This window comes from Spinacia oleracea, chromosome 3, assembly GCF_020520425.1.
Source record: "Spinacia oleracea cultivar Varoflay chromosome 3, BTI_SOV_V1, whole genome shotgun sequence".
Taxonomy (NCBI): Eukaryota; Viridiplantae; Streptophyta; class Magnoliopsida; order Caryophyllales; family Amaranthaceae; genus Spinacia; species Spinacia oleracea.
Window position 1 is genome coordinate 18,650,176 of NC_079489.1, and position 60,948 is coordinate 18,711,123.

The window sequence follows — 60,948 nt, forward strand, 5'->3', positions numbered from 1 at the left end:
TGTAGGATTTATAGATTGTTGATTATTATGGTGGTATGATAATGCACGGAGTTTTTAGTTGAAGAATTATGGTTATTTTATGAATCAGGTTATTGTCTTATATCAGGGGTTAATTTTTAGAATTGAACTGATGCTTGAAAACTCAAAAGAACTGCATTTATAGGGGATGTTATTCTGGGTAGTATGAATCAAACGGGAGAGCTTTTTTCTTTTCAAAGGTTGATATTTAGAAATACAAATTGAGATGCTACAAATCTCTCTGAATTGTTGGTGGCAGTTAAATAGGTTCCAAATTATAAAACTCGAATCGGTTCAGTCCGTTTAAGATAAGCTAAGAATTTCCCAATAGAGATAAAGTAAGAATGCGAGTGTGACAAAAATTGTTTTCCAAATGGTTTCAAATTTGTTGTATTCTCTCCATTTCATGTCATCTAAGGTGATGACCACATAGCTAACTTTTTTCATTCCGTATCTGTCGTGCATAATACCGTTGGACAATGAAATACATTTGTAGCATTTGGCAATGTAGTCAGATATCTCCCTATGATATCACAATCTTATAAGCAAATTGACAAGTGAGTGGTGACCTCTAAATTGTGATCAAATCCAGGGGAAGAGGGGGGGGGGGGGGGGTTAAGTTCTAGTCTAAATGCTTATATTGCTTCCGGTCTTGTGGGTTTGCAGCAGATGAAGCCTAACAATCCTTCATTTCAAATCCAAGGGACTTTAGCAATAGTACTACACTACTACCTAAACACACACTTCAAAAATTTTCCTTTGGTGTTTGGTTAGAAGAAGGGTCCTATATTAGAATGTCTGATTTATCATTCCTCCTCTACGTCTCCTTTCTTAGCCTATTGGACCAACTCATGAAAGCCAGAATCGTCACTCATTGGTGAATTTGCATTTTGCAGTCCTACAAGAAATAGTTAATTTTCGTTTATCAAAGAAAGCCAACAGCATGTTCCAAATTCAATTATCCTTTTAACAACTTCATCAAGAACATTATAAGCTGACATATATGTATTAGCTCCCATTATAACCGTATCATCATTTTATCTGGTATTATCCTGCTCCACTACTTTTCTATTGGGGATTCCAGATGGGGTTTTCAATCAATACATTCATGTTGAAGGAAATTTTGTCGGAGGCTTAGCAGTTGAAGGGCTGAACTATCTCCAACATTGGGATGTCTAACGGGCACAGTATATCAAATTCACATAGTATTAGACATGCTGTATTTGTAAGTTTTGTGTTTTTTCTTGGTGGCTGATATGCATTCCCTTTTTCTTTGTGGCACCAATTATGTCAGTTTTTGTTACTCCGTAAATTATTTTCATTTTAGAAGTCTTAGGACTCATTGTTTGAAACTTTTTTTTTTTTCTTCTCATTACTATGTGGTAGCTAATTGGAAAAACCCCAATGGTGTATCTCAACAATGTATCAAAAGGATCAGTTGCAAACATTGCTGCGAAGCTTGAGAGCATGGAACCTTGCTGCAGTGTCAAGGACAGGTAAAGAAGATCCCCGATACATCTTATGTTTGTGAAAAAGAGCTCAAGAGTGTTTATGTGGTTTTATACGAGATATAGCCTGAAAGCATGTTAAACAGCTTTGCAGATTTTGTTTTTCTAAATGAAAACATGTTCATTTCTTTGGTAAAGGTTTACAGATTTTCGAAAAGAACTTAATCTTTGGTTTTCCTTAAAATCCTACTTCAGCATGCAACATCATGTCAATTGTCCATAATTGTGATTGAATAGTCTTTTTGTCAAGATCGAGAAGGCTGATTCTGTGTATTTGGGAATGTAACAAAGATGGTAATAAAATGTATCATGCTTTTGTTGTGGACTTGTTCTTTTTTCTTTGGTAAAAATATAAGTTGCTTGATGTCCTTATTCTTTTTGTATTCTTCCCATATTAGGATTGGCTACAGTATGATTGATGATGCTGAGCAGAAAGGAGTTATCACACCTGGAAAGGTAATTCTTTTGAGGCTAGACATTACATGGGGTTCGTGCATATCAATATGCACTTGAAGATTGATTTATACTTGTTAAACATTGGGTGCGTGATTTTTTTAGGCACTTTAAGTCATATTTGCACAGACCCATTAGCCAAGACCAATCCCCTAGTTTGCCTTCCTATCTTATCCTTCACTTTGTTTGAGAAGTATATTAGCTAAGATATTGACCTTCGGTCAGGTATATCCATTTAGGTCGTAAACTTTTTGATTTTAAAGTCTACGCAAGTTTCCATTTGGATAAGGTGCATGTACTACACCTCTATCTTTTATCTCATACTCTGTCATTTTATTACAGTTTCAAGTGCCGGAAGTTTTAGAATGTTTTTGTCTCTCTTGTATATTTAATGGGGTGGCATGGGAAAATATGCATTTTGTTCTTAGATCTTTGATATATCATATATTGTCTTACGCCTCTCTATGTTAAAATTTATTCTGTCATGGTTGGTTGAATGTGTTATTGTCTAATTTTGATGACAGCTACAGTGCTTCTTTCAATTGAATGACCTGTTATCTTTAAGATGTTGGATTGGCCAGGTGGCCCCCATATTATCTTCGCTTCTTTAGTTCTTCTTTCTGAATTAAAAGGTTTTCTTACATATGTTGCAATTCCTTTCCAAATTTATAAAATTTAATTTTATGTATGGTTTGAAAAGTGTGCGTGGGCCTTTGGTATGTCATTTTGTAATTGTCGCTTCTATCTGGGGATGTTAATAGTATCGTGTCCTCACTTGTCAGTACATTCTTATAAGCTGTAGCATCCTGAAACTGCACCTTGAATTGCTTATTTATCATTCTTGAATCCATTATTTGTTTAAAGAGTGTAATTTCATTGCTTTTGTTTACATTATGAAGGTAGAAACACTATGAAAGCAATTAGAACTTCAACTGCGAAATTAATGAATATCATGTGGTATACCTCTGCTTATTTCCTTTTAATGTGGTATACCTCTCATTTTCTGTTTTTTTAGACTGCTAATTCTGATACTGTGATTAACTAATATTGTCAGTAACGCTTTGTCGCTTTGACTTGACTTTTTACGAAATGGTTAACAGAACAGATAAGTGTCAAGTAAAAAAAAATTCATTAAGATGCGAAATTACTAAATTGTATTATGACCGGCAAATCTCTAGTTAAAAATACAAATTAGCACCTAAGTTAATCTTGCATAGATGCACTTAGTCCATGATTGCTTACAAATGATTGCACTTAGTCCATGTTTACAAATGATCTTATCCTGACATCCTGTTATCCATTCCTGCTGTTAAAAATGATTGGGATATTTGTGGGGGACTTTTTTTTATTTGACTGATGGTTTATTATTTCTTATCATCTAGACTACTCTAGTGGAGCCTACGAGTGGGAATACTGGAATAGGACTTGCCTTTATAGCTGCTGCAAGAGGATACAAGATTACCTTGACAATGCCAGCTTCCATGAGTATGGAAAGGAGAGTTATCTTGAAAGCATTTGGAGCTGAGTTGGTCCTGACTGATCCAGCTAAGGGAATGAAAGGAGCAGTTGAGAAGGCTGAAGAGATTTTGAAGAAAACTCCTGATTCCTACATGCTTCAGCAGTTTGACAATCCTGCAAATCCCAAGGTATGGCTCATTACGCTATTGTTCCAGCGTCTGTAAGGGTTTCGTTGTATTGCAATATTCAATCAGGATATTGAATTTCCGTTTGTCATTTCTTCTCTTACTTTTTTGGTTTGTTATCGATTTCCTAATTCTGTAGCCCTAATTTAATACGGATCCAGCATCATTTGACACTTTATTTGGTGTTTGTGTATATGTGTGTGGTGTGTCTGTGTCTGCGTGCGCGTTGGTTATTTCTTTCAGTATGTAATGCATCAATGTGGTTGGTAAATTTTCTGTGATGGACAGATTAATTACTTTTATCCAATCCGAAATATGTTGTCAGAGTTATGGTTCTGGAATGTTGTCATTATTTTAAATTCGGTTGTAACCTAGGTTTAGCCTTTCACGAGTAGGAATTATCTGGCGGTGAAGAAAACAGAGTGAATTAATTGTTTTAGTGTTTGACCAAAATTAATACAAGAACCCAGCTTCCTCATTTTTTATCATTACCATTACCGCCCGCACTGTTACTCCACTCACAACAGATTGCAAGGGAAAAGGTGTGATACACCGTACAAGGACGCTTTAGAGTAGTTCTTTCCTGTGTTAACCTAACCATAGTTCTCATTACGTCTTGAGTAACTGTGTTGACTCAACACTTAGTATAAGTATAAAACTAGGTTAGTATTCGTGTGCAATGCACGATTGTAACAAATAAATAAAGTAAAATTTCGTTTTAATAAAATACTTCCTCTGTTATTTTATTTTATTTAATTTTACCAATTTCCTTTTATGGAAGTTGCATATTAGTTGCATCATTCAATTCATGGTATGTTTTCACATGCTTTTTAGTATGTTCACACACTAAATACCCACTTTACCCTTACTCACATTTGACATTTACCATTGTTACCTAACATTTTCCCTCTCTTCTGTTTGTTATTATATGGCAATTTTGATATTGACAATTTTTCTTAATCTTTGTGCCCAACCCATATGGTGCAAGTAAAAAAAACGAAGTATTAGGTTTTTTGGAGATACATGAATTACTATGTTTTTTTGGAAGCGCATAGTCACAATTTTATTTCTTCTTTAAAGAAATATTTCTCTAGTCTTGGATTTTAGAAGTACACATAGGAAGGAAAAAAAAAAGATGATGGGGGCATGAGCCGTTTTGGCGGGAGTACTTTTCATGAGAAAGTGACACGTTTACATATATGATGTCAGCGGTTTTTACTTTGATAGTTTTAATCTGCTCTAGACACTCCAATCTTAGTGAGGTATGTCATCACTGTGATTATTTGTGAGCCTCATATTGGTACAAGACATGGTATTTAAGTTCTTTTGCATTGCCTCATTTGCGCATCATGACCGAATTGTAATGGTTTTTGAGCTTACCACAACCGAGAAATTAGGCCGCAACAGCTGCAAAGTTCAAAACCATCCACATGGCCCGCAAAAGTGGTTCCGCAACTGCTACTAGCGATCCCGACCACATGGGCAAGATTTAAAACCATGGTAGAGAATGAAGGGAACTGAAAGTTATGTGATATATGCCTCCACATATGCTTGAGATACTTTTTTAGCAAGAATTAGCAAACGAGTCAGCTAAATATGTGCTCATGTATTTGTAAACTAATTAATGTTAAGGATATAGGTAAAAATGTCTCTAGGATTTGTATACATGTTTTATGAAATCCTTGTCTGAATGCCTATGTTCTTTCATAGGAAAACGTTCGCTGTGTCCAAAATTCTTAGCTATGGCTTGTCTGGGCACCTATGTTCTTTATAGGAAAAGTCGCTGTGTCCAAAATTCTTAGCTATGGCGTGTCAGGCACTGGATTATGTACCTTTACCATGCACTTAAAATACTGTTTGGATAACATAGGCTCTTGCAACCAAAAAAAAATCCTCATGGACCAGTAAACAACTCTTATCACTTGTACACCAAATATGCTGATCTGGTGTATATACTTGTCAATGATGTAGTCTCCCCTTTGTTATATATAAACAGTCTGTTTGTCACATTACATGAGTATAGGTATAAATAATAGCGTAATCGTACCATTTCCAATGTTTTCTGCAGATACATTACGAGACAACAGGTCCCGAGATCTGGGAAGACACAAAAGGCAAAGTGGACATTTTTGTTGCAGGCATTGGAACTGGAGGAACGATTTCTGGAGTTGGACGGTACCTCAAAGAATGTAACCCTGGTGTGCAGGTATTAGCATCCTTGTAGCACACACTTGACAGAGATTCTCCTGTTGGGAATTCCTTTTGGTCTTGAAATCTATTACTTGCATAACTAGCTGAACACTTAACAGCCTTCTCAAAAATGCTGTCAAGTGTGTCCCAGAAGTATCTTTTTCTTTTGTTTTAACCCAATTCTGGTATTTTTTGAAGGTAATTGGTATAGAACCTACAGAAAGCAACATACTTTCTGGTGGAAAGCCTGGTAAGATGAAGCTTTCTGGTGTCTTTCGTTGTTAGTATTTTCAGTCATCATGTATATGACTGAACTTTATCTTGTTGGTGTGAAGGTCCACACAAGATTCAAGGACTTGGGGCTGGTTTTGTTCCCAGCAATTTAGATTTGGGTGTGATGGATGAAGTTATTGAGGTTAATATATTCTTTTATTCCATTGCTTGCCTATTACATCTCATACTCTGCTGTCGGACCACTGCTTATGCCTTGATCACTGTTATAATAATATTGATCAATGCTAGTGTTTCAGATTTTGAACTTTTTTGGTCGCATTGTAAAACGTAATATAATTCAGGAACAAAGACTTCTTCGTGGCTGCTCCATTTATGCTTATGGCCTTTAGAGATAAAATCGTCCTTGTAAATTTAAATTTCTAGTACGTAGTACGCATGCTTGGACAATTTATTAGGATTACTTGGTTAGCACGGAGTAACATTATCCTTCGACTTTCCACTTTTAACAAGAAATGCTTATGGATCACATCACATATGCTCCTTGAGACATTAACCATTATCAAATATATGGATATACTCCGTAAATCGTAATCCTGGTGACAACAGTCATTTTAAGATGATTGGAATACCAAAAGATAAAGGGTTATCTATGTAAGTTTGTAACCAGAAACCACTCAAATTACAGCAGAAATTTCATCTGCGAACCATAAGAAGTATGTAAGCTCTTCCAGAATGGTTCTTTTGTTTATGGTGATTAAAATTTCAAAGTGACTTTTACCTGTGTTTTTCATCAGTTACACCTACCCATTTTCAACCTTTTCTGAAAGCAGGAAACGAAATCATTGGTTTTGAGTTAGAATTGGGGCTAGTGAGCTGTAGGTGGAATTTTCATTTGTGGTTTTTCTGTCTTTCATTTCTTTCAAGCTTGAGGTGCTGATATTTGTATAAATTGTTCCTGGTCACCACATGCATCAACAAGGCACAATTTAGATTCCTTTTAAGAATATATTCAACCAGAAAATGTCATGCATACAATTATTTCTTCTGTTAGGGTCTCTTTGCCTTGTGAAAAAGTTGAGCCTTACTTATTCTGAAGCATAATTTCTGTCTCAGGTATCTAGTGAAGAAGCTGTAGAAATGGCAAAGCAATTGGCAATGAAAGAAGGCTTGTTGGTTAGTACAATAATTTCATAGCTTTTTTGGTTCTTAAGTTAGTCTGCTCTACCAGAAATTAAAACAAGTGGACTATGGTTGGACAGTAGCTGCTACCACATCACTTTTACATTAGTTGGTATACAATTTAGAGATGTGATATACTATGTATGTTACTATGATATCTTCCTTTTGACAATCTGTTTTGTTGAGCTACATAGAAGTTGGACTATATCTTAGGAAGTCATTACTTAGTTCAGAATAGTTCACCCCGATAGAATTACCTTTGAAGCGTACGATTGGACAGCTTTTGAGCAGCATTACCTAGTCACTCATTACTGTGGAGGTCCTAGATCTCCTAATGCTGAAGTTTGTTTATCAGATCTAATATCTGATCATCTTTTCTTGCTCCAGGTTGGCATTTCATCTGGAGCAGCAGCAGCTGCTGCAGTCAGGATTGGTAAAAGACCTGAAAATGCAGGAAAACTTATTGCTGTAAGACCTTCAACTTTATAATCTGATCTTTTGATTTCCACATTCTATTACTCTCTCTCTTTCACTTGCTTGCTCCCCCATACTTCTCCCCCGTGTGCTAGAGGACCCCTTAATTTCCTTGAAGTTGAGAAAGCATCATTAGGGCTTTCTCAAAAGTTACTGTACTGTAGTTATATTACTACTGATATGGCAAATGATAGGATTTCCACATTTTACTTATTTTGCTTGATTCTATTTTGTTCATAGTTTTGAAGCTCAGTTTCCTATTTAGCCTCTCCTTGAATATAACTTGAGATATTTTGCTAGTCTTATAGGGTCTGTTCTTTTAAACTTTTCTGAACTTGACATTTTGTATATTTCTCGACATTTTTAGTTAAAGAGCAATACCATAACGAGAACATGGGCCAAATTTAGGCACAGACTATGAAGTATTTAGTGCTCAGAGTTGTAAGCTTGCCTTATTTTTGGTAATTGGGATAAATTTTCTTTGGTCAAACTTGTGATCACTGAAGAGTGATGATGAGTAATTTGTTGCTTGTGATAGGTCTCCCGTTTCCTTATCATGGATTACCTCTCAGATGAAACCTTCCTTCATGCTTTTCTACGACTTTGCCCACAAACTAGGTTGTTTACAAGATAGTGTACTTATTGGCCAGCCATCTTAATAGCTCCAATTTTTTAAGAAGACAAGTTTTATCTGATTAAAAGATGCTGTAGTTATTTCTTAGTTACTCCGTAGTTCTTTATCTGATACCTGAGTGTCAAGTCGTCAACTAATGTTCAAATCACATTAGCTGTTTCCCACCATTATGATTTTTAACCTCGGGTTTTTTATATTTCAAGTATATTGTAAGGCGGCATCATCAATAAAAGATCATATTATACGTTAGTTTGATCATTTCTTCCTATATATTACTGTGATTGTTGGGATCAGGAAGAGGAATTAAAAACCTGCCTCCCAGAATATCATGTTATTGACACCAAACTTGGTAAAAATTTCTGTTTTCCCAGGTTGTGTTCCCAAGCTTTGGTGAGAGATACCTGTCATCCATTTTGTTCCAATCTATTCGAGAAGAGTGTGAAAACATGAAGCCAGAATAGTGAGGAGTCATTTCTTGGATATTCTTGGCGGGGGCGCATTGTTAGATTTTTCAGGTTGTGCCTCTTGCTTGCTTGTCGCGTTCTTTAGAGCCAAGAATGGCTTATGTTTTCTCAATTTATTTGTTGACATGAAATGAGCAATAAAATTATGCATGTAGATCAGAACAGCAGATGACGATTTTTAACAAATTTTCCTAATATTACTTTGGCTTACTCAATTATTGTTGCATATGATAGTTTTTGTATTCATGCACGAGTTCTTTCGATTATTTTTTGTTAGTTAATTTCGGGAGAGTTTAAATAACGCGGCAGTTACTTTCTTACAAAAGCAGATTCTTGCTTTTGCCATCTGCAAATAGTTGGTGGTTAATGATATTTTTTTTCATGATCTACACCTGCAGCAAACTGTTCGTAGATGTAGTGCTTTTATGCATGTTATTGTCCTGTAAAAGTTGAATATAGAATGTGCTCATTTTGGTCATGAGTCAGAAGTAATGGGAATGAATGTGTAATTGAATATAGAATGTGTTATGTGAATGTTTATAATGTGGCTATGTTTCACTGATACCAGATTACGTCTTCTCTTTAGGAGTTAGGGGGCGTTTGGTTCGTACGTGGTAAAGGGAATAAAATTAGGGAATGAAATTAAGAATGGGAAAGAAGGAGGAATGGAAAGGTAATCCCTTTCCCTTCATATGTTGTTTGGATTGACAAAAAAAACAAAGAGGTCATCAACCCTTTTTCTTCCTCCTTCTCCCACAACCTCCTTCACCAGTCACCAACTCACCACACCCATCTCCCTTCCTTCTTTACCACATGCTTCCCTCTTATTTCTCTCACCAATAGTCTCCTTATCGTCCCGTCAACAACAACAAACCTTGATGTCGTCCGTTCATTGGATTTAGAGGTTCAATTCCCCTCTCGAATTTGCTTTTTTCCATCTAGTGCATGGTTGGTGGGTTTAGTGCGCGGTTGGTGGGTTTCGTGGTCGTGGATTTCGTATTGGAAGGTGTTGATTTTGTGTGGGTGCTGGTTTGGTCACTGGTTGTGGGTGGTTTTTTGGATGGAGCAGAGTTTATAGTGTTTTTGTGGGTTCACTTTGTGGTGGTTGGAAAAGTGGTGATGCTGGTGGTTGGGGTGGTGGATTTGGGAGGCCGGAGGTGGTTGGAGATATGTTGGGGCTGGTAGGTTGTAGGTACGTGGTTGGTGGCTGGTGGTATAAGGTTGTTGTTCGAATGGAACACTACAAGAGGGGGGTGAATTGTACTGGGAACTTATAGCCAAAATAACTGCAGAATCAAAAAATCTAAAAGCTATAGGAACACAGTGGGCAGGAGAGAGGAGAGAGAAACTTTTCAGGGCCCAACTAGAAAGAAAACCTCGACCCACTCAGGATTTTCTCTAAAGTTTTTCACTATAATAGGACAATAACAACTCAGTTACAAAACTATTAGAAACTCGGACCTTACTTGAATTCTTCTACGAACTCAAGTTCCCAATAGTTGTTCCCTCAAACAACTACTTTGAAGCTTTCTCTCTCTTCACTTAGGCTAAACTTAAAGCCTACATAATAAGAGTTCACTCAAACCCTTACCCCAAACAAGACTTTACCCAAAGTCCCTCTCTCAAAATAATAAACACTAAGAAACAAGAACTTGGAACTCCAAAGGAACAAGTATGTGGAACTGACTTAATAATGAGGAAGACAAAGTATATGTCGTATATAATTATTTTACACTATGTCAGACACTTCGCAAAGGCTAAAACGTTCTCTTTTTATAGGCAACAATTATCCTCTTTTCCAAGTAAACTTTCACTTACTTAGCCATGTTTCCGACAAAGTAGGCATGATCCCATGACTAAGTAAACAGGAGAACGTGTGGAGTAAGGACCAAGTACTGCCTTAAGTTTCTGCACAGATTTAAGTCGTTACAATTTATGCATCCTAGTTTCTAGGCATGATCCCCATGTTCCTAAAACAAACTCACTAACTGTCACTTATAATAAACGTGATTTATTCCATGGTTTCATAGGATTCCTAACTTAATAGGAACCTACCTAATTAATCTACTCATAAACATAAATCAATCTTTGACACCTAGGATTCCCAAATTAATAGGACTCTAATTAATTAATCAATTTAAATAATTTATTCCATTCCAAAATATAAATCTTATTTATCTTATTAAGAATCCTAGATCGATTTAATCAATTACCTTATTTATCTTATTAAGAATCCTATACTTAATCAATTACCTTTTTATTATAAGACTTTTAATCAAATTAAAACTCTTAAATAGATTATCCTAAATGCACGTTTATATTCTAAGTTAACTGACAATTAGATTAATGCTTAATGACGTTATATTTAGGATGCATATACCAAGTTCCTAGACACGAGTTCATGTTTCCTTACATTGAAGCCTAGAATGTAAACTCATACAAACCGACTTCTCTCCGAGTTTCCCTCAAGAACTGCTGCTTCTCTTTCGGAGTTCCTCTAGCTTATCTGCAAGAACTTTGTAACTTCCAGCTTCTCTAGAGTTCATCCTTAGGAACTGCTATACAGTTCCAGCTCTGGATTTTATGCTTCTTTGCTATAAACATCTCACAATCATCAACTTCCAGTAAGCTCTATTATTAATGACATGGTCACAACTATTCATTATGATCCTTGCACACATACAACTTGAAAACCATGTTAGTTGATTACTTTAGTTTGTCATCATAAAAACTATATTGGCTCAACAAAGGTGTAGAGGACTATGGAGAAAGGGAATGAAAAAATCTAGGGGGATGAGGAATCAGAGTAGAAGACTTTGGGGAAAGAAGAGTTGAAAGGGAATGATAGATTTGATTTAACAAACAACATCTAAGGGAAAGAAGTAGGCTAATTGTCTTTTCCTTTCACGAAGACCGCAACCAACCCCCCCCCCCCCCTAGATCTTTGGAATACCAATAATAATGAAGTACTTCGTATATAGGAAGAGATTCTTGAGTATTCTTCTCTTAGGTTATACACGTTACTTTAACTAGTTTTTGAGCCCGTTCTTATATAACGGTTGCTTAGCCATCTTTTAAAGTGCTAATTTTATTGAGAACGTGTGATTTTAGTGGGAATATATGATTTGTATAGAAGTGAAAGTTGAAAGTTGAATTTTTTTATAAATTAATTGGTGAATTAATATAATATTTATACTACACGTTAAAATTTAAAAGGCGTTTACAAACGTCTACATGTCAAGTAACATGTGACCTCCAGTTTAAACACTAGAGTATTATCCAATTGAGCTATAACCTTTTACGTGTTATCTTTGCACAATTAATATTAATATGATGTACTTGTATAATAATTATCTTGTGAAAAAAAAATTAGCATAATTTCATTAAAAAATATAATAATTAATTTTTATTCACATAATAATCCGATGCCTCGTTCGGACTCAAATATTAGTTTAGTGTTAAAAAAGGGAGATGGAGTAGAAGAGGTGTTGAATTAGTAGAATACTACATATAACAAACAACAAAAGAAAAAATAAAAAATAAAAACAAATGTATTGAATAAAGATAGGATGACACGTTTCATCTAATCATCTATGATTTTCCTTTTAAAATACTACTCTGTGATATAGACTAGTATAGATGGTATCACCCATCAAAGATCATACTAGTATTTTTTTATTTTTTTAACACAAATGAGAAGAACTTATATTAACAAGACGTGCAAAGCCCAATAGTGTTTGTTACAACATTAAAATACCAATAGGCAATAGAAGCGTAACTAATAATTAATTGCTGCATAGGTATGCATCTATCTCTAGATGCATATGAGCTAAAACGACACCACATCGTTTATAGCATACCCATTTTTCTCTCACCTCTAACCTCTCACCATTTTCTCTCTCATCAAACCTCATTTTCTCTCTCCATTTTTGGTGCCATGGCGAATCACCGGTGGCGCCACCAGGGCCCACCACCACCTTCATCATAATATCATCAGCAACTCACCGACGGCGCCACCAGATTTTGAAAGCGCTTTGCCATCGGTACTTTATCTCTCCCTCCTTTCATATTTCCCACTCTATAATTTTTCACACCCTAATTATTTTAGAAATTCAACTCAGATGCTAGCATATGGATGGTACAATTTATGAAGGCAATGCGCGATGAGAGAGGTAAAATGGTGAGAAATACTCATGTGCTCGGATTTTCCCGCCGCATTTGCAAGCTTCTGTTTCTTCGTACAAAGTCGGTGTTCGATGGCGGAACACCTGCTTTGAAGCGGAGGACTGTTATTGCAAGGCGGAGTCAAAGAGAGAATGCGGAGGCCAAGATTCATAACACTACTGAGAAATTGCTTTTGAATCATGTATGTTTGTTAGTTGTGTTGATTTTTCTTGCCGTTTGCATTAGATGCATGTGTGGTTAAATTAAATGAAATCTTAGCCATTTGATTAAATAAATAATAAAATAATTGATAAAGATATGTTTGGATAATATTAAGAAATAGGACCACATAAGAAGAGTTATCGTCTAAATATTGTCATGTTCAGTTTATAATTCATCATGTTCAACTTATAAAATATGATTTTCAACTTATAAAATACGATGTTCAGAAATAAGAACATTTTTGTGTGATGTTCAACTTATAAAGAATCATGTTCAACTTATAAAGAAAATCACGTTCAACTAAATTCAACTTATTAAACTATGATATGTTCATAAATAAGAACACTTTTGTGTGATGCTCGGTTTCTCAAGTCTCATGTTCAACTTGTAAATAATCATGTTCAACTAAATTCACTTATTAAAGAACTAGTGTGATTTGTATTGGAATTGAAATTTCAGGAGTTATAAAATTGTTGATGCCATTTGCTTTGATAATATACACCGAGAATTTTGTGTAAGGCAGTGGACGATTGTAAGAATACTTTGTTTTTGGGTGTTTTCCTGGTAGGATGTGTAGACACCTACTTTTGTCCCCATTCCCGAAAGGGAAGGTTCGATGATGAGAACATAAATCTCCACTTGGCAACGCATCTCCTATAAAATAACGAATCTCGATCACCATTTTCATTTCACCCAAAACTGCTATTTATAGAAACCTGCTAAAAATAGTAACTGCCGTAACGGGTAGTTGCTAAAAGTGGCAAGACATAAAAGATAGAAACCTGTCAGAATTAGGTGTTGCACTCCAACATAAATCCTAAAAGAGATATAATTTGCAAGAGGAATCCTGTTCCTAGTATAGCTCGAAAATAAGAGTTACGTATTAATTAAAATCCTAACGAGCCTAGAGTTCGTAACGGGCCCAGACGCATTCCGTCCTAAAGTTAATACACACTAAAAGACTCGGATAAGTCTCAAAGACTCCGTATTCCACGAGTCCAAATCTGACAAGGAAATACGGCCCAGGCCCTATTTTCAACGCCTGGCTCTGGGCGCCGAAATCTTCGACACCCAACCCTGGGCGCTGAAATTACCTGGGTACGTGTTCTCTCCTAATTCTTCTTGGATTAGTACTCTAAAATTCTATCTTTCCACGAACTCTTTTCTATAAATACAGCCCGAAATTCGACGTGAAAAAAAAACACACAATTCATATTCGGAGTATTGACTCCAACCCCTAAGCCTAAGCCTCACGCTACGAAATTGATCCCGCGTTCTGTCGCAATCGATCCAAAAATCAAACAGAACGTATCCTGTCCCTTGTAGCTGAAGAATTAAGCCCGGAAACTTGAGATTCGTTAAATAAAAGGAGAAATAGCAAAGCGAAAGTGGTTAGTTTTCTGAGAACCATGACGCACCTCTAAAGGGTGCGTCGTAATGTGTCCCTTTGCATGATTTAATCGCTTTCCTCTCCCTTTTATGAAACTGTTAAACTATTAATCTGATTGTTCTATCACGCCTAATAAAGATAATATCTTGGGAAATTGAACTATCATGCTAGGTCCCTTAAATCAATCTAAACAAGATAATCACGATCGATCTAGTATTATGTGTTGCATATTGTTAAAATCAATTCAGATTAGTTTAATAGTTAACGCATGTCTCTTCAATTATTTATGCTGAGCTAGTAAGGATATCCTGCCTCTGGAGTTATCGAAGAGCGAGTACTCCTCTCGGTAGTTACAGTCCCCCGAACCCTCAATCTCTACCCTGCGGGTGTACGTTGAGCGATCCCCACACCACGGATCACAAGGGAACCTATGGCCGTCGTGGTCAAACATAATTGCACTCCCTTTATGTCACGATAACCGGATTTTGTCAGTTTTTCTCATTGTCGTTAAAAACGGAATGTCGACTCCTATATTACTAGTCAATTGGGTGTAAACTCACAGGAAATCCAATTACACTTGATTTGACAAAAAGAAACGTCACGCCCACGAGGGACGAGGTCACGCATTAGCCTCGTGCTTTTTCGACCCCCTCATAGTGGCGACTCCGCTGGGGATAGTGAAGGAAAAACTCATGCTCGTAGGTAATCAAAATAGCCGAAGGGTGAAACGATCCTACCCCGCGTTTATTTCCCCATCAAGTTGGGACGACCTGAAAATCAGCATATTAATGTGAACGGACAGAACCGCATAACGAATCTTGGCTCCCCTGGGATGTTTCATCTCGGGAGTTGGGACTAAGGATACCCATCGCCAACCGGGGGGTGCATACGCTTCGAATGTTGTCCACTCGGCACTTTTCGCTAGTAGTACACCCGTCCCAAACCCAATCGCTCGCCCACTAGGTCCCTCTCATTGGTGCATGCCCCCTTGGCTTACATCGTGATTGGCCTCTTGGGCGAAATTCGTCTGTTGAAGGCACTACCTCGACCGGGGCATGTGTTGGATCTGCGATAGAAGTGGTACCAAGCCGGCGCAAATATTACCCATAGAAGCCTATCATAAACTACATGACATATTATTATTTTTCCTCATGGTGTAATGTTAGTTATGTGTAGCGAAATATGTGATTGTGTGTGACAAATAATGCTAGAAAACCAACGACCTTAAAAATTGTCCAAGCATTCATAAACCAATTGGCCAAAGAGTTATACCAAGATACGTGTTCCGCAACCCCAAACGATCGCCACAAAAAATACGTGACGCTCGGGATGGCCCGTAACGAATCCCACAAACGCTGCATAACGCGTAAAGGACGTTATTAGGCAAGCACGCAAAATCAAAGTCGCATAAACGAAAAGATATATGCAAACAGAAGACGAGGGCCAGCCAGGGACGTATTTTCAACGCCCCTGGCTGGGCGCCAATATTTCTCACGCCCTTCGCTGGGCGCTGAAGTTGCTGCCTGGCCTTTTGGTCAGGCACAGCAGCCTCGGTGCCCGCGCATAAAGAAAATACGTAGCAAAAAAAAAATCGTAAAAAAAAAAAAAATGCTGCGAGGGCGTATGAAAAGGCACTCGATTCTAAAAGTGACTAAAAAAAATAGTAATAAATAACTCTTTGTGTCGTTGTTAGGCCTCCTATGACGACAATGTTCGGCACCAAAACTGAGCATGCTAATTAAAGGATCTTGAATGTCACATGCGAAAAGTATTCAAAAAATAATGTTCAAATAGAGTTTTCAAGGAAAAATAATGTTCGAATAAAAAATAAATAAATCTGAGTCTAGACTAGGCTATGCCAAAGTACAATCTAAATCCTAAGTCTTAGTTGTCTTATCCATAGAATCGGTCCTAATGCTTGGTGTCGTTCTGCAAGTTAAAAGGTTAAACCATATTGAGTCTTCTTTCCTAACATTTAAATCAATAAGCACCCATATGTAATTGTCATCCCTTTCTAAGAATCTACGGCCCCAATACTCTCTCTCACCAATAAAAAGAATATATTATGTAATTCAAGTATTTGCAAAATGGAAACAGTCACATTCTGAAAATCATTCCTCCATAGTCGCACAACCCCCAAAGTGAGCCTAAGGTGTCAATACCATTGGCAACAAAAAAAAAAAAAAATTAATGGCCTCAAGGGTTATGATCACATTGGGTCACGACTATCATAGTCCTCTCGAGCCACTCGCTCCTTGAAATACTCCTAAATACTGACTAAAAGATTTTCCATGAATGCAACATGACGAACCATGAAAATACCCAAATCGGCATGCCATAAGGCTACCATCGGGGTAAAGCAATACACACTAAGAGGGAAGCCGCACTGATGATTCTAGCCTTGCAAAGATGAAAATTCGATCTCCCCAACTAACTACCTTGCCAACATTAAGCAAAATGGCGCACGACAAATGAACCCCCAAGGGTTAAAATCTAAAGTGTCAACAAACGAAAGTTATGGTCCAATTACCCTAAGTCTGAAAGTTGCTTGGTCAAGCATTATAGGCTTACGCCACGTCATTATTTTGAGTCTAGGCCACCTCCTTGTATTCATACATGGGTTATAATCAGAAAAATTAATGAAAGTTCGAGTCTAAATCACAACTTCCAATTAAATCCCGGAAACCGGAATCTGAAAGGAAACAAAAAAATTATTTTCGATGTAATTCTTTCGTTAAATTTCAATAAAGTAAAAACAACATTTTGAATCTACGCTATTTGCACATTTTAAGAAACGACCAAATACGCTTGCAAAGTAAGACAATTTAAAGGTCCACCCTAGGCCTACTAAAATTAAAGGTCCACCCTAGGCCTACTAAAATTAAAGGTCCACCCTAGGCCTACTAAAATTAAAGGTCCACTATAGGCCTACCAAACGAGGCTCACTCAGTCTCACCTCGTGACTCAAACACCACAACCATCTACCTTTTAGCCCAAATAAAAAAGGGGGAGAAATCCCAAGCAAAAAAAGAGAAAGAGAAAAGGGAGAGCGAAAAGAGCGAGCCATGAAGTACTTAGCCCGTACCTCCCAAAGTGCGAAATTTACCCAAGTAAACGAAGGGAAAGAATTGACTTAGCCCGTACCTCCCAAAGTGCGAAATTTACCCAAGTAAACGAAGGAAAAGAATTGAGTCAACCAATCCAAATCATGCCACAAAAACTACATAAAGTTCTACGATGTCTACCCTTTCCAATCCTTATGTTCCTAGACGCCTTCGCTCTGGGGCCCCTGTTCAGCTCATTTAACCCATCCATGTTCTCATTGCCATAACCCAAGAAACCATTACCTCGACTCTTGTTCTTGAACTTATTGTCAACTGCAAACCACGTACGGCCATTGACACGTGCGTCATACCCATTATTTCCAAGGCCCAAACCTGCTCTTACACCACCATTAGTATAATGACCATATAACTTGTTTGGATACACCCTTGATCCGTCCCCATGCTACTCATTGGTCTTGGTTGATGTAAACTCATGACACTAGCACGAGGCTGCAAATTGTGAGTCCTAACAGATGTAATCCTCATGCTTGACTAAATACCTATACAAATTATCCTATCTCATTCGACCCGTCTTTCAAGCCGTCTTGAGTCACGAATAAAAAAACAAATGAAAAGTACGTTCTACACTTAACGTAAAAAAATTAAAAAATAAATAAATAATAAAAAAACTTTGCAAAGCGCACAAAAAAAAGAAAAGAAGCATTTAAAAAGGGGAAGAGAAGCATTTAGCGCACAAAAAAAATTCCCAAATATTTGGCACGAAACGAAAAGGAGCAGCGCAAAAGGAAGCCCAGAACACGCTTTCAACGCCCAGACCTGGGCGCCGAAAATAATAGCGCCCAGCCCTGGGCGCCGTTCTTGCTTCCAACTCCCAATTCCTAAAAGTGTTCATATATTTTCATATATACATGCGGAAGAATAACGAACACTTGGGGGGTAGAAGATCGTATAAAATACGCAAAATACGCGCGCTCCAAATTTTTCGTACACTTATTTCACCCTGTTTCAAACATTACGGTTCCACTCGAACGTACTTGTTTAAAATCGGCATTCTAAGAAACCATTTTCTGACTAAGAACTACGCAAGACCTGATTCCAAATTAAATCTATTTAAGGCGGATACGTAGGCAATCCATGATTCGGTCCAACCAATTTGCAAAGATGTTAGAGCCTATAGAATAACAAGAATAAGAGATAGAGTCCCTTATTGAAATTTAATTACTTGCAACCCAAGTCGAAAGAAAAATTTAAGTCAAAGGAAGAATCCAAGTATCAAGATGCCAAAACGAGCACACATCGAAAAATAATAAGGGCACGTACCCTTGACAGAAGGAGCACTCACACTCCTAGGCACTTAGCCAAGACTCAAAAGATCGCTTTGCCTCAATTGAATGGGGGCTAGCGCAAGCGTCCATGACCTCTAAAGTACTCGACTTGACCCTCCCTAAAGCGAACTAACTTACTTAAAGACCTTCTTTCACCACTAGACATAGTCGTTCGCTTAAAGACCTTCTTTCACCACTAGACACAGTCATAATCGCCAACAAGTAGTAAAGGCAGTAAGCTTGCAATAAAGAGGATTGTTCTACGGCATCGCCCCATCGTTCCTTCGAACTCAGGGCACCCGTTCATGGTAATTCAAATGCTTGCGAATCTCCTTTGAAAAAAAAAAATCAGAAATTGTCAATAGGACTTGGCACTTAACCAAGGCTCACCCTACTCAGACATATGACACGGGCATCTAAAATCGAAATCTAAAAGCATCGTTAATGGGAAGACATAATAGCAACTGGGGGCTAAAAAATTGAAATGAAAGAGCTAGGGAAAGAACTAAGTATACCTTGACCTTTTGTGCAAACATACACCAAGTAAATCTAAGTCAATTTGAAAAAGGTTTATATTCCCGCCATTCTGTAAAAGATGGCCCTAAAAGCCCAAAGCATGTGCCACACGGGCACAAGTAATATCTTGACGCCTGCACCCTGGCTTCCAGCAAATCCTTAGACAGCATTCCAAAAATCGTAACAGTATTTTGATTCACTCATGTAATCCTGTACGAACCCTTCTATAAGTCAATATACTTAGGACACCTCGGATTGTACACAGTAGGACTCGGATTTCAAATAATTTTCAAATAATTTCTTCGAACATAATAAAGTGTCGTTGGTTTAAGCTAAGTATGCGTTTATCTCGATGTTGCAAGTGAGTCAAAGAGATTTCTAAATATGATTATGGGTGAAGAAAGGCACCTAGCTTTTGGCCAAGGCACACTTCAACATGTGACTACCTTGACCATGGCAATATCGCACAATACGACATTTACAAGAGAAGTAGCAAATCACTACTCGAACGTACCTCGCACTAAACGAGTCTGGTTCAAACTATTCATGATCCATGTCACCATGAATGCATAAAAACGTATGCCAAGCATTATAGCACCAAGCCAATCCCGTAGCTACAATTGGGGGCTTGAGAAAAACACTTTAAAAATGCTCGAAATGACGATTTTATCGCAAATTCTCGACGCTAATGCTATACACACGTCATAGGGGCACAATCCTAAGCTTTAATCGTGTAAAACGAACCTTAGAATGGCTACAACCCCTCCCAAATCCTAGGCGCTACTTAGAATATATAAAGTCACCCCACTAACAAGGGTAACTGAAAATCGCGAGTCACCAAAACTCCGATCAAACTACTGCACATAACGCTCGCCCTACAAGCACTCGTTACACAGTCTACGTTGTTCCAAAGCAAAAGCGAAAGAAAAATCAAGGATAAGAAAATAAAAAGAATAAAACATCCATGAATCCTCGCATCGAACGAAGTAATAAGCCGTGCACACCCACGCAGAAGGTGCTACACTTGTTCGAGCACCTGAACGAGGCATGATGAAGTACTCCAATGCAAAAAATAATAATGATATCCCAACACCCGGAGGAATGTTCTAAGACACGCTGTTAGGCCACACAAGCCTACGTCGCACCATAAGTTCAACCATCCCACGGTACAAGTCTAAAAAAAAAAGAGTAAGGCATATCGCACTAATGTGGGCACGACCAAGAGTGAAGGGCAAAGGCTACTTATCGCCCAAACTCAAAATGCAAGCCCCACGACTCCTACATTAAGGATTAAAGGTAGCGAAATATTACCTACCACGGAAGGGATAGCTCGCACCTACACGAGCGGAACCCCAAGGCATCTTTCTCGAAAGAACCTACAAAAATCGTACGCCAAAAGGAAGCATCCCAACATGCATACTCGGGGGCTCCAAGCTACGAAACAACCATAGCAAAATAAAAAAATCTCGAAGCAAATGTTTGAACAATCGAAAGGGCACGATGTTTGAGCCCACTTCATGAATGGGCCTGAACCCTACCAAGCTTCTAAGCAAACTATTCAAAATCAGTCATTGCTCAAAAAAAAATGATTCAAGCAAACTGATTAATGGACCGCACACAACGGCCATTCTATGAACTCTCGTTCGCACATACATTCTAAGTATCGAACATTCACGAACACGTTCAAGAGAAAAAAATATACTGAGCGATCAAAGTCTTGCGCCTCAAGGTATGTTCCTCGGGCCATATAGACTCGCCCGACTATTGCAATAACTGTACGCCTTAAGAGCAACAGTTCCTTTAAATAATCGCCCCAAAGCGACAAACACGGTAGTCCACCAATCGGCTACGGCTTCTCAAGAAATCATCACGAGAAAGTCCTGCCTGGGACGCACTTTCAACGCCCAGGACCAGACGCCAGATATTCCGACGCCCAGCCCTGGGCGCTGAAAGTCAGCTCAACTCATTGCGATCTCCAAAATTCTACGTTCCAAAAAAAAGGGAAAAAACAAAAGAGAAGAGAATACGTAGAATTTCCAAGTAAAAAAGAGGCCAATTGTGTCATCAAAAGACCATCCCAAACAAAATTTTCAACGCCCAACCTAGGGCGTGAATTATTTCAACGCCCAGGCCTGGGCGCCGAAAATGAACCCAGGCTCAAAAAAGGCCCTAACTTCTATAGGGCCCTGCCGTATCCATTCGACTCGAAAATTGCCGATTTCTTTACTGAAAGTTGCACCTCACGGCTTTGTTAAGAGTAGCACACCACTACAAAGATCGCTCGCACTTACGAGCACGATCCCGAACACGATCAAGGACATTACAAAATGCGTATCCCCAAGGAACCTCTTTGACAAGAAATGACCGTCAAGCACGAACGCTTGGGGGCTCGAAAGAAAATATATATTTCAAAAGAGAGTATGCAAAGTTAAAATAATATTCCCGGACTACGCTATACACAGTCTCATGTTTGGATAATCTCAAAGGAAAAAACGAATTTCGACCTCAGAGTAAAGGTCGCCGTTGATACTTGTACATGGTCCTCTGATCAAAAACCAAGTGGTGGCAAAATCGAGCCGTAAAAACTAACTCAAAACCATGAAGGAAGATGACCACAAAATAATGGTCCATCTAAGCACGTTGTCAACCCACATTCAGGTTGCAACTAAATACGAGCATCCCTCGAAAGAATTCGCTCTTACAAGAATGAATAAAAGAAATTCTCAAAAGAAATCACGATGAACAAAAGAAATAGGGACTTGCCCACCTCAATCGGGCAAGATCGCGCCACGAACCACGCAAGTTCCAAATAAAAAAAACGAATTCAGGGACGTCCACCCTCAGCGGACAGGGCTCGCCCACCTTCAGCGGGCGGGGTCTGCGTCACTAGCCGCGCAGGTCCTCAATTTTCAAAAAATAAAATCTTCAAATTCAAAATAGGCTCGCCATCTTCAGCCGACGGGGTCTACGTCACAAACCGCGTAGGTCCTTATTTTCAAAACATAAAAACAGATTCGTCCACTTCTATCGGACGGGGTGTCCACCCTCAGCGGACAGGCTCGCCATCTTCAGCCGGCAGGGTGTACGTCAAAAACCGCGTAGGTCCTTATTTTCAAAAAAACCACAAACAGATTTCGAAACAGATTCGTCCACTTCTATCGGACAGGGCGTCCACCCTCAGCGGACAGGCTCGCCATCTTTAGCCGGCGGGGTCTGCGCCACTAACTGCGCAGGTCCTTAGTCCGCGTAGCGATAACTTTTTTCGGTTTTCCCTTTTTCCAAAAATTAAAGGATCGGTTTTCCCTTTTTTCCAAAAATTAAAGGATTGGTTTTCCGTTTTTCCAAAAAAGAACGATGTGCTGGATTTTCCTTCATTTTACGTCCCATAAAAACAAGGGGGTTTTCTCGTTTAGATAACCCTGAAAATGAGAATCTTTAAAAACATTTTTACCTCGTGATTGGGCTTGGCCAGGTCCAATTACACTTTATAGCTTTGATTTCGAAAACATCTGTAGCTAATTCCAATGACAAAGTGAGGGAGTTTCTATACTATCCGTTGACAAATCCCAATGACACGTGAGGGATATGTCGACACTTCAAGTGATGACCCTTAAGTCAAATGTTATCACTCGGGGGCTCGTGAGACCCTCGCAAAACAGGTCACATACACTATGCCTTGTGTGACGCACTCCGTCCAGTACTTTGACCATCGTCTCATCCCGAGACTCAGTCAAAGTGGGGGCTAACTGTAGACACCTACTTTTGTCCCCATTCTCGAAAGGGAAGGTTTGATGATGAGAACATAAATCTCCACTTGGCAACGCATCTCCTATAAAATAACGAATCTCGATCACCCTTTTCATTTCACCAAAAACTGCTATTTATAGAAACCTGTTAAAAATAGTAACTGCCGTAACGGGTAGTTGCTAAAAGTGGCAAGACATAAAAGATAGAAACCTGTCAGAATTAGGTGTTGCACTTCAACATAAATCCTAAAAGAGATATAATTTGCAAGAGGAATCCTGTTCCTAGTATAGCTCGAAAATAAGAGTTACGTATTAATTAAAATCCTAACGAGCCTAGAGTTCGGAACGGGCCCAGACGCATTCCGTCCTAAAGTTAATACGCACTAAAAGACTCGGATAAGTCTCAAAGACTCCGTATTCCACGAGTCCAAATCTGACAAAGAAATACGGCCCAGACCCTATTTTCAACGCCTGCAGCCCTGGGCGCTGAAATTACCTGGGTACGTGTTCTCTCCTAATTCTTCTTGGATTAGTACTCTAAAATTCTATCTTTCCACGAACTCTTTTCTATAAATACAGCCCCAAATTCGACGTGAAAAAAACACACAATTCATATTCTGAGTATTGACTTCAACCCCTAAGCCTAAGCCTCACGCTACGAAATTGATCCCGCGTTCTGTCGCAATCGATCCAAAAATCGAACAGAACGTATCCTGTCCCTTGTAGCTGAATAATTAAGCCCGGAAACTTGAGATTCGTTAAATAAAAGGAGAAATAGCAAAGCCAAAGTGGTTAGTTTTCTGAGAACCATGACGCACCTCTCAAGGGTGCGTAGTAATGTGTCCATTTGCATGATTTAATCGCTTTTCTCGCCCTTTTATAAAACTATTAAACTATTAATCTGATTGTTCTATCACGCCTAATAAATATAATATCTTGGGAAATTGAACTATCATGCTAGGTCCCTTAAATCAATCTAAACAAGATAATCACGATCGATCTAGTATTATGTGTTGCATATTGTTAAAATCAATTCAGATTAGTTTAATAGTTAACGCATGTCTCTTCAATTATTTATGCTGAGCTAGTAAGGATATCCTGCCTCTGGAGTTATCGAAGAGCGAGTACTCCTCTCGGTAGTTACAGTCCCCCGAACCCTCAATCTCTACCCTGCGGGTGTACGTTGAACGATCCCCACACCAGGGATCACAAGGGAACCTATGGCCGTCGTGGTCAAACATAATTGCACTCCCTTTATGTCACGATAACCGGGTTTTGTCAGTTTTTCTCATTGTCGTTAAAAACTGAATGGTGACTCCTATATTACTAGTCAATTGGGTGTAAACTCATAGGAAATCCAATTACACTTGATTTGACAAAAAGAAACGTCACGCCCACGAGGGACGAGGTCACACATTAGCCTCGTGCTTTTTCGACCCCCTCACAGGATGAATATGCCACTAAAGAGTGATTTCCCTTTCAGTTTATATCTACCTATAAAACTATTATATGTTCAACACTTTTGTGTTATGTTCAGTTTCTCAAGTCTTATGTTCAATTTATATAAAACTATGTTCAACTAAATTTAACTTATTAAACTAATATATGTTCAATACTTTTGTATGATGTTCAGTTTCTCAAGTCTCATGTTCAATTTATAAAGAATTGTGTACAGAATCATGATCAACTAAAAGGAAAACAACAACAGTAATAAGCAGATGTTCATTATTCTTTACTAAAAGATCAAAAGTGGCGCTGTCTAAATATTGTTATGTTCAGTTTATAATTCATCATGTTCTATTTATAAAAGATGATGTTCAATTATAAAAGACGATGTTCAGAAATAAGAACACTTTTGCGTGATGTTCAATTTCTCAAGTTTTATGTTCAACTTATAAAGAATCATGTTCAACTAAATTCAACTTATTAAACTATGATATGTTCATAAATAAGAACACTTTTGTGTGATGTTTGATTTATGAAGTTTTATGCTCAACTTATATAGAATAATGTTCAACTAAGAATTTCCCGCAGGAAGAAAAAGGTTAATAAGAATGCGACAACAAAAGAAAAAAAGATGATTTAGAAATGGAAGATATGATATTAAGAGAGGCTGCAAGAATTGAAGGTAGAAGCAACAAGAAAAGAATCTGCAAACAAGGAAGAAGATAGAAAGAGAAAAGAGACTGCTATAGCGAAAAAAGTAGAAGCGAAAAATTAGAAGTATATAGAAAGAGAAAAAAAAAAAGGCAACAACCTCTCTAAAATAGAGGATGCAGATAGAAAATGAATGACATGTTCATTTCCTGAACATGAATGTTTATTAAATTATTTTAAATGTCAATTTGTGTGTTCTTTATGTGTGTTTGCAGCTTACTCAAATAATTAGATATTTTTTTTTGTAAAACAAGCGTGATCAAAAGTCAAGAAAAAAATTAAAAAAAATTAAAAAAATAAAGAGGAAATAAAATAATGCACTAAAAAAGAAAGGCTGAAACTGCTAAAATGAAACAATATATTGTAGGCTTGTAGCTCATATGCATGCAGAATTGCATGCATACCTATGCAACCAAAAATTGGGGAAGCCTAACAACCTAGCAAACTATATCAACTAAAGATAAGAAGCTATCCAAAATGCACCCAAGACCATTAAAACCCAGCCAACATAATTAACATCCAAAGGCGCCATAAGCAAACATAACCAACTAATTAGGCCCTATTTAATTTACCTTATTTCAGAAACTTATTATCTATTTTAGATTTAATCAGATCATATATATTAGATTGGATCATATCAGAAAAAATAAGTTAAGTCCAGATGAGTTCATATCAGATCAGATCACATCAAATAATAATAATAATAATAATATTAATAACAATAATAACAATAATAATAATAAAGAATAATAAAATAATAATAATAATAATAATAATAATAATTATTATTATTATTATTATTATTATTATTATTATTATTATTATCATCATCGCCGCTCAAATGCTTAATTTGTTATTACGGATTTTTCATGAGATACCCCCGAGGTTTAAGTTTATTCACCAAATACCATCGCAATTTCAGTTTTTCACCAAATACCCCCTAACGTTTTGTAAACGTGCACAATATACCCCTACTGGCTAACGGCCGTTAATGCCGTTAACAAATTAACCCCTAATTAATCATTTTCTCTATTAACTCTCTATTAACCCTAACATTAACCTCTAATTAAATAAATTAAACTAATGAAGCCCCTAAAAAAATTAATTCAACTACACCATTTCATTTGGGGTTTTTGGATTATTAAGCAGCAGCAGCAGCATCAATACAAATTCTTCACCACTACCAGATCCGTTTTTCTGAAACTTCGCTCTTCAGTTTCCTCGTCCTTAGCACCCACCGATCATCACCTAATCAACCGTAGGTCATCCGCCCCTTCCACTAACGGTGTACTCTCTCTCCTCCGTTGCCACCCTCTCCATCTCCACCGCTTCCACCGCTAAATCTCGCGCCTCAATCGACCCACTCGTCTCCGGCGGAGACCGTGGAGCTTGCGTTACCACCCTGATCTCCATCTTCGCCGGCGGGAACCCCACAATGGTAATTTGGGGTTTCATTTGAGGGTCATTTGATTTTTGGTTTGTTTTAATTTGATCGGTTCGTGCTGTTATGTTTTGGAATTGGTTTTGTGGATATTTGTTTCAATTGCTTGGATTGTTTGATTCTGAATTGAATTGTGTTGTGTGTAACGGACGAAATCTCATGATGAGAGGGAGAGTGAGTCTTCTAAGGAGCATGTTGATAAAGATTTTAATGTGATGATGATGAAGAACAGGAGAGAGAAAGTTGGGCAAGAAGGAGAGTCTTCTGAGGAGCATGTTGATGAAGATTTTAATGTGATGATGATGATGGTGAAGAATAGGAGAGAGAAAGTTTGGCAAGATCGAAGGAGAGAGAGCAATGGAGAGAAATGAAGAAAAGATTAAAAGGAAAAATAGGTAAAAATAATAATTAGAGTTGAGGTTAACCGGAAAGTTAACGGATTTGACGAAAAATGGTCAATAAGGGTATATTGTGCACGTTTACAAAACTTTAGGGGTATTTGGTGAATAACTGAAACTGCGAGGGTATTTGCTGAATAATTTTAAAACTCGGGGGTATCTCATGAAAAATTCGTTGTTATTAACTCAAATACACATGGTAAATTTAGAATTGGGGAGGGAGATGGAAAGAGGAAATTGAATTTAGATCTAAATAATATTGAAATGGGAAGGGAGTAGGGAAGAAATATTGAAATTGAAAACGTAAATTTAATGGTGGTGAAGGAATTGAAACAGAAAATTGTGGAAAAAATACGAAACTGTAATTTTGTATTCTTGTCTGTAGAAAAGGAAGGAAAAATGTTGCACAAACTTTTATGTAAGGCGGTCTTACACAAAATACCACCTTGGTGAGTTGGTATCATATAAGTTAAAGAATGAAATCAATTAGTTAAGCACTGCAACTAATTAGTTAAGCTCTAAAACCAATTAGTTAAACAATGAAACTAATAAGTTAAGAACTAAAACTAATTAGTTAAGAAATTGAACCAATTAGTTAAGTAATAAAAGTGGTCTTTCCGGTAAGGCGGTCTTACACAAAAGTTGCCGAAAATGTTGTAGCCGGTGAAATAAAGTGTCGAACGTTTTGTTATTTTTTACTCCGTAATAAAAAAGAATAAATTAAATTTTGCATTTTAAATTTAGGAATATGTGCCACTTTAGATTTTCTTTAACTTATTCTATATTTGCATTACTAAAACAAGCTATTTTTTTTTTTTTGAGGGAGTATAGTAATGTAACTAAAGACGGAGTATAGAAACGTAATCCTTTATTTTCTGGTTAAAAGAAAATGTAATCCATTTGACCAACGTCATAGATATTATACCCCACGTGTATGTTAAGCTATAATCTGTTAGTCTGTTTAATTATTGTGTTAGTGAATACTTCGTATTAGCTAGTAAAATATATCAACGAGGTCTTACTCTATTTATGGACAGGGTACAAATAGGTTATGAGTCAAACTCTCTTCATCATTTGCAATATGTACTTCCTCCGTTTTTCAGTTGTAATATTTACGGTTCATCTCAATTTTTACAAGCGAATAAATAGTAAATTACATTCATGTATGTTCCCATTCTTACATGTAATTTGGAGAAAATGTGAATTACGTTATTGAATATGAATCAGGGTGGTTTGGCAAAGTTAATTAGATAAAATTGCCAAAATAGAAAGGTTGTAATTAAAACATTAATTGACACGGTCTTATCTTAATTGACACGGTCAAAGGGATGTTTAGCTAACGACGACAGATCTTTAAAAACATAGTTTACAGAGAAATACTCCGTATTTGACCCTTATTTTCTGACCTAACATACCTGAAGTTGCTAGGATCAATGTCCATAGACCATCACCATAGTCTGAAAATGATTTGTATTAGTTTTAAAACTATGAGGAATTGACTAAGTAATTAAGTTAAATTAAATATTAATATTTAGAAGATAGCATGTTCTAATTCTAATTATTGTATGATACTTTAGGTGAGGATCTTAGACTTTTGTCAAAGTTTAGTTTTGTGCTATATTACTATTTTAATCGTGTAGAAGTGGATCGTATAGTGTCAATTGGCAATTATATACTTGTATACGAATTAGAGAGAAACTTACCTAGATTAAGTTGTCACACACTCACACTGTGGTTCAAACTTTGGTCGGTTGGAAAATCAACTAGATTAAGTTGTCACACTGTGGTTTAAATTATAAAGTACGATTAAGTTCATTTCTTTGTCTATGTGTTGTTACCTTGAACAAAATGATAGACCTGTTAGTATCGTATAAAGAATTGAAGTTACACCGTGACAAAAAATTCCAAAAGTTAACGAGGGTTCTTTGTTATTTGTACAAGCCAGTCTGGCAGTAAGTAAACAATCAAATTATTTATTATCTAATTTCTATTAAAACAAACACCAAAAATGACACATGTCACCTTTCTGTGAAAAAATTTCCGCCAAAAATTTTGTTCCCTTTTTATTCATTTATTTATTTCAACACTATTTTATGAAAAAGATTCAGTATATTTGATTAAAATTTATCATTCCCTTTTTATTTGATCTTAAATATAAATTTTCTACTGTAATTTTATTTCTCAAAAAATTAATCTATAAAATCATGAAATATATATACTCCATCCTAACTTTATTAATCTTTCGAAACTATGTCAAGATTTTTGTACTCCGTACTACATTATTTTGCATAATTCTTTTGTTACTCAAATATTTTATTAAAAAATGGTCAATTAATAATTTTAAAATGTCCGTGCATGCACGTGATCTAATATAGTAGGTGGATATGCCAATCATCCACCAGTCCATCATATACCCTGATACCCATCTAGCATATTACTCCTTTTATTTCTTAATGTTTTTCTCGTTTGAAATCTTGCAACTATTTAAAATTTGAGAGAATCTACGTACTCTGTACTAATTTATTCTCAAATAAATAAGAAAAACATAGTCATACATGTCCGTCGTTTTTTTCAAAGTGTGCACAGTTAAACTAGGGAAAATCAATAAGAAACGGATGGAGTATGAAGTATGAACTGACAGTTAAATACTAGGTATGTGATATGATATGATTAAATACTTGGGATGAAGTATGATTAGAGTATTATTTTATAATTGTATGGCCGTCGTTTTTTCAAAGTGTTGTTTAATCTCACATTCTCCCCATGACCTGGTCCTTATACAATCAAGCTAGAATTAGTCACTGCATGGAGTATATATATACACATAAATGCTTTGCTAATTCTCATCTTAATTACTTGTGATTGATTGCTTCACCAATACAATTCCCATTCTTCAACTTTTTTTTTTTAATTAGTTCATCTAATTATCTCACTCATTAATCAACAAATATGGAACTTAGCCAAGACCCATTATTTTCTTCCACCAGGTAACTTTTCTCTCCCCTCTCTCTCTCATCATAAGCAAATGATATTTAGACATATTCGAATGAATGTGTTTTGTTCACAAGCCCTCATTGGTTAAATTTATGTCAATTTTTTTTTTTTTTTTTTTTTTTTTGCTAATAAGCCACAAAGATAATATCAATTACAAATGGGATTTAAAAACGTGGTCTTTCATACCCAGGTACTCAGTTTTAACCACTGAGAAATACTTTATTGGTAAATTTATGTCAAATTTTCTCCTCATTTTATTTCCTTTATTTAGGGTGCGCATTTTCTATTATGATCGCACACTACAAGAATTTGTATCTTTAACGACAACCTAATTACGACGAGTCAAAAATTTCGTCGCAAAAGCCCTTTTGCGACGGCTTAACAACCAAACAAAGACGGGAACAACCGTCGCAAATGTCTATATATTACGACGGGTTAACGACGGAATTTTCCATTAACGACGGCCTCCTTTTATGACGGGTTCGCGACAGGAAATTCCGTCATTAATCAACGATTATTGGCCTTTAGCGACGAGATTTCCCGTCGTTAATGGTACGATTTTTTGTAGTAGTAGGTTTTTCCTTCAAATAGGAAAACCGGCCTAATGTTCATTTTCTTAAATACTTTGTAAAGAATACTTTATATGGTGAATATCTATTTGTACATGATTAGTTCTAATAAATTAAGAAGATGGATTAAATTTGACGCAGATGGTGGGGGAAAGAGACAAGAGCAATAGTAACAGGAGGAAATAGAGGGATTGGATTAGCAATGGTAAAGAGATTAGCAGAATTAGGAGTGACAGTAATTCTAACAGCAAGAGATGCAAACAAAGGCAAACAAGCTTTGGAGATGCTCAGAAATGAAGGACTTGCTAATTATATCCATTTCTCCATCCTTGATGTCTCTGATCCTCATTCTATATCACTCTTTGCTTCCTGGTTCAACAACAATTTTGGACTTCTTGACATTCTAGTAAGTTTTTTTTTTTTTTTTTAAATAAAAAAAATCATATATATACCGTGTTCTTTTAGATTTTATTTCAAATTTTCAGTTCAGTTTAGTTCACCTTTAATGAAAACTACAAGTAAAATTCAGTCTAATTCAGTTGGATTAGATTCATATGATCCATAAAAAAAAGTGTTATTTAGTTATACTTTTTCTTAGATATTTAGTACCAACTATTACCTTGATTGGTGGATTGTCATAGTTAGGTCAAAGACTTGCTAAAAAAGTTATTTCAAATTTTCTTTTGATGATAATAATAAATATTAGTATTAGAGTGAAATGAATAATATGAAGTGTGAATGTGAATAATAAAGTTCTAATAATTGTATAATGAACACCAATCTGAAATCTCAATGATTATAAGATTATTAAATTTATGGATGTTGCATGTGTATTTTATTTAAATTCAACTTAAATATCTACCACTAGTAGACTAATATATGTACTCCTTAGTTTTTTTTTTTCCCTAATTGGTATAGTGTGTGTATATAGTTGTACTTGTATTCTTGAAATTTTTATTCATAAATTGTGACAATATTTGTTACATGATCTTATCTTTAATGGTGAAATTAAAAAATTGAAATAGTGAAACAAAAAATTTAGTTAATCTGACTAAATATTTTGATTCGACAGTCTAATAGAAGACATGCTCTAAGAAAATTACTTTCGAAGTACTATACATGATTTTGAAAAGATATATATTCAATTCATACATCAAAAGCACACCTTGTATCTTAAAGGTAACTAATTTTTAATTATTTACTTATAATAACATGTGAAGGTATCACACACGTAAAGTTGGTGGTCTGGTGGGTGAGGACTCTGAGGACCCCTCCATATTTCATCATAATATAACACCTTATACTTCACCAGCTTCTATATTTATAATTGCACTATTTGAAGCCTCCTTCATTTTCGTCAAAAACAAATGTTACCGTTATTGTCAATGCGAAACTTTAGTCATTAACGTCACTGATTATACATTAGTAAAAGTTATAAAGAGAGTTTTAGAGACAAATCTAGTAAAGAACGAAATAAATGAACATATTTTTTCTTACGTATAAAAAATTAATCACAAAAGATATGCGAAAGAGAGTGTATAAATAATGTCGAATCCCAAATTAGCAACCTTTAACATTTTGCAGAATGTGAAGCTTGGGTCCCAAGTTGGTGCTGACAACCTAATTTAAAAAAGCATGCTAGCTTTTGAAAAAGCCTTAGTGCCCCCCATTATGCACCGCAAATTAGGGGTGTGCAAATGCGGATTCGGTTACCCGTTAGTAATTTATTTCGGGTATCCGTTAATAATTTATTTCGGGTTGTAAGAATGTCGACCCTAAATCGTACCCGCAACTACCGGTACCCGTTTTTTCGGATATCGGATTTTTTCCGGTCGGTTCGGTCGGGTAATAGTTCACATTAATTTGTACATATTTAATAATGTAATCGTATTTAGTTGAAGGAAAAAAACCACCTGGGTAAATATGTTTTAAAATCTCTGATTACATCACTACATCAGAATATCAGATGAGCAGCGTACCAAGTACCAACTGATCTAAGAAGATGAAGAGTAGAAATTTAGAAAATAGTATCCAACATTAATACATTAACTAAAGCATTAAATTCAACATCAACTAAAATAGCTACAACAACAACAAACTGATAACTTTAGCAGCAAAAGGGCAACGATCTCCGGCCATAAACATCATACTTGTTCAAGATTTCAATTTCATTGAGAGATGTCTCTACCAAATCTGAAACAAACAGAATAATTACTTTATTAATTAAATTGCATAATGACATAAAGAGATAAAAACACTTGAAAGTTGAAGCTATACTTAAACAGAGACCTAAACCGAAATTTCTACCACACAACCTTCCTAACTTTTGTCTCTTAACAAATCAAATGAATGAAAATTGAAAAGGTCAAATGGATTAGGAGAGAATTCAATTCAAACCTGATTTGATGAGATCATTGGGTGATTTGTTAGTATAGTGCGTTTGAATTTTTTGTTACAACTAAAATTGAAGGAAAGCTCGTGATTCATCTCGGTTTAATGGTTTATAGTCTACAACATTTCTATCTTAAAATTTATAAAACTCAGAAACAATTGAGATATAAGTGAAAATGAAACAAAATTCAAACAATCAAATAACCTACCAAGATGGATGAAATCGCTGAAGCCTGAAGGTGGAGCCGTGGAGAACGGCGCTTACTCAGTTATACAGATACAGAGTTACTCGCCTAGGGTTTCTCTTTCTCTCTCTTTGTTTTGAGGAAGTTGAAATGTTGAATGTGAAAAGTGATAACTGAAAGTGTAAAACCCTAATTTTACTTTGTAATTGGAGTATTGGAGTCGGTTGGGCCTATTGGGCTGGAGTAGTAATGTAGTATATGAAAATTGAGGGGGGAAATTGAGGGGGAAAATCAAAAAATTTCAATACTGTAAACAAAAATTGATTTGAATAAATGGATAAAAGTGTTTTTATTTATTTTTTTAATTAAGTTTTATAATTTCGGGTGGTTCGGGTACCCGCTTTTCGGGTCGGTTACCCGCATGTTCGGTTCGGGTTTTTTTTAAATAAAAAAATCCGACCCTAACCCTATTATTTCGGTTCGGTTACCCGCTTTTTCGGTTCGATTTTTTCAGTTTTCGGGTTCGGTTTCGATTTTCCGGATTTTTTGCACAGCCCTACCGCAAATAATCATTTGTGCAAACTTACAACTTTTCGTACGTAGTTGGGGCTTAGGGGGCCGAAAGCACATTTGTATCCCATGATTCCCATCTCCAAGAAATAAAAGTTACCATTGGTATTCGACGGTTACTAGTTTATACTTATGTCATGTTCTTTAGAGCTGAATTAAATTGAACTGGACTGAACTGAATTGAATTGAATTGAAATTAACTGAACTGTACTGAAATTAACTGAATTGAACTGAATTGAACTGAATTGAAATTAACTGAACTGTACTGAAATTAACTGAACTGAAATGAACTGAACTGAACTACAAAATAAGTCATGAAACTGAAATTAAGCCAAAAAAAAACAGGACCTTATTAACTGGTTACCATTAAATTACAGGTGAACAATGCCGCGGTATCATATAATGGGATCTATGAAAACTCTGTCAAGAATGCAGAAATAGTGATCAACACTAATTTCTACGGTCCAAAATTGTTGATAGAAGCATTATTGCCTTTCTTCCGATGCTCATCCACTTATAAAAGTCGCATTCTCAACTTCACTTCAAGGCTTGGCTTACTTCATGTAAGTAAACATCTCCGTACTAGTACTTGTTTTAAATATTATTCCATAGTTCATATTTTTTCCGTTCTCTTTTACTCCCTCCGTCCCGGAATACTCGACCCGATTTGACCGGCACAGAGTTTAATGGACTTGAATTGACTTATTTAATTTAATAGGTAGTAGTTGATAGTGGGTATTATTTTAATGTAGTTAGTGGGAGGTGGGGTTGGGGGAGAGTAGGGGTTGAATTTTTAATTATCTTTTGTATGGAGTAAAGGGTAGGTGGGTTAATATGGGTGGGGTGAGAAATAATATAATATTATTAGAATATTTCCATTTTTAGAAACAGGTCAAGTATTAAGGGACGGCCCGGTAAGGAAAACAGGTCAAGTATTAAGGGACGGAGGGAGTAGTTGATACAATTTATTTGGGCACACATGTTAAAGAAATATGAACAAAAGAAAGTAATAGACAATACTCTTACCCACTAACTTTTGGAGTGTTGGCTCTGTTCTATTCGACTTATTTTGACTTATTTCAGACAAAATAAGTTCAGTTAAGTTCGGAAAAAATAAGTTTTTTTCAGAAATTTTAACTCACAAATATGTTTTTTAAGTCAAAATAACTTTTTTTACAGATAAAATAAGTTCAGATAAATTAAAATAAGTTCAGTTAAATTTAAATAAGTTAAGATAATATAAGTTCAGACAAAATAGGTCGAATAGAACAGAGTCTTGACCATTTACCCACATACCCATATAAGGGTGGCCAGAATAAGAAATTTACATTCATAATAAGAGTGTATCAACTAAAAAGAACTTTTCAAAAAGAAAAGTATGTCAACTAAAAAAGAACGAAGGAAGTAGATCGTTGCTACTGAAAAGTACGTATTTATTCCTCTTTTTGGTATCCAGAGACACTTCCTACCCCCACCAATCAACGCGTGATTTTATCGTACATTCCTAAATAGTTTTGAATCTCGAAACATATGCAGAATGTGGAAAATAAAGAAGTAAGAGCGATACTAGAAGACGAGGAAAATCTAAGTGAGGAGAAGATAGAAGGAGTAATAAGATTGTTTCTAAAGCAAGTGAAAGAAGGGAAATGGGAAAAAGAAGGATGGCCAAAAGCATGGACAGATTATGCAGTTTCAAAGCTAGCTTTAAATGCATACTCAAAGATATTAGCAACAAGATTAAGAGATTCTAATATTAGTGTTAATTGCTTTTGCCCTGGTTTTACACAAACTGGTATGACTGGTGGTAAAGGGAGTCGCACGGCTGAGATTGCGGCCAACATTGGAGCTCAACTTGCCCTTCTTCCTCCTCAATTTCTTCAAACTGGCAAATTTACGATGGGCCAAAATCTATTCCTACATTCTAGGTTTTGAATAATTTGTTGTAACTAATGTCGTCCATTTTATAATCCGTTACATATTGGCTGTCGCTTTGGTTTTATAAAAATGTAAAGATTTCTATTGATCATGTTATGAATGAATGACCCTTTTGGGCTACAATGTTGATTTGTATGACCATTTGATATTAAAATAATGAGAAGAAATAACTGAAGAAATTAAAACACACACAAAGATTTAAGGTGGTTCACTCTTCAATGAGTTACATCCACCATGGGGGAGGGTTTGGAGCTTGTATTGCTCTTAAATGGAGAAAGGATTACAAAGAGAAATTCTCAAGGATGAAGAAGAGAGATTTCTATGTATGCTTAGATCTAGGGTTTCAACCTCACTTGTGTTTCTCTCTCTTAATTCTGAAAATCTCATTATACATTTGGTATTTATAGTGTTCGACATCAAAACAATCTAAGGGACAAGAAAAGACCACGTCGATTGAAGCTGCGGAGAAGAAAACAGTTCACCCGCAGGGTTCGGTCGAACCTTTAAAGGGTTCGGCCGAACCAAGGTCAGGTTTGACCAAACCAACCCAAAGTTCGGCCGAACCTCCAAAATCTTCAAGCTTCTGATTCTTTTCTTGTTCGGTCGAACCATCAAAAGGTTCGGGCGAACTTCCAGAAAGTTTGGCTGAACCTCAAACATGTTCGGTCGAACCTCCAAAATCTCCAAGCTACTGACTCTTTTCATGTTCGGTCGAACCATTAAAGGGTTCAGCCGAACTTCCAGCAGGTTCAACCAAACTTCCCCTGCTTCAGAACAACTTCTCGTAAAATAGTCATAACTCCCTTATTTCTCATCCAAAGCAAGCTTATGAGTTATGACCATGGGTTGGAAAGCTATAGAACCAAGCTTTCACCTCCAACTTGAATCAACTCAATCTAATGAGTAGATCATGATATAACAACCTAACATCCTAACATCCTTCAAGGACGATTCGAGGCACGCATAACAATTCTCCACCTTGAATTGAATCCTCCACATTTCCTCATAATGTAATATCATACTATGCTCCAAACACACTCCCAACAAACCCTTATGGGCTTACATCGACCATTGAGAAAGACCAACTAAGTCCACACACAAAGTGAACTTAGTTGTCGGCAAAGGCTTTGTCAACATGTCGGCGGGATTCTCTTCGGTACCAATCTTCTTCAAGAGAAATTCTTTCGTAGATATCACATCTCGAACAAAGTTTTAATTGATGTGAATATGATTGGTTCTCTTGTAGAATGTGTTTTGATTCTTAGCCAAATGTATGACACTTTGACTATCACAAAACACGGACACCAAGCTTGAACATGGACTAAACTCTCCCACTAGACCCTTGAGCCACTTTGCTTCTTTGAATGCTTCGGTAATGGCCATAAACTCGGCCTCCGTAGTTGAAAGAGCTATAATATATATCTTGTAGCGTTGATTGCCAACTCACGGTCGTACCATCCAAAGTAAAGACATAACTGAAAGTTGATTTCTGGTCATCCAAATCACCTCCATTATCCGATTCACAAAAACCTTCAAGTCCATTTGCATTTCTACCAAAAAAGTTAGCAGTTTTTTATACCATTTTTCCTTGAATATTGCATGGTCATTATGTGCCTCTTGCATAATAGACAAATGAAAGTGAAATGTTGTTAATTCTAAGAAGATTATCATGAGATGGTTTGATTAAACTTTAAAACATTAGGACTCGAAAACAATATCTAATGATTTAAAATATTATTGTGATTTATCTTTGAACTACTGCGCAAAACTTTACCTTTAATGTGACTATGATCTTTTATCATGTCATGTTTAGTCACATGATGGAATATGCTTAGGTGCTATGGAGTATATTACTCATACTCTTATTGGGGGTCGTGTCCGACAAGGGAATGGAGGATCCAACACTCTCGATGTAATAAATTTCATACAAGGCCACTATATATTTGGGTATCATGTCGTGTCGAAGTGACAGAAGATCCGACACCCTATGTCAACCAAAGTATTAAAGTAACATGGCTTAGGTATATACCAAGTATGTCATTGAGGCGGTTAATTTATTCTTGAATTGGGTTCGTTCGACTAACCGTTTTCATGTTTTTTCACTCCTTTCTCGCTATTGTTTGTTCTAATTTTTTACAATGGTTCAACTTAGATTGTAATTGCTTGACTTATAATAATTTCGGTACTCAACTTGAAGTATAAAGCATTTATCAAATTGTTTATATTTATCTTACAATTGATGTTTGAAGTTAGACCGCCTTTTTCAGTGTTCTAACTATTGTTGTCATTTATATATCCCGTGCATTAGCACAGGCACACACTAGTATAAAGAAATTTATAATTGAATTTAAAATGACTAAAAAATTCAAATTATATACAACATTCCGGGACATTATCCGGGCCACTAACTAGTTAAGAGTGTAAAACCTAATTTGAAAGTAAGAATTTGTTATTAATTTCAATTTTCAAGATGTGTTAGAAAAGTACATTGCGTTGCATTTGCAAATATAAATTTTACACGGTGCGATTTCAATACGGAGTACTCGTACTATTTTACGCCTGAAACTTCATTCGGTCTGTTAAAAAAGCTCCGCCACTTCCCTGCCGCCATCTTCGCCGCCGCTAATCTGGTAATATCTCTCACTCCCACCTGCAACAGAACCTTAAATACCCGCATTTTTGCGATGTGTTTCTCGTTCTTTATCAAACATTCGCAACCTTCTCATGATTAATTATAATCTATTTTTGAATCATTCCTTTATCAATCCGTTGAACTATGACGCATTTTGATTTTGAATGACATTCTAATTTTTCTGTTATTAGACCGATATGTTGGATTATTGGTGATTATGTGTAGAAACTATCAAACTTCCTATATTGTATAGGGTTTAAATGTGGTTTTTGAAATGAGCAAGTGGGGTTTACGATTCATCATAGACGATTTATTCGATTGTATTGCTCTAATTTTGTTATTGTTAAGATACGATTTGGGGTTTTGGTTGGAAATGGAGGTAGAATTGGAGATTGGAATTTGGGATTTTTTTCGAGAAATTTTAATTTGGGTAATTTTAGAATATTGGTTTCAAATGAATTCAGCGGTTAACCTACTTTAAGAACATACAACCATCATCCATGATAACCCCTTGATGCTTTAGGATATCCTTTGTTTTTTTTTTTTGGTTCTACTACGAGGAGTTCCCACCGCCTTCGGCGAGGTAATCTCCCGTGGGAGTTTGCATGGGTACCTCGATGGGCAGCATCCCTCCCAGTTGAGATTTTTTCCATTCCCAAGGCTCGAACCCGAGACCTTGGTTAAGGAGCAAGAGGCCCTTAACCACTCATGCTAACCTCAATTGGTTAGGATATCCTTTGTTGAGCTACATAATCCTTGGGATGGGGTAGGGAGGGGAGATACTGTATAGTCAATTCCTGTACATATCGGGGCAATGACATCTGCCTTCCCCTTCAAATTTTGTTTCGATAAGAGGGGGTGGGGGGTAACTTGATCATCAGCTAATATGGAGTCAATTTGGAGGTACCCAGCTTGGCTTTACGCTATTTTGATATGTCAGAAATTCTGATTTCAGTTTTATAGTGTTCGCTTGATGCAATATGCAAATTCAATGGTGATTGACTACCCTTTTAGTGAAAATTATTCAGTACATGGTTATCTTGATGAATCCACTGCTAGTTATTTATTACCAATCATTTCTATACCAGTATGCTCAACTTCGTAGCTGAGCTAGTTTTTCCATTCAGATACAGTTTAAGAAGTCTGTTTTGGATTCCTAATAAGTTCTGTCTACAAGTTTCTATTTAAATCTGGTTTCTCAATTGTGTCGGTAGAGCGTGTGAGTGAAGCAAGTAATTGGTTGTCCTTGTGGTGCTGGAACAGTTTCGGGTAATGGGTTTATCTTCGGCCGGAGTGGGTTTGGATGTGGTGTCTGTATGTACCCACGGCTTGTAGCCGGCAGATGCAGTATGGTGGACCCTTCCCCTGCATCCACCCTGCCCCATCACTGCTGGACAAGGTTATGGTGGTTCATCTGCGGTGCTTAAAATTCTAGGCCCTTCTTCTTGGCTACGTATAGGGAAACATTATTGCTAAACTCCAATTTCTTTATTTCGATTCCTGATTCCACCTAGCATCAATTTGCGTCTGCTATCATGGCTGCTGATTTTGCTTCGTGATCTGATATCAGTATCTTCAATTTCCTTGTGTATGACTTTTGAAATCTCTGTTCCCTGCCCCTTTTTTGTGTTTGATGATAGCCTTGCTCAATACCCATGGATTTATGGAGGTTACTCACGTTGCTATTAGCCCATTACCTCCCATGTACGAAGTTCTCTATGAACTGGTAGTCCTTAGGCCCCGTACCACAACCAAAAAGGAGAATGAAAAAAGCATGATTCAAATTTAGGGTTCTTTGCTTTGTAGCTTGTTTATAATGTATACAAGTGTGGAAGGGGGCTGAGAATTCTCGAGCATTAAAGCCAATACTCATGTCTGGTTGTGAAAACTGAAAAACCAGTTATAACAATAATTTGTCGACCTCACAGTTCTCTTTTTAAGCTGTTGATTGGCATTAAAACATAACTGTAACTTTAGATGTTGCGGAAGCTCAATTTACGAGGGACAAGAAACATTTCTTTTTCGGTGCTAAATTGCAATGTACTTTTATGTTACATCATTTCATGTCATTTATAACTGTGATGAGTTTATATGGGTGATTTGCAGGTTTGGAAGTTTCACTAAGCAGTTGAGTACTCGCAAGATGGCTGGGATTTCAAGATTCAGTGCGCTTGCACCCAAAACTAAGAATGTGATTGTCGCTGGGGGTCTGACATCATTTGTTTTCGGAGTGTACTTTTACACCATGCGAGCTGTGGGGGGTACTGATGAAGTTCAGGTAGCCATTGACAAGTTCGAAGACAACAAACGCCAAGATGAGGCCAAAGCAAACTAGGATTTCAACCCGGTCGTGCTTTTAGGCTTTGGAATAAAGCAATGTCAACAATTTTGTCCTGCAAACCTTGAGTTGCTACATTAAACCGTTTGTTTTGTACCTCATCTACAGCTGAATCCCGAAAGGCAATGTCAATGATGTATGTTCAGCAGTCCTACAGTTATGTGATGTCGAAGACTTTATTTAGACATTGTATAGTTTACATAAAGCAACTTTGTTGGTCTTTTAAAAAAAAAAATTGAATGTTTATAGCATGAGTTTCAGCTGGATTTCAAAATAAGGTTTATTGATCATGTGAAGTTTATGTACCAAAGACTGAACAATGTTCAAAAGAACTCAAAAGTTGTAATCCTGCAAGATTAACCAAATTCTTGTTGCACATTTTGCAGCATGTCTTAGTCTGTTAGATTTCCCAACCTACACCATTTGACTCAACCAAACAAAGTTCAGTTGAAGGAGATTACAACCTCAGAATCTCTTTCTCTTTATTCATCTCGATCTCAATCTCTTCATCACTTTCCTCTCACTGTGTCCCCAAGAGAAAGAGGATAACTAAATCATATGCAGTAATTCCAATCCCTCAAGGTTGTGAGTCCAAACAATGTCATAATACCATACATAAACATGTATAATCTATTTTCTCTGCTCATCAAGCAGAGGATCCTCATTTCAAAGCATGATAATATGATGTTCTGAGAACATCTAATTTTGAATTTTACATACTTTTTTGTAAATTTGAAACTTGAACTATAAAGCATGTCATGTACAACTCCAAGCCATTCATTTGTCAAATTGCCTATCTATTCGGAGTTTGGCACAAGAAAATTTTATCATCTAAGCTTTTTCATCTTGCAAGTACTCAGACAAGTATAACGAAATAAACAAATTGCACTGATTGATCAACCAGGCTCCTCGTAGCAACCTCAAGTGCTGTTGTTCATGCCAAGGCTGGTCTTCATTCTTTCCAAAAGGGATGGCAAAGTCTTGATATTGTCATCAATTGTCTGGTTAACACAGGACTCGAGGTCATTCATGGAATTCGAGTGCCCAGGTTGCAGTTTCGCAGTCTCGTATTTGTCTTGGCAAACCATTAAAGCTCTTTGCAACTTTTCCTACAAGTAAAAGAAAAGTGGCAAGTGTATATCAATTATTTGGGTAAACAGTCTAAACATGATTGCAGGTCTAAAGCCTTCCATGTGGTTGTCCGATGGATGTCCTGGAAAATGGCAAATAAAACATACTCAATCCGTTCTCAAATATTAGTCTTATTTGTAATCTTGACACTATTCACAATGGAAGATAATCTTTTAGTTTCTTTAAATACGTATTATAAAACATATTCATGTAAGATCTTGTTTTATTCGTCTCAATGAGTAGTTTCACAATATCAAATTTTTATAGTTTTTAACATACGTCTTTGGAGATATTTACGTTTAAACATTGAGTTGAAACGGGGAGAAAAGTCGAAATAAGACTAATATTTAAGAATGGAGGGAGTATCTACAATTCTACACATCAAAGAACTAATTACTCCTTAACAAGTAAGGTGGCTTGGCACTGGTGAAATAACTTTATAGTACTTTATGCAAATAAACGGTTTGAGACCACGTTAACCCTCTTTCAATTATAGCTGCTCAAGTTCCAAAAGATGCAGCACAGCACAAAAAAGAAAAAATTCTCGCCCTTTTTTGCTATTACTTTTTACGGTTTCCCCCCGGGGTTTCGCGAAATGCACCACCCTCAAGTTTTCAAAATACACAAACTACCCCTAATTTTTCAGAAATGTACCAAATGCCCTTGGACTTAACGGCCGTTAGTGCTCCGTTAGCGTCACTTTACCTTTATGCTACCTTTTTCTTTTCTTTTATTTTCTCTCTCCCCTTTCCTTCTCTTTTCTTTCGTGGAGCATTACATCCACGGAAGCCAGCCACCCGCTCTCGGCTGACCCATCCACCACGCCAGCCAGCCAGCCAGCCAGCCACCTACTCTACCCTTGCCACCGTCGAAAGCACTCTCTGCGCCTTCATTTGCAGCCGGCCCACCTCCGCCCCTCTGTCTCTTTTCTCCCCTTTCCCTTAAAAGGTTTCCCCTGATTTACTTCGAACACAAAATTTGATTTCGTGTGGTAAATTCCCAAACAAGTTTAATTTATTTGGAATTACATAACTAATCGAATTCATGACCAAATTTGAACGAATATCATTCGAATTTTCCCCCAAATTCAATAAAATGTTCTCGAAACAATCTGGGAGTCAGATTTGCTGATTTGTTGGCGTGGGGTGCTAAAGGAGAGAAAAAGAGATAGGGAGAGTGCCTGGAGCAGAGAAGAGTGGACTCTTCACAAGAATTATGTGAGTGTTGATTAGTCATTTAATAGCAAGAATTATCTCAGTGTATAGCTTTGTTTCAGCCGTCAATTTTGGAGTTCAATTAACAAGTCTGACTATGGTGCTCTCCGCTTTGGGTTTGTTATTGTAAGTGCCTCCAATTGTTTCAAGAGAAAAACTACTAATCCTACATTTGTATGAGAGTAATTTCTACTACTGAAACTTTATATTCTTAACTGACAACTGACTCGTTGACTTGTTGTGATCTCCACTTCATTAACCAATCTAATCCTTTATCAGGAACTAATGTCTACCTTTGGCTTTCCTTTCTTCCTGTTATTGCAAGTTGTTCACTTCTCTGTCTCATTTATACTTGTCTAAGATATCGATGCCTTGTTTTTTTTTATCCAGTTAAGTTACTTGTTTTGTGTTTGTATGTGGAAGATAATCATCATAATCGGCACAAAGCTGCACCAAATTGTGGTGAAGCTTGCGGTAGATATCATTTATTCAATCCTATCTCAAAACCCAAGAGTTCAAACTGCGAGATGAGCTCTTCTGGTTTGGGAAGCCAAGACTTTTATTTAGGTTCATACAATTCGTAATTTCCCAAGTAAGAAAATCCAAGAAATCGAGCATTGCTTATTAGTTCTAACTTCTAAGCATTTTGAAACATAGGGGTAGTTGGTGAATTAAATTTTAAAATAGGTGTATTTGGTGCAATAAGTTTAAGCAAAGGTGTACTTGGTGAATTAGTTAACGACTAACGGAGCACTAATGGACCGTCTAAATTTTGGGTATTTGATGCATTTTTGGAAAAATAGGGGTAGTTTATGTATTTTGAAAACTTGAAGGGTATTTGGTGCATTTCGCGAAACCTTGGGGGTATTTCATGAAAAAACTGTATTTTTTATTCCCACAAAGTGCTTAGCTCTCAGCATGACCTAGGGAAAGACTAGATCACAAATGAAGACCAAAAATAGAAGATTGCTAATCACAAATGAAAGTTCCCCACCCAGATAACTACTCGGTACACTTGAAACTAACATAGAATATGCAAAACTAGTTACAAGGGAAAGACTATACCTAACCTCAAAAAGAATTTGAGAAGGGACAAGAACTGACAACAACAACAACAACAACAACAACAACAACAACAAAACAAACCTTAGTCCCAAAATGATTTGGGGTTGGCTAACATGAACCGTCATAAGGAACCGTCCATGAAAAGTGTATCTAGTTTTTAACAACAGTTGAATCTTGTAAAAGTGTAGGCTATAAACATCAAGTACAAAATTTATCATCTTTTTGTTTATTTCTATTTTATCCGTGCCAAATTGCCATTACAAACTTTAAATCATCCAACATTAAAAGGTAGCAATATTGACTGACACGGACCACAAACCAAATTAAGCATCACCAAAGCTCCTACTAATTACAGAGTTCATGCTAATTGTAGCCAAATACACATTATTTACACTTAGTCTATTTAATGAACTCATTAAATTTATTTTAACAAGCAACGAATGTTAAACATTTTAAAACATCCCCCAAACCCGCTACCATGAAGAATGACACATAGAGTTGATGTCACAATATAGGGTGCATGCATGAGTCATCCTTTTCCAGGTGAAAGGGTTGAGTAAACATAAAAACAACAAAACAACAATGTTTGCATGTGAATGTTCTAGTTACAAAAGCCTTGAGCAAAAACATTTGAGCTTCAAAATCGGAATCACGGGAATCCCACGAATAATTTACTTGCACAAACTATTTCATGTATATATGTCAATAAAACTTCAATCTCCAAGGCAAATGACACGCACAAAACTTATGCCAATGACAGAATATAGAGAATACATTTCATCAAGCATTCTACATTACCTCGTACGTTGGTTTCTCCTACATAATCTTGCCTTAGAAGACCCCCCACTCCCCTCAGCGCTCCCCAACACACATTCAAAAGATAAAATGAACTGATCATATGATTGTATGATTTGTATCGGAACTTATTCAGCATGAGATTCTAAAGTAATAGTCTGGACCAATTTATAATTGCTACTATCATCATTACTAAAGAATCTCTATTCACCAAACTGGTTAATCGTTAACTAGCACATTCCTAATCAGCCAAAATGCATCTATACTTGCTTAATTCTGCAGGAATACTGTATTTAAAATCATGAGAATTAGCTTTCTACAACCACAGAGAATCTTTAATTTACCAACCAATTTATCAAGAACAATAATCATTACATCCCAGCTGAAATTATCGTCTTTTCGCACCCATTTAAACCCAGTTAAACACATGCAAAAATTCTAAGATTTTGCTACAGTGTGTAATGCAGATAAATTCATCAAACATAAATATATCAAATTTCAATTCAGCAAGCATAAAACAAAAATTAATACTCTTTAAATAACAATTACCCGCAATTAATTAGCTAAATCATTGAAAAGAAAGAAAATTGGAGAAAATTAAAGTACCTGAAACCTAGCCATTTCATTCTCAACAAAATTTTGAGCTTGCATAACAGGAACACTGCAATGCTCAACGCAGTTGCTTATCTCCCCATGAGTTCTACTCCTATCGAAGCAATTATACGCACATTTGAAATACGCTTGCTGAAAATCACAACAACACAATTAATTAACCCAAATTTTCGGAAAATTAAAAACCTAGAAAATGGAGAAAAATTGGGGGTAAGTTGAGTACCTGAAGAGTGAAATTGATGTGATCTTGAACCCCAGAAAGTTGGGATTGTGCAGATGAATTAACTTCATTGAGTTTTCTTTTTAATCTTTCAGTCACAATTTGTTCTTCAGCATTTGCAATGTGGTTCATCTTTTTCTCTTAGTTCTTGTGACTTTCTATGCAATAAGGGTTTAGGGTTTATACTAACTTGGCTACTTTGGTGATTTTGATCAACAAATTGTGCCGCTTTATCGAGGTAAGGTGTTTTTAAGCTTTAAACATGGATAACTTTTTGCCTAAGTCAATAAGGGTGTCGACTCATGTAAAGTTGTAAACGGGTGGAATTTGATGATGAGTCTGGTTTATGTGTGGTCGGTCGTTGAGTCGATTCAGGTCCAAGATCAGAAATCAATATTGTTTAATTTGGATTTTGTATGAATTGGATTGACTCACAATGAGTCGGGTATAATTTACCTTCGTCGAACCAGTCTGGTAAAGCTCGGTACGGGTCACTGGATGATCTTGTCAACTTTTAAAATTGTTAGTTGGTACCCTCCTACAAGAGGTGGATAAGTTGGTAACTTTGGCGTCATATAGTCTTTGTGGTTTTTTATACAAGGAAAAATACATATACTTCGGATTTTACAAAAAATTTATTTTTTATTTTTATAAAGATAAGAAGAAAAACTTATGAGCCCCTCAGCACGAGGGTAACTCCTAAGTGATCATCGTTTACAATGGAGTCTAACTGCGGGCTATTACAAGTGTCGATATACATAGACTGGACCAAGAGATGTCCTACATTAGCTATCCAATCTGCCGCTCTATTTGCTTCTCTGTAAACGTGCTAAATATGAAAAGTTTGGAAGTGCTAAAGAAGTAATTGGATATCCTTAATAATATTTTGAAGCTTCCACGGCGTTTTCCAAATCCTTAATTGGGTATCGTATTTTACAAAATGCTTCTAAGCTTTACAACCTTTATATAGTGTATCGTTATTCGACGTCCTCGTTCGCCAAAAACGCTCGCGTATTTTACACGAAAGGACGATTGTGCCCTTATAAATATACCCCACCACTTCACCTTTTACCACAAACTTCCACCCTCCCTCTTACTCCGACATGTCAAAACAATTTACGACAGCAAAATCCGGCAGCCCCGTCACCATCTCCACCACCATCATCTTCAGTTCTTCACAACCATCTCCACTTCCATCATCTTCACCACCGTTCGTTTAAAAAGATTTAGAGAGACCCTCACCGTCTCCACCACCATCTCCTCCACCAGCAGCCCCTCACCGTCTCCACCTCTATCTCCAGCAATTCACCGTGCACCACCATCGTCTTCTTTTGCACTCCATCACGCACCACCACACACCACCACCTGATTTGCACTACCACCTGCACTGCACCCCACCTCATGGACGACAACGTTCCTTCAACATCGTGGTCATCGGCCATGTGGGTAGCCTCGTCGTTGGAAGTTTGATTTTTTTTTATTAAATCGAAACGCCACCGCCGCCCAGAATTGGCAGGGCATGACCATGGTGGGCCGCCCATAAATGGCGGCACCCACTATGACTCTGCCGCAGATCTTGGTAATATATTCTGTTAAGTTCAGTTCAGTTCAGGAGCATTCAGTTCAATTCAATTCAATTCAGCTCTAAGATTCAGCTCTAAAGAACAAGGCCTAAGTGTCTACGGAGTACTCAAATTCTGAATAATCCTCATAACATACAACACCAAGAATCAACAAAAAACTTTACTCACGTCTGAAAACATAAAATAAAAAAAACATAATAAGTTTATCGGAATATAGAGAAATAACCTTTGTGACCTTTTACCTTAGGTTAACTCTAATAGTCTTACATGTCAAACCATTATACAAAAGTATGTAATCTTAATTCTTGTTACCAAGGAATATCTACAAGAGTTGCGATTTGCAAACAAAGTGAATTAATATACAAACCCTACATACAAATGGATAACATGGAAGAACTTCAGTCAGAGACTTGGACTCGTCAACAAAAATGTCTAAGATCAGCTCAGTATAATGATCCAAGCCTCTTATTTGTACAAGATACAGTCTTCGAGTGAAACTTGGCATATATTTACGCCTCTGATCGACCCACATTTTCATCTATTGTAGCAGTAGAGGAGAGAACCTTATCTTGTGATTCCTCTGAGTCGAAAGGCTGGGATTCATGTTTAGCTGCAGCCTGCAACACCCGGTTTTGGACATCTAATGATGACGGTGAGACTGGAAGTCCATTCCCGTTACTTTCTACTTTTCCAGCTGCCCGAGAGACAGCTTGTGCTCCAAGTTTCACCGGAGATAGCAACAAACTTTGCACAGATACTCAAATCAGCATCATTCTTACAAAAATGTCTATTAACAAACAAACAAACCACACACAGGAAAATGCTAATTTCATTCAGAATCAGCTCTCTGTTGAGTTCTTTTGTTATGCCCCATCTCAAGTCTTTCTTAATCTTCTTTCTACCCAATTCTACCTCAATTTTACCAATTCTTTTTTACATATTCCAAAATCAATAAACTTAAATTTGTTAGCCAGATTTAGACACATTGCGAACAGACAACAGCAGTACTCTTGAGAGTTGAGAAGGTTCTAGGCTTCTAGGTCCATCAACCCAAAGTTATAAGCAAAAGTACAACAATGTAGGCATCGGAGCATTTTAAATGATCACAATTTACAAGCAGCAGCTTGACTTGAGAAAGTTCTATCTTGAACTACCAATTCGGACAACAAATACCACAAAATAGCATAATAAGAACAAATGATATGGAATCCTCAACAGCTTGTCAATCCCAAAAATAATTCATTTTCATGAAAAAGTACTTCAGGCTTCAAGAACTTTGGCACTTCAAATACATTTAAATACTTGCCCCATAAAATAACTACAAAAAGTATATTCGGAAAGAGAATAGATTGCAATTGATAGAACCTTAGATTATAAATCCTCATTAGGTAATGCTAAAGTATAGAAGACATTACCCGACATCCTTCTTGAAATCCTCAGAATCCTCGTAAGAAGCCACTCGGCGATATATGGTCTAGTATGTTGGAGAAAATCAAAGGAAAAACATAATAATTATATAAAGTAAGTGAAGATGAGGTAATGTTTAACAGCCATCAGGCTAATTTTTGTTTCTTTACTACATCATCATCATCATCACAAGAACATCAGCAGCAACATTAAAACAACAATAATATTTTAAACATTACAATAATTATTATTTTTCTTGAGTAATCAGGAAGCAAGAATGATAGGTATACAGTAAATCACAAGTTAAGTTCCTGCCTCAGGTATTTCCTCTAAGGCACATTGATGGACGGGGCTCATGAGTCATGGCCTCATGGGAGTGTAGTATTGAGTGATATTTTTCTACATGTTGCTTGTTTATTCATTTTAACCTTAGCTTAAACGTCTACTACAGCATCTCAGTTGCTCAAGCATTCAAATAAGAGGTCTTTCAACATTTTTTTTATTCAACCTGTTATGTACCACTTGGAAAAAGACCTAATTTTTAACTGGAGATAACTGATCTACACTAGTCATCCAATATAGTTAGATCAGATATGGTGACATGAAATCCAGATAGGACCAGCATTGGCAGACCTCTAAGCCCTAAGGCCCTAATACAAAGCTAGTACCTGCCATCTAGCTAGGCAGACTGGGAGATGGAGGAATTTGAGTACCATCTCCAGAAAAAAGTTGATTACTAGCTAGTCAGCGGATTTAAGTACTGAGGTGTGTATCACTTGAAGGCAGGATTTCATTACAATCTTCAAAAACAAATCTGTTGATACTGTCTAGAGTACAACCAGCACCAAATATAGTACGAGTCATCATTTTTCTTGGCAAATATTGCTCAAATTTCCATAAATTCCACAGCATAATTCTAAATAATCAGGGGGTTCCAACATCACATTTCGCATGAATTTCTTCAACCCATTTTCTAAAGAAATATGCATGAGCCCTCAAACTCCAATAATACTAATTTGGCTTGGTATGTGAAGAATATTAATCATAAACAAGTTACAAAAGAATCATATTCTACCATTTTACTGTTTTTAACACAACAGAATTCTATCAAATTTCATTCAAGGTATGGAAAAATACCTGAGCAACACCAATAATACCAATGAGTTGTAGAGTTTTCTCCCACTCTGAAACCACGTAATATCCTCAGTAAATTACAAGGAAAACTGAAAACAGTTTCAAACACTCAACAATACTAAAAGAAACCTTAGTTACACCTCAAATATATTCAGATAACAGAGAAATCAAATGAAGATAACTTTGTTACATAATACTCCCTCCGTTTCGAAATAATGGTTACACTTTGACATTTGACACTATTCACAAATTTCATTTTGACTATCATTTGTAATTTATACGTAAGGGGAAATATAATAGTGTGGGCCCTTGTTTGATTCGTCTCGATATGTACTTTCGGAATATCAAATTTGTATAATTTTTACGAATACAAAAGTAGAGAATTAATCTTCAAACATTTACATTTGCAAACGTGAAAATGTAAAGTGTAACCGTTAAATCGAAATGGAGAGAGTACTTAAAAAGAAGCAATAGAAAAATAAACTTGATTTGCTTGTTCTATTTCAGGAAAGACTGCTCTTACATTAAAAACTCTACAAGTTCCATATGCAAGCGATGCGTGCAAAAGTAACTAGATTACTAGAATCACGCAGCAAAATTGATCTGGTGTACTTGCATGCGTGATTCCATGTGTATAATTTTTGCATCAGAATTTCCTACTTGAATAGCTGACATATAATATCATGCGTATAAGCAAAATCCCTTTTAATTAAATAATGTTTGCGTCATTTTTTAAAGTAATTCAATTAAACTATTCAATTATAATACTAAGTGAATGAGGGTATGATGTACTATTCATAAGGGGACACCAAAAGGTCAAAGACTTTAAGAGTTCCCTCATAGAATAAGATATAAACTAATTTTAAGGAAGGTGAAGGAGATCCCTCATAAAAAAAAGGAAGATGAAGGAAACGAACCTAATAATGCATAGAATGCCGCAACAGAACCCTGCATCAAAACAATTGATGTCATTTTTATGTCCATGGTACAAGCAAAAACTTTCCAGAATGAAATCCACAAGATTTCTTGACTTGACGACAACTGAATGTTATATTGTTTACTCAATGAAAGTAACCTCGTCTTACCACAGCAACCCCCAAAACTTGCACAGGAGTAGGATTCAACTCTTCCAGGATTGCTGCAGCTTCCTGAAAAAGATATTATATGGTCATAAACTCATAATTATATAAAAGTTGGTGTGTCGGGACTTGGGAGGGACCACATACATGCATACATTCCGAGAGTTTCCTATTGTAATTTTTGTATGCTTTTAAACAACAGAGAAGCAAGTCAGCAACACCTTTAAAGCTGATGATTGCTTTACATCATCTGACCACTATTAAACATGGACTCAAATGCACGATTACGACTAAATCCAGCTCAGAGACGTGCTAATCCTCACACTTATATAGTTATATGCATTTATACATGACTCGACTTATATTTTTGGTATGAGGGTACTTTCATCTGACAGTTAAGATGTGTGAAATCACAAGCAATCGGGATTACTTTACGAATTTAGTTGCCAGAAATAATGAATTTCAACTTCAATAATTACCCAGATGTAAAGCACTGAATGTTTACAATTCTTTACCAATGATGTCTTGGCCAAGTGGTTAAGACAGACTAAGGGTCTCAGGTTCGAATCCCCCTCCCCTTATTTGTAGTTTGTATTGTCCTTGTGGCTCATTTACACCCAAAAAAAGCTCAATTGCACCCAAAAAATTATAGCTCTTTGTAAGGCAAGAAAAAATTTAGGCGATATGGGGGAAAAAACAGTCAACGTTACACGAATATGGAGGACCAAAAATCCTCAAAATAAAGAAGTATTCAATGTTAAAGTAAATGTTGACTGTCGCACATTGTGATGTTTTTTTAATGTCATAGAGTTTGTGCCTCCTATAACCCAGAGAGCACTGACTTTCCTACGACGTCCAACATGATGCAAAGAAAAAAAATCAGCTCCTGCACATAAATGTCATATTTTTATCTCAATCTTGTTTTTTTATTAAACTTGTTATTTGATAGAAAGAGCTAGGGGAACTGTTTTATGGAATCAACGGATCAAAAAGAATAACAAAGCCCGTAACTCTATTTGGGCTCTAAAGGCTAAACCAGTCATAACTTAATTCAAATTTCTTTCATTCTTCTTTTGGGTTGTTGGATGTTAAGTCATTGTTGGCAGTGGAGGTTCCTCTCCTTGAATGTCACGACCCTAGGAAACATACTGTAGCTAACTGTAAAATGCTGCAAACTAGGTTCCAAAGAAACCCTGATCCCTTCTTTCATCCTGCCTTACGCATCTCTACTTGACATATCACATATGGACCTACCATCTCAGTGTTGATTCCGCACAGAGTCAGTCAAATACACTATCTAACTACTGGATTGTTGGTGAAGGAATTTCAAGAAGAAGGCTGAGTGCAACCCAATACCCAACTATGGAATATCACGCGGGGTGGGGTTGGGGGGGGGGGGGGAGTAGGTAAACCATGCACAAGTTCTAAGTGATTCAAAGAACTAAACACAGACACAAATCCCCAAGTCTACAAACATTTAAAATCTAAGCATTTTCCTCTGAAAGATTTTCCAGAAAATGGATAGTTGGATACACATCAATAGTCCCATGAGAAATATGAATAACTGAGGAACTGCAGAAGACTACCTCATTGAGGATGGACATTGCTGTCTCAGGTTTAAGCTCCTTAGCACGAAGGCCATGTTTGACCCAGGACTTGAAACCACCATGAAGGACATATGGTCTCTGGAACATAGACGGAAATTGAAGATTGGTGAAATTAAAATATACTCCACAAGTAAAGGATATGGTTGACAAAATGAAGAGCATGCAGAGATAAGCATCGGCAGAAAAAGATTTGATATTTGGGATTGAGGGAGAGAGATTTAATAATTGAGGTTTGAGCGCAGAAAGATCCATCACAATAAAGACTAGTATAGACTAGAAATACAAACTTACCTTAACCCCAAGCTTCCTCAAGGATCTAGCAATGCCTTTTGCATGACTTCCATCAGCATCCATAACTATGATCTTGGAACTGCCCTATAGGTAACACAAGACTTGTAATGAGACGCCATCCAGACATGAAGAGTGACAGTAAGAGGTGTTATAAGAGAATGTAGGGATGAGCCATCAAAAAATTTATAAAGAAAAAAACCTAAGGCACACAAAAGAGTTATTCAAGCGGGTTTTCATCTTTGTTTCAGTAACAAATAAACATTTGATGGAAATAAGAAAGCAGTAAAACAAAGTAAACATGGAAATATAATAAAATCTACTGCATTTCTCATTCACCTTAATCAACAAGAAATATTGTCTTTTATATAGGCTTGAACCAAACTGAATTTGCAAAACAATAGGAAAAACTATCAAAAACTTGGAGTGTTGCTGACATAGTATCCCACTATTCCACATTTCCTCCACTAACCTAGTGAGATATCTTAAATTAAAACTAACCAATTTGACTAATCTGACTAATTTGTAAATAACAATTATAATTAAATGACTAAAATTAAGGGAACTTTGAAGCACTAACTTTAACACACCCCGTTGCTTCAAAGTTTGATAAAAAAAAATGAAGCACGTCTCTTCATCCATGATGCACTCTCATCACCGAAACAATGTTGTTGATGCACGTTTTCACCAACCTCAAATGTCTGGAGCACTTCTCTCCCTTGGTGCACATCATCAAACTTCAGTCTAGAACAATTTTTCTTCTACGGCCACTTGCGCCTTACATGCTTCCTCGACATTTTGAAGCAAGCAATTCCTTTCCAAATGGCCAAATTTTTTACACTTGAAACATTTTTGCTTTCCCCTATGCCAAAAAAAAAATTCTTCAAAACCAACCATCTACAATGGTTGCATTTTGGGATTCTTCTTTCCCTTTGTGATACGAATATTTGACCAATAATGCTCCTTCAATTCCATTTTCTTCCTCCCTCATTGATCTTTTTTGGTCTACAGCTTTAAGAGCATTGACCAACTCTCTCAGGGTTATTTTGGTTAGGTCTTTAGAGTCTTCAAGTGAGGAAATATTTTACCAATATTTTCGGGAACACTCACTAAAACCTTATCAACCACTCTCTCATTGGAAAATGTTTCCCCAAGCAATCTAATTTGATTAACAGTGGCCATAACTCATAAGTTTACTTACATATTCTTTAATGGTTTCGCTCTTCTTCTTCCTTTGCATCTCAAATTCTAGTTTGAGGTTCAAAACTTGCATCAACTTTGTTTGAGCATTGCCCTCAAACTTTTCCTTTAGCGGTTTAGCCTATCCCATGCCTCCTTTGGTGTCTCACAAGTCCTGCTACTCGTAAAGATTTCAACTGACACATCAGAATGAATACATGAAAGTGCCTTTGCTTTCTTCGCCGCTTTTCATCGTGCTTTTTTTTTATTTGGGATACAGTTGGATTTTCTGAAATAGGGGTTGAGTCATCACTCTCGGTTGCTTCCAACAAATTCATGGCTTTCAAATATGATTTCATTTAGATAGCTCATGTATTGTAATTCTCTCCTTTAAATGTGGGTATAGAAAGTGACAAAGTATTTGATGCCATTGAGAGAAAGATATGAACACTCAAATAAATTAGGTCTCACAAAGATCACTGCCTCTGATACCAATTTGTTGAAAATAAGAAAGCAATAAAACAAAGTAAACGTGGAAATATAACAAAATCTATTGCATTTCTCATTCACTTTAATCAACAAGAAATATTGCCTTTTATATAGGCTTGAACCAAAATGAAATTTGCAAAACTATAGGAAAACTATCTAAAACATGGAGTACATGTTGCTGACTTAGTATCCCACAATTTTCTCCACTAACCTAGTGAGATATCTTAAATTAAAACTAACCAATTCGACTAATCTGACTAATTTGTAAATAACAATTATAGTTATTAATTAAATGACTAAAACTAAGGGAACTTTGAAGTACTAACTTCAACACACCCCTTTGCTTCAAAGTTTGATAAAAAAAAAATGAAGCACGTCTCTTCATCCATGATGCACTCTCATCACCGAAACAATGTTGTTGATGCACATTATCACCAACTTCAAATGTTTGGAACACTTCTCTCCCTTGGTGCACATTATCACCCTTCGGGCTAGAACAATTTTTTTTTCTACGGCCACCTATGCCATAGATGCTTACTCGACATTTTAAAGCCTGCAATTCCTTGTCAAATGCCCAAATTTTTAACACTTGAAACATTTTGGCTTTCTCTTATGCCAACAATTTTTTTCATGTTTCTCTCCATGTATGATACGAAGATTTGACCAATAATGCTCCTTCAATTTCATTTTCTTCCTCCCTCATTGATCTTTTTTGGTCTACAGCATTAAGAGCATTGAGCAACTCTTTTAGGGTTATTTTTGGATAGGTCTTTAGAGTCTTAAAGTGAGGAAATGTTTTACTCATATCTTTCGGGAATTCTCACTAAAACCTTATCAACTACTCTCTCATTGGACCGCCCAAGAAATCTTATTTGATGAACATTTGTCATAAGTTTACTTACATATTCTTTAATGGTTTCGCTCTTCTTCATCCTTTGCATCTCAAATTCTAGTTTGAGGTTCAAAACTTGCATCAACTTGGTTTGAGCATTGCCCTCAAACTCTTCCTTTAGCCTATCCCATGCCTCCTTTGGTGTCTCACAAGTCCTGATACTTGCAAAGATTCCATCCGTGTCAGCCGATTGAAATGCATGAAATTGTCTTTGTTTCTTTGCCGCTTCTTCATTGTGTTTTTTTATTTGGGATACAGTTGGAGTTTCTGGAAGAGGGGTTGAGTCGTTACTCTTAGTTGCTTAGCACAAATCATGGCTTTCAAATATGATTTCACTTAGATTTCATTAAGATAGTCCATGTATTGTAATTCTCTCATTTGAATGTGGGTATAGAAAGTGAAAAAGTATTTGATGTCATTGAGAGAAATATATGAACACTCAAATAAAATAGGTCTCACAAAGATCATTGGCTCTGATACCAATTTGATGGAAATAAGAAAGCAATAACACAAAGTAAACGTGGAAATATGATAAAAATCTACTGCATTTCTCATTCACTTTAATCAACAAGAAATACTACCTTTTATATAGGCTTGAACTAAACTGAAATTTGCAAAAAAAAAATAAGGAAAAACTATCTAAAACGTAGAGTACATGTCGCTGACGTAGTATCCCACTATCCCACAATTTCCTCCACTAACCTAGTGAGATATCTTAAATTAAAGCTAACCAAGTTGACTAATTTGTAAATAACAATTATTATTAAATGACTAAAATTAAGGGAACTTTGAAGCACTAACTTTAACATAAACAATCAAAAAGAAACTTGTGTATGATTTTTGCATTAAACTCAAACGTAATCTATAAAGAAGGGAGCAATTTTGATAGTTCAATCGTAACAAAAGGAATGGTATACACTAATGCCTTTCTAGAGCCAACAAAAAATTGGATATATTTAGGCTCCGTTTGTTTTAATGGAAAACACTTTCCATAAATGATGTTTGTATTGTTAAGGGTGGAAAACTATTTTTCCCAAAGTGGAAAAAAGTTTCATTTTGAAAAGAAGGAATACCATATTTTTCCTATCTACTCCTATCCATCTCTCCTTTCCATTTCTATTACCTCTTTTCTCTATAATTTTTCTAGTAAGGAAACAAACACAGGAAAACTATTTTCTCATGATGTTTTCCCTTGAAAACTATTTTCCATGAAACACATTTTCATTCCATTAAAGCAAATGGAGCTTTGATTAGGAAAAAGAAAAACTATTATAAAATAGCATCCTCTACCACTTCTCAAAAGTAAAAATAAAAAGTGAACAGAAAATAATGTCACATACATATATAAACTAGTATGAATGAATCATGCAGATTTCATAATGTTGAACTCAAGTAGGGGCATTTCTTTTGGGGGAAAGATGGTTGATAATGGTGTTATTGCCGTATAAATGTATAATATCAAGATTACGATAATTAACAGAAGATACAAGGATAAAAACATACTTGAACATTCTTTAGATCCCGAATCACCACGGATATTAAATTGTCATCAAGGTCTCTGCTGCTCTTCATTAATTTTCTTAAAGAGCTATCAACCTGGCATTACAAAAATTTAATGCATTAATTAACAATCCCTGCCCCATAATAAACTACACAGTATCTCTCTTTTGATTGCAGCAAGAATATATATGTTGCATGTATAAACATTAATGTATGGAATCTTCTACAGGATATTGTAAGTCAAACCTTGGGCAAGGATACATCTGCATATCGAAATCGAGCTGATCGTCTAAGATCAGGGATTCCATCTTGTTGCCGCAGATCCTTCAAGAGTATAAACCACGTAAGTGGCTACCAAAAGATACACAAATAATCACATAAACTTCTAAATAAAGAAAAATGCAGCCCTACAGGTCACATTTTCCAAGAGAAGAAAACTAGATAAATTTTGATTCATTAGCAATTTTATGCTGCTTCTTAGCAACACTAACTGAAAACAGCATCATCATGGTATTAATCACTTTTGTATCATGTGAAAAGGCCAGAGAAAAACAGTATCTAACCTCAGGCCTTATGTCTACAAGAACTGCACTTTCCTTTCCTGATAAGAGCTCAAAAGCCAATTCAGGAGAAATATCTCCAGCATAGCCACTGTAGGTGACCAGCCAATATACAGCCCTGCACAAATCTGGTAAACAGCATAAATTTCCTGTAAAAGCATGGAATAACCCCAGGTTACACCAGGAGAAAATATCAGAGTCGGGAGTGCAACATCAATACCACAAAGTAGACGTAGTGCCAAAGAAAAGAACAAATGGGACAATAGGATCTGAAGGGTCTAGGCCTAAGCTTCTCTCCAGTCCTTCGATGACAGAGTAGACCTGCTCATAAGATCCATATTTTCAGAATAAGAAAAAACAATCAACAAAGAAACGAAGTAACCATCATTAATGTGAGTTAGTACATGACACATTTAGTAGTTATCATGTCTATATGATGCCCTGTGCATTTATATGGCAATCTTTCACTCGCATAACAAAAAGAATTAAGCCACGGTGAGATGCCAAACCATGTTTGAATAGAAAGGAATGCATCTTAAACCTATCAAAATTTAAGGTATGTTATTATCATTCATGATGAAACAACTGATCAGTAAAAGTTATCAACAAAAAACTTGACCCAACTCAAGTCACACAAGATCATTCAAGAGGGAGAAAGAGAGAGTAGAAGCAGAAGCTAAGAGTTAACATCACCTGTAGGAAAACCATGCCCACCGGCCTTGAAATTTCACTAGCTTTCTCCTCGAATAACTTCACTGCATTTTGGATCTCTGAGGGCAGAAGATCTTTGGAAGTCTCATACGAGTAATAAACAAATTTACCCCCCTTCACCAAAGAATCTTCCACCACAAAGATAGTCTTTCTTAATAACTCAAGAGCTAGAGTGCCAGCTTTACTGCTGGATTGCTGAAGGTCACTTGGAAGTTTGTTCAATTTAGAACTAGTAACCTCACCAGCTTGATCAAAAGAAGAGAGCACTTTAGCGGTAAGATTTTCAATTGCGTTATTGCCATCCTTGACAATGTCTGTTATCGTTGAATTAATCTTATCCACAGAGCTATTCAATGCATCTCCCCCCTCACCAAATGATGCCCTCATTGATTCATTTGTTTGAGAGAGGAGATTATCAAAACTACTGCTGGAAGACGGCAATGGCTCAGCATTGATGCCAAGAGTGTCTGGCACATTGCTAGTGCTACCTGCAACGCGATCCAAAATTGAGATTGGTTCTTTACTAGGAGGATCTAGCAAGATATTAGCGCTATCCATCATGTTGTCTCCTAGCTGCTCTTCTTGTGACACAGAGGCAGCAGAATCCTCCACATAAGTTAAACGTTCCCCACCTCTGAAAAAAGAATCACTCATCTTTCCGGTAGTGTAGTGCCATCCATTCAATAAAGTTTTATGTCCATGAAAATCATAATTCAGAGAAGTTGCAGCTTCTTTTTGAAGGCATGCCCCTTGACAAACTCCACCTGATAAGCTAGGAATTGTCGTGTCTACTGATACGCATTGAACACCAAACACCTTTTGTGTTCGAGTGAGGTACCTTACTCCATCATTTAACAAGATCTGCACAATCAATATTGGTTGATGTATAAGAAACAATTTCAAAATGTCATTAGCCTTTGCAATCCTAGAAAGCATAATGCCTGATGGGATTCACTGTCAAGTACTTAAGAAAGTTAAACCCCAATCATCTCCCAATTATTAAAACATTCTTTACAGCTATAACTATGCATCACTTTGTGGATACTAACTACACATGTGATCAAATCCCGATTCTTTGATAATTCCAGTTGATCACCTCCCAAGACACATACACACAGCAAAAGATGAAAATGCATCCTAATTAACCCAAACAAACAGCTTCAGAACTAAACAGCAATTTCGAAACTTGTAAAAAGTCATGATTATCCAAGTCAAATGCATCTCATTCCAAATTAAGCTAAAAAAAATTAGAAATATAAAGCATAAGCTTAATTTTACCTGTGAGTGAGAAGAACAGCGAGTGGCTGAGCAAACAGGCAACATCTTTTCCCCTTTGACTTGCTGAATTCCCAAAAGAAAAACAACCCAATTAAAAGTCCCAGATGCCTGAAATTCTGAAAAATTATGCTAAAATTTTAAGACCCATAAAATGTTTGATGAGATAGAAAGTGTTTTCTTGAAATGGGTTTCTCAAAACCCAGATAAAAATGGCAGCAGCAGGTTGTTTCAATAGTGAAGTATGGGAAAATGACAGAATTTTAAGCCAGAAAATTGTGTATTTGCAAGTAATGACCAATGAAATTGTAGTGTATGAAATCGTGTGGCGTATCGAGCTGTTTAGGTTCATCTATTGAGATTCTCTTTATTGCCTCTCGTTTGTGATGCCAAGTTGTGGACAAACCTTATTGCTAGTCGTTGTCTTTTTGGCATCATCCTTTTTTTTTATTTCTTATGTTCGAGTTAAAATATTAGTTTTCTCACCTTGTAATCTAAAAACGCATACATATTTGGTTAATTATTTTTGCACCTAACAGAGATCTTTTAAGTGGAAGCAACGTGCCAGCAGTTGCGATGAATAAAGGGCAAAGAAGATAAATGTTAGATATGTAAGGGTATTTTAGGCATCACACTATTGGATGAATAGTGGAACTCAAGTCCTCACTTTTAAAGGTTGTAAGATTTTTTACTTAAACAACAACAACAAGATGATCAATATAAGTAATGTCATTTTTCTAATTCATGATTCGTTCTAAATCATGTGAATTTCAAAATCATAAAACCGGAAATTGAAAACTAGTAATGATATCGAACGTGATTGTAACTATGGCCCTGTTTGGTTAGACTAGTTGTTAGCAGTTAGCTGGTTTGACTAGCTGGTTGAATTAGTTGTTTGTGTAAAAGTGTTTGGTAAATTAGCTGATAGATGTTAGCTGTTTAATATGTAAAATGACCATTAAGGACATTGTCATACTTTGTTTCTTATTAATATTAGACGAATAGTTTATTGTGTTAATTGTTTTCTCTTTAGCTTTGTAATAAACATTGACTAAATAAAACAATTTATTTTATTTTAAAAAAATACTCTTAATTTAAATTTCTTAATAATATATTATTTGCAAATAGAGCAATATTACTAATGATATTTCAAATATGATTGCAATAGCTTTCAATTGCTTCAAAGTACTAATATAAAATTTATTACAATAAAAAACGAGTTTATTAATAAGGTGAAATGAAAAAGGACGTGTGAGTAATGTTTTTAGGAGAAAAATAATGTAGGGTACCAAGGTTGATAGTGGTCGTAATTATATGACAAAATAGTCATTTTCATCCACTTTCTCAGACCTCTAATTGCAAAAATCTCATA

At 36.3% G+C, this 60,948-nt stretch overlaps 5 protein-coding genes across 5 annotated transcripts in view; 3 read left to right on the forward strand and 2 right to left on the reverse strand.

Moving 5' to 3' along the window:
* Nucleotides 1-9,060, forward strand: part of LOC110785398 (cysteine synthase, chloroplastic/chromoplastic) — a 9,553-nt gene extending 493 nt beyond the window's left edge. Inside the window, 9 exon segments of the mRNA NM_001405342.1 lie at nucleotides 1,405-1,514; nucleotides 1,925-1,982; nucleotides 3,362-3,625; nucleotides 5,691-5,828; nucleotides 6,011-6,062; nucleotides 6,148-6,227; nucleotides 7,160-7,219; nucleotides 7,613-7,693; nucleotides 8,705-9,060. Coding sequence (NP_001392271.1) covers nucleotides 1,405-1,514; nucleotides 1,925-1,982; nucleotides 3,362-3,625; nucleotides 5,691-5,828; nucleotides 6,011-6,062; nucleotides 6,148-6,227; nucleotides 7,160-7,219; nucleotides 7,613-7,693; nucleotides 8,705-8,794 — 933 coding nt within the window. The 3' untranslated portion in view covers nucleotides 8,795-9,060.
* A 20,422-nt stretch (nucleotides 9,061-29,482) lies between these two features.
* On the forward strand, nucleotides 29,483-35,988 carry LOC110785380 ((+)-neomenthol dehydrogenase). Its single transcript, XM_021989811.2, has 4 exons — nucleotides 29,483-30,208; nucleotides 30,926-31,190; nucleotides 34,308-34,493; nucleotides 35,467-35,988. Exons 1-4 carry the CDS (start codon nucleotides 30,171-30,173, stop codon nucleotides 35,860-35,862), a joined length of 885 nt encoding a protein of 294 aa, XP_021845503.1. The 5' UTR covers nucleotides 29,483-30,170; the 3' UTR covers nucleotides 35,863-35,988.
* A 2,350-nt stretch (nucleotides 35,989-38,338) lies between these two features.
* Nucleotides 38,339-41,230, forward strand: LOC110785397 (uncharacterized). Its single transcript, XM_021989826.2, has 2 exons — nucleotides 38,339-38,495; nucleotides 40,604-41,230. The coding sequence occupies exon 2, from the start codon at nucleotides 40,641-40,643 to the stop codon at nucleotides 40,830-40,832; it is 192 nt and encodes a 63-aa protein (XP_021845518.2). The 5' UTR covers nucleotides 38,339-38,495; nucleotides 40,604-40,640; the 3' UTR covers nucleotides 40,833-41,230.
* Nucleotides 41,231-41,457: 227 nt separating this feature from the next.
* LOC110785396 (uncharacterized) lies at nucleotides 41,458-46,109 on the reverse strand. Its single transcript, XM_021989825.2, has 3 exons — nucleotides 45,876-46,109; nucleotides 45,647-45,784; nucleotides 41,458-41,944 (listed from the first exon to the last, which is right to left on the reverse strand). Exons 1-3 carry the CDS (start codon nucleotides 46,002-46,004, stop codon nucleotides 41,756-41,758), a joined length of 456 nt encoding a protein of 151 aa, XP_021845517.1. The 5' UTR covers nucleotides 46,005-46,109; the 3' UTR covers nucleotides 41,458-41,755.
* A 1,560-nt stretch (nucleotides 46,110-47,669) lies between these two features.
* Nucleotides 47,670-59,947, reverse strand: LOC110785394 (uncharacterized). The gene is made up of 13 exons (XM_021989824.2): nucleotides 59,580-59,947; nucleotides 58,284-59,162; nucleotides 57,811-57,911; nucleotides 57,594-57,708; nucleotides 57,277-57,354; nucleotides 57,034-57,126; nucleotides 52,974-53,057; nucleotides 52,662-52,760; nucleotides 51,082-51,144; nucleotides 50,914-50,944; nucleotides 50,000-50,046; nucleotides 48,871-48,929; nucleotides 47,670-48,199 (listed from the first exon to the last, which is right to left on the reverse strand). The coding sequence occupies exons 1-13, from the start codon at nucleotides 59,622-59,624 to the stop codon at nucleotides 47,965-47,967; spliced, it is 1,929 nt and encodes a 642-aa protein (XP_021845516.2). The 5' UTR covers nucleotides 59,625-59,947; the 3' UTR covers nucleotides 47,670-47,964.
* Nucleotides 59,948-60,948: the final 1,001 nt, after the last annotated feature.

Bases quoted from the DNA above. Each gene is read 5' to 3' on its own strand.
- LOC110785380 (XM_021989811.2), top strand. From the start codon at position 30,171: ATGGAACTTAGCCAAGACCCATTATTTTCTTCCACCAG. The intron at 31,191-34,307 runs GTAAGTTTTTTT...ATTAAATTACAG, and splicing joins TTGGACTTCTTGACATTCTA to GTGAACAATGCCGCGGTATC. The intron at 34,494-35,466 runs GTAAGTAAACAT...AAACATATGCAG, and splicing joins CAAGGCTTGGCTTACTTCAT to AATGTGGAAAATAAAGAAGT.
- LOC110785397 (XM_021989826.2), top strand. From the start codon at position 40,641: ATGGCTGGGATTTCAAGATTCAGTGCGCTTGCACCCAAAACTAAGAAT.
- LOC110785396 (XM_021989825.2), bottom strand. From the start codon at position 46,004: ATGAACCACATTGCAAATGCTGAAGAACAAATTGTGACTGAAAGATTA. The intron at 45,785-45,875 runs GTACTCAACTTA...TGTGATTTTCAG, and splicing joins ACATCAATTTCACTCTTCAG to CAAGCGTATTTCAAATGTGC. The intron at 41,945-45,646 runs GTACTTTAATTT...TTTTACTTGTAG, and splicing joins ATGAAATGGCTAGGTTTCAG to GAAAAGTTGCAAAGAGCTTT.
- LOC110785394 (XM_021989824.2), bottom strand. From the start codon at position 59,624: ATGTTGCCTGTTTGCTCAGCCACTCGCTGTTCTTCTCACTCACAG. The intron at 53,058-57,033 runs GTATGTTTTTAT...TGTTACCTATAG, and splicing joins GGGATCTAAAGAATGTTCAA to GGCAGTTCCAAGATCATAGT. The intron at 48,200-48,870 runs GTAATGTCTTCT...ATCTGTGCAAAG, and splicing joins GATTTCAAGAAGGATGTCGG to TTTGTTGCTATCTCCGGTGA.